General features: G+C 53.6%; 1 non-coding gene and 3 pseudogenes across 1 annotated transcript; 2 read left to right on the top strand and 2 right to left on the bottom strand.

The window, feature by feature from the left end:
* Positions 1-12,842: 12,842 nt before the first annotated feature.
* LOC105708067 (NUT family member 2G-like) lies at positions 12,843-20,825 on the bottom strand (annotated as a pseudogene).
* A 68-nt stretch (positions 20,826-20,893) lies between these two features.
* LOC135271606 (PI-PLC X domain-containing protein 1-like) lies at positions 20,894-37,872 on the top strand (annotated as a pseudogene).
* On the bottom strand, positions 22,596-22,658 carry LOC135271610 (U7 small nuclear RNA). Its single transcript, XR_010339728.1, has one exon. It is a non-coding gene; the product is annotated as a U7 small nuclear RNA (small nuclear RNA).
* Positions 37,873-46,705: 8,833 nt separating the features above from the next.
* LOC135271605 (putative GTP-binding protein 6) lies at positions 46,706-65,473 on the top strand (annotated as a pseudogene).
* Positions 65,474-70,425: the final 4,952 nt, after the last annotated feature.

Raw genomic sequence — 70,425 nt, 5'->3', positions numbered from 1 at the left:
ACACGTCACACCAGGAGATAGAGGGAGAACAGGCCCCGTGTCCAGGGGTCCACATCACAGCAGGACACAGAGGGAGGATAAGCCCCATGTCCAGTGGTCCCTGTCACACCATGACATAGAGGGAGGAAGGCTGGGCCCTGTGTCCACACGTCCACATCACACCAGGACACAGAGGGAGGACAGGCCCCATGTCCAGGGTTTCATGACACACCAGGACATAGAGGGAGGAAGGCTGGGCCCTGTGTCCACACGTCCACATCACACGAGGACACAGAGCGAGGACAGGCCCTGTGTCCAGGCGTGATTGTTACACCAGGAGACAGAGGAAGGACAGGCCCCTTGTCCAGGGGTCCATATCACACCAGGACACAGAGGAGTGACAGGTCCCATGTCCAGGGGTCCACATCACACGAGGACACTGAGGGAGGACTGGCCCCATGTCCAGGGGTCTACATCACAACAAGACACAGACGGAGGACAGGCCAGGTGTCCAGGAGTCCACGTCACACCAGTCCATAGAGGGAGGAAGGCTGGGCCCTGTGTCCACACGTCCACATCACACCAGGACACAGAGGGAGGAGAGGCCCCATGTCCAGGGGATCACGTCACACCAGGACAGAGATGGATGAAGGCTGCGCCCTGTGTCCACACGTCCACATCAGACCAGGACACAGAGAGAGGAAAGGCCCCATGTCCACGGGTCCACATCACACCAGGACACAGAGGGAGGACAGGCCCCATGTCCAGGTGTCAACGTCACACCAGGACATAGAGGGAAGAAGGCTGGGCTCTTTGTCCACACGTCCGCATGACACCAGGACACAGAGGGAAGACAGGCCCCATGTCCACGGGTTCATGCCACACCAAGACATGGTGGGAGGAAGGCTGGGCCCTGTCTCCACACGTCCACATCACACCAGGACACGGAGGGATGACAGGCCCCATGTCCAGGGGTCCGCGTCACACCAGGACATAGAGGGAGGAAGGCTGGGCTCTTTGTCCACACTTCCATATCACACCAGGACATAGAGGGAGGACTCTTTGTCCACACTTCCATATCACACCAGGACACAGAGGGAGGACACACCCCATGTCCATGGATTCACGCCACACCAGGACATAGAGGGAGAAAAGGCCCCGTGTCCATTGTGGAAGACCGTGTGGCGCTTTCTCAAGGATCTAGAAATAGAAATTCCATCTGACCCAACAATCCCACTCTTGGGAATATACCCTAAAAAACTACAAATCCTTCGACTCTAAAGACACATGCACACGTATGTTCATTGCAGCCCTGTGTACCATAGCAAAGACCTGGAACCAACCCAAATGCCCACCAATGATAGACTGGACAAAGAAACTGTGGTACATGTACACCATGGAATACTAAGCAGCTATAAAAAACGATGAGTTCGTGTCCTTTGTAAGGACTTGGAGGAATCTGGAAACCATCATTCTCAGCCAACTGACCCAAGAACAGAAAGCCAAGCACCGTATGTTCTCACTCATAGGTGGGTGTTGAACAACGAGAACACGTGGACTCAGGGAGAGGAGCATCACACACAGGGGACAGTTGGGGGGGGTAGGGGAGAGACAATGGTGGGTGGGGAGGGAGCCAGCCAGTGTGCCACATTCCTCTAAACAAGGTGTGAGGTGACACCCACTGAAAACCCCAAACCCCTCCCGAGGAAAGGCCTGCAGCCCACAGCTGGAACAGAGAAGGGGAGGCCTACCTGGTCCAGGCCGGTGTCCTCGTCAGCCTTCTGGGGTGTGGTCTCAGGCTCAGGGTCCTCACCCACATCGCTATCGGCCTCGTCCTGGGGGGTGACCTTCGGGACCTGGCTGTGCAGGGCCGTCTCTGGGTGCGCCCCCCGCAAAGTGGGGCTTGGGCCAGCCTCTGAGCCCTCCTCACAGTGGAAGGCTCGCAGCCCAGCCCCGTGATCCAGCTTCCTCAGTATTCGCGCTGTGCACCACTGAGGACGACTTGCGGCTTACGTCCCAGGACAAAGGGGGCATGTCCTTTCTTGACAGTCTTGGCCGGGCACGGTGGCTCACGCCTGTAATCCAAGCACTTTGGAGGCCAAGGCGGGCGGATCACCTGAGGTCGAGAGTTCAAGACCAGCTTGACCAACATGGTGAAACCACGTCTTAACACCAAAAAAAAAAAAAAAAAAAAAAAAAAAAGAAAGCCCTACTGTTTGAAAACGAAAACGAAGCCGTTCTCCGGCTGCCTGCCCTCCAGGAGAAGCTGCGCCCCCTCAGGCTCCAGGGCTCCGGCCGCTTGCCGCCGCGCATTGCCGGCGCGCACCTGGAAGTCTGGAGTTCGGGCCCCGCCTTAGCCGCCCCCTCCATCGCCCCGCCCCACCGCCCCGCCCCGCCCCGCCCCACCGCGCCTGCGCCCCGCTCCACCGCCCCGCCCCGCTTCACCGCGCCTGCGCCCCGCTCCACCGCCCCGCCCCGCTCCAGCGCGCCTGCGCCTCGCTCCACCGCCCCGCCCCGCTCCACTGCGCCGGCGTAGCGGGCGCCGGGGCTGCAGTTGCAGTCGGTCGGGCGCAGTGCGCGGTTTCGCTGCCGGCTAAGGAGCCGGCGGCGTCCGCGGCGACGGAGCGGGATCCAGCAGGCGCCTTTTGGCTCGGGCTGGGGCCGGCGGAAACGCGAACGTGCGACGGCGGCAACCGCGGGCCTGTGGACGGCGGCCTCAGCGGCCAGCAGGTAAGGTCCGCGCGGGGCGAGCGTGGGTCGTGCAGGCCCGTGAGGGGGTGCGGGTTGCGAGCGGGCCAGGGGTGCGGCGGCCTGGCCGGGGGCGCAGGTGAGTGCGGCTTGCGCGGCGCCCGGCGGAGCATTGTTTTTCCAGCGGCGCCCGCACCGCGCCCACTGCCGGCCGGGCCGCGGCGGGGACCCGGGCGGGGCGGGCCTGGGTCTCGGGGCGGGCGCGCGCTCCTTTTTCGCCGGCCCATACTCCTCCATCCCCCCATCTCCGCCGCCCCCCGCCAACGTAGCCGCCACCCTCCTGTCCCCACTTTCCTGGCCGCTTTCGGCCCGTTAGCTCGCGCTTTGTTTGAAGCAGAGCTGGGAGGCCCGCGGGCTGGGGGCGGCGGCGCTGTGCAGTCGGGCGCGGGGACGGGGAGCGTTGCAGAATCCCGGGGCGGGGGGAGGGGCGGGTAGGGTCACCCTGGGGACTCGGGCCTGCCCTCGGACCACCCTTCCTAGGCCCGGGGGATGGCCGTGGTCCTTGCAAGCTGTAGGTTGCCGGAACGCCCACCGGCCAGTCCTCGCGCCGGCGCAGCCCCCTTCCTGATGCGCGGGGCGAAACTTGCATGCTCTAGAGAGCCAGGCACTTTTCTTCTTCTTAGTGAGTGACCTTGGATGTATTCGTCTAGGAATGAATGTGTTGACATTTGCAATGCGGGACTGCGCGGCCCCTCTGGTTTGGCTTTCTCCAGCATCTTATTGCTTTGATTGTGCGTTCTCGATTTTACAGAGGTTTCTTTTGAGTAATGGCTTCAGTAATGTCAACCCATAGGCATTTCCAAGTTTGTTTATGCAATTGTTTTTACATTTCTCTTTTTTTTTTTTTAAATTGCATTTTAGGTTTTGGGGTACATGTGAAAATCATGCAAGGCTGTTGCATAGGTGCATACGTGGCAGTGTGATTTGCTGCCTTCCTCCCCTTCACCTATATCTGGCATTTCTCCCCATGCTACCACTCCCCAACTCCCCACCCCTCCACTGTCCCCCCCCACTCCCCCGCAACAGACCCCAGTGTACAGTGCTCCCCTCCCTGTGTCCACGTGTTCCCTTTGTTCAACACCCGTCTATGAGTGAGAACATGCGATGTTTGATTTTGTGTTCTTGTGTCAGTTTGCTGAGAATGATGGTTTCCAGGTTCATCCATGTCCCTACAAAGGACGCGAACTCATCGTTTTTGATGGCTGCGTAATATTCCATGGTGCATATGTGCCACATTTTTCCTGTCCATTCTATCATCGATGGGCATTTGGGTTGGTTCCAGGTCTTTGCTATTGTAAACTGTGCTGCAGTGAACGTTCGTGTGCATGTGTCCTTATAGTAGAACGATTTATAATCCTTTGGATATATGCCCGGTAATGGGATTGCTGGGTCAAATGGAATTTCTATTTCTAGGTCCTTGAGGAATCGCCACACTGTCTTCCACAACGGTTGAACTAATTTACACTCCCACCAACGGTGTAAAAGTGTTCCTATTTCTCCACATCCTCTCCAGCATCTGTTTTCTCCAGATTTTTTAATGATCGCCATTCTAACTGGCGTGAGATGGTATCTCAATGTAGTTTTGATTTGCATTTCTCTAATGACCAGTGATGATGAGCATTTTTCATATGCTTGTTGGCCTCATGTATGTCTTCTTTTGTAAAGTATCTGTTCGTATCCTTCGCCCATTTTTGAATGGGCTTGTTTGTTTTTTTCTTGTAAATCTGTTTTAGCTCATTGTAAACTCTGAATATCAGCCCTTTGTCAGACGGGTAGGCTGCAAAAATTTTTTCCCATTCTGTTGGTTGCCGATTCACTCTATTGACTGTTTCTTTCGCCGTGCGGAAGCTGTGGAGTTTGATTAGGTCCCGTTTGTCTGTTTTGGCTTCTGTTGCCAATGCTTTTGGTGTTTTGGTCATAAAGTCCTTGCCTACGCCTATGTCCTGAATGGTTTTGCCTAGGTTTCCTTCTAGGGTTTCTATGGTGTTAGGTCTTATGCTTAAGTCTTTAATCCATCTGGAGTCAATTTTAGTGTAAGGTGTCAGGAAGGGGTCGAGTTTCTGCTTTCTGCATATGGCTAGCCAGTTTTCCCAACACCACTTCTTGAACAGGGAATCCTTTCCCCATTGCTTGTTTTTATCAGGTTTGTCAAAGATCAGATGGTTGTAGATATGTTGTGTTGCCTCTGACGCCTCTGTTCTGTTCCATTGGTCTATATCTCTGTTTCGGTACCAGTACCATGCTGTTTCGATTACTGTAGCCTTGTAGTAGAGTTTGATGTCCGGTAGTGTGATGCCTCCCGCTTTGTCCTTTTTGCTTAGAATTGACTTGGCTATGCGGGCTCTCTTTTGGTTCCATATGAAGTTTAAGGTGGTTTTTTCCAGTTCTGCGAAGAAGGTCATTGGTAGCTTGATGGGGATAGCGTTGAATCTGTAAATTACTTTGGGCAGTATGGCCATTTTCATGATAGTGATTCTTCCTAAGCATGAACATGGAATGTTTCTCCATCTGTTTGTGTCCTCTCTTATTTCGTTGAGCAGTGGTTTGTAGTTCTCCTTGAAGAGGTCCTTTACATTCCTTGTTAGTTGTATTCCTAGGTATTTTATTCTCTTTGTAGCAATTGTGAATGGCAGTTCGTTCTTGATTTGGCTCTCTTTAAGTCTGTTATTGGTGTATAGGAATGCCTGTGATTTTTGCACATTGATTTTGTATCCTGAGACTTTGCTGAAGTTGCTTATCAGTTTCAGGAGATTTTGGGCTGAGATGACGGGGTCTTCTAGGTATACAATCATGTCGTCTGCAAATAGAGACAATTTGACTTCCTCCTTTCCTAATTGAATACCCTTTATTTCTTTTTCTTGCCTGATTGCTCTGGCTAGAACTTCCTGTACTATATTGAATAGGAGTGGTGAGAGAGGGCATCCTTTTCCAGTGCCAGACTTCAAGGGGAATGCTTCCAGTTTTTGCCCATTCAGTATGATATTGGCTGTTGGTTTGTCGTAAATAGCTTTTATTATTTTGAGATACGTTCCGTCGATACCTAGTTAATTGAGAGTTTTTAGCATGAAGGGCTGTTGAATTTTGTCGAAGGCCTTCTCTGCATCAATTGAGATAATCATGTGGTTTTTGTCTTTGGTTCCGTTTATGTGGTGAATTACATTGATAGACTTGCGTATATTAAACCAGCCTTGCATCCCCGGGATGAAGCCTGCTTGATCATGGTGGATAAGCTTTTTGATGTGCTGTTGCAGTCGGCTTGCCAGTATTTTATTGAAGATTTTTGCATCTATGTTCATCATGGATATTGGCCTGTAGTTTCCTTTTCTTGTTGAGTCTCTGCCGGGTTTTGGTATCAGGATGATGTTGGTCTCATAAAATGATTTGGGAAGGATTCCCTCTTTTTGGATTATTTGGAATCGTTTCAGTAGGAATGGTACCAGTTCCTCTTTGTATGTCTGGTAGAATTCGGCTGTGAACCCATCTGGACCTGGGCGTTTTTTGGGTGGTAGGCTCTTAATTGCTGCCTCGACTTCAGATGACCTTGTTATTGGTCTATTCAGGGTTTCGACTTCTTCCTGGTTTAGGCTTGGGAGGAGGCAAGTGTCCAGGAATTTATCCATTTCTTCCAGGTTTTCTAGTTTATGTGCATAGAGTTGTTTGTGATAATCTCTGATGACGGTTTGAATTTCTGTGGCATCTGTGGTGATATCCCCTTTATCATTTTTTATTGCATCTATTTGGTTATTCTCTCTTTTCTTTTTTTTTTTTTATTAATCTGGTTACTGGTCTATTTTGTTGATCTTTTCAAAAAACCAGCTCCTGGATTTATTGATTTTTTTTTTGTAGGGTTTTTCGTGTCTCTATCTCCCATCAGTTCTGCTCTGATCTTATTTATTTCTTGTCTTCTGCTAGGTTTTGAGTTTTTTTGATCTTGCTCCTCTAGCTCTTTCAATTTTGACGATAGGGTGTCAATTTTAGATCTCTCCTTTCTTCTCATGTGGGCACTTATTGCTATATATTTTCCTCTAGAGACGGCTTTAAATGTGTCCCAGAGATTCTGGTATGTGGTGTCTTTGTTCTCGTTGGTTTCGAAGAGCATCTTTATTTCCGCCTTCATTTCGTTGTTTATCCAGTCAACATTCAGGAGAAAGTTGTTGATTTTCCATGAGGCTGTGTGGTTCTGGGTTGGTTTCTGAATTCTGAGTTCTAACTTGATTGCACTGTGGTCCGAGAGACTGTTTGTTATATGGTTTCCGTTCTTTTGTATTTGCTGAGGGGTGATTTACTTCCAATTATGTGGTCAGTTTTTGAGTAGGTGTGATGTGGTGCTGAGAAGAATGTATATTCTGTGGATCTGGGGTGGAGAGTTCTGTAAATGTCTATTAGGTTTGCTTGTTCCAGTCTGAGTTCAAGCCCTGGATGTCCTTGTTAATTTTCAGTCTCGTCGATCTGTCTAATATTGACAATGGTGTGTTGAAGTCTCCCACTATTATTGTGTGGGAGTCTAGATCTCTTTGTAAGTCTTTAAGAACTTGCCTTATGTATCTGGGTGCTCCTGTATTAGGTGCATATATATTTAGGATCGTTAGCTCTTCTTGTTGCATTGATCCTTTTACCATTATGTAATGTCCTTCTTTGTCTCTTTTGATCTTTGTTGCTTTCAAGTCTATTTTGTCAGAGGTGAGAATTGCAGCTCCGGCTTTTTTTTTGCTCTCCATTTGCTTGGTAAATCTTCCTCCATCCCTTTATTTTGAGCCTTTGTGTATCCTTGCATGTGAGGTGGGTTTCCTGGATACAGCACACTGATGGGTTTTGGCTTTTTATCCAATTTGCCAGTCTGTGTCTTTTGATTGGGGCATTTAGTCCGTTTACATTTAGGGTTAATATTGTTAGGTGTGAATTTGATCCTGTCATTTTGATGCTAGCTGGCTGTTTTGCCCACTGGTTGATGCTCTTTACCATTTCGTGTGTTTTTGGAGTGGCTGGTACTGGTTGTTCTTTTCTGTGTGTAGTGCCTCCTTGAGGAGCTCTTGTAAAGCTAGTGTGGTGGTGATGAAATCTCTGAGTACTTGCTTGTTCACAAAGGATTTTATTTTTCCTTCACTTAGGAAGCTTAGTTTGGCTGGATATGAAATTCTGGGTTGGAAGTTCTTTTCTTTAAGGATGTTGAATATCGGCCCCCACTCTCTTCTGGCCTGTAGGGTTTCTGCTGAGAGATGTGCTGTGAGTCTGATGGGCTTCCCTTTGTGGGTAACCCGACCTTTCTCTCTGGCTGCCCTTAGTATTGTCTCCTTCATTTCAACCCTGGTGAATCTGACGATTATGTGCCTTGGGGTTGCTCTTCTAGAAGAGTATGTATCTTTGTGGTGTTCTCTGTATTTCCTGGACTTGAATATTGGCCTGCCTTGCTAGGTTGGGGAAGTTTTCCTGGATAATATCCTGAAGAGCATTTTCCAGCTCGGATACATTCTCTTCATCACATTCAGGTACACCTATCAAACGTAGATTAGGTCTTTTCACATAGTCCCATATTTCTTGTTGACTTTGTTCATTCCTTTTTACGCTGTTTTCTCTAATCTTGCCTTCTTGTTTTATTTCATCGAGTTGATCTTCGACCTCTGATATCCTTTCTTCTGCTTGGTCAATTCGCCTGTTGAAACTTGTGCATGCTTCGCGAAGTTCTCGTGTTGTGTTTTTCGGCTCCCATCAGTTCACTCCTATTCCTCTCTAAGTTGTCCATTCTCGTTAGCATTTCGTCAAGTCTTTTTTCAAGGTTCTTAGTTTCTTTGCATTGGGTTCGAACATGTTCTTTTAGCTCGCGGAAGTTTCTTATTATCCACTTTCTGAAAGCTGATTCTGTCATTTCATCACACTCATTCTCCATCCAGTCTTGTTCCCTTGCTGGTGAGGAGTTGTGCTCCCTTGGAGGAGGAGAGGTGTTCTGGTTTCTGGTGTTTTCATCCTTTTTGCACTGGTTTCTTCCCATCTTTGTGGATTTATCCACCTATCGACTTTGTAGTTGCTGTCTTTCTGATTTTGGTAATTTTAAGTCTGCGGCAGCAGAACTCATAAACCCCTTTTTTCTTTCCCCAGGTGTTCTGTCCCGGGGAGTTAGGGCTGTATGATTTTCCGCTGTCTTGCTGCCGTTTTTCCTGCCCACAAGGTGGCAGCCTAGTCACACTCAGCCTGCAGAGGCTTCGCTGAGCTGCTGTGGGCTCCGCCCAGCTTCCGTGTGAACTTCCCTGCAGTCCTGTTTATATGGGTGTAGTTAGAACTGCTTCCGCTATGTTGGCCCGCCCCTGTAGTGACGGAGTCTCTGTAGTGGCGGGTTGCCTTGGTTGCTGCAAATTGCCCTGGGAACTGCAGGGTGTTTCCGTAATGGAGGACGCCCCTCCTCCACAGAGCTGGACCATCCCGGGTTCAGTTGTGTTTCCCGTGGCGCGTTTTTGCCCGGGAATCTCCTGGCTTGACTCCCCGTTTCAGCTCCCCTTGCTGGCTTAGAGGGGACTCAGTCTCACTCACTCTGCACATGGAGCCGCTGCCCCGGGGAGCAGGTCGAGCGGCCGCGCCGGTCAAACCAGCGGCGCTGGCGACCCGTGGGGCTCCTCCGCCTGTGAATCCCCTGGTCTGTGGGCAGTAAAAATCCATCTGGAAATGCGGCGTCCACTCACCCTCTGCACTTTCTCTTGGAGCTGCAATCCCGAGTTCCTCCTAACCGGCCATCTTGGATCGATCCCTCTCTTTTTAGTTATAAATTTTGAATTAGATTCTGTGTTTTTGGAGAGATTTTCCATACGTGGTGGAAGTGTTTTTAATCTTGGTAAATATGGATTATTTGTCTATTTTATCACGTTCGTCGGAAAGCTATACCGAGAACATTTTGATGTTTTAAAGGCTTTCACTCTCCGATGACTTGTGTGAAAGACGACGTACATACTAAAACGGGAATGCCTGTCTTTTTTTCTATTGGAATTTTCAGGAGGGAATTCTGTGCAATCTGAAAAGATTGATGGAGGTTACAGTAATTGCTTTCTACATCGCTTTTGTTAAGCAGTGAAAATTAGACCCACTTGGAGATTTAGACCTGGACACACTGAGTTTTTGAACACTCTCGAAGTGCAATTTGGGAAAGGGCAGGTGAAATGAGGCTTCTTCCAACCTCCCCCTTCCCTCCTCAGCTTGGTTAACAGGCAAACACCAAAATTTGGTAATAGCTGGTAATTTACAGAACGTTGGTTATCACATTTGATAATTATATGTTAAGGTTGTACAATATGTGTATGTCAGAGTTAGGGGTAGTAGGTCATAGAGTCTCATGAAAAATACAACTTCTATATAATCTTCTGAGTAGCGAGATGGTAAGTGTTACGACGGTTATGAATTGTCCAGGCAGTAGGGCCGGTATATGTCTTCAGTCATGTTTTTACGCCTGCAATCCAGGAAACAGTGTAAATGGATGTTTCCTGAAACAGCCATAGTCGCCTGCCAACATGCCCAGCTAATTTTTGTATTTTTAGTGGAGACAGTGTTTCACCCAACTTGGCCAGGCTGATCTTGAACTCCTGACCTCGTGATCCACCTGCCTCAGTTTCCCAAAGTGCTGGGATTACAGGCGTGAGCTACCGTGCCTGGCCGAGATTTATCATCTCTGTGTGCTGGTAACAATTCTAGCCTTCTCTTTTAGCTACTTTGAAATATACAATACGTATTTGCTAACATATTGCAAATACGTCGCACCATTGCACTCCAAGCCTGAGCTAACTATGGTGACCGTACTCTGCTATAGAACGTTAGAACTTACTGTTTCTAACTGTATGTTTGTACCCGTTAACCAACCTCTCTTCCTCACCCCCATCCCTTCCCAGCCTCTGATACCTGTCATTGTATTCTTTGTTTCCATGAGGTCAACTTTTTTTTTGTTGTCGTTGTTGTTTTTAGCTCCCACATGTTTGTGAGAATGTGTGATGTTTTTCTTCCTATGGCTGGCCTGGCTTATTTCACTTAACATAATGACCTGCAGCTTCATCCATGTTGCTGCAAACAAGGTGATTTCATGGTTTTTTCTGGCTGAATAGCGTTCCATCGTGTATATATGCCACGCTTTCCTTGTCTGCTCATTGTTGGATACTTGGGTCGATTCCATATCTTTGCTGTTGTCAATAGCGCTGTGATAAACATGTGAGTGTATACTGATTTGATATACCGATTTCTTTTATGTTGGTTAAATAGCCAGTAGTGGGATGGCTGGATCAAGTAGTGGTTTTGTTTTTAGTATTTTGAGAAATCTCCATACTGGTTTTCATAACGACGTTACTAATTTCCAGTCCCGCCTCAGTGTGTAAGAGTTCCCTTTCCTCCGCATCATGTCAGCATCCGCTGTTTGTATTTTTAAGAATAGTTATCCTAGCTGTGGTGAGGTGGTAGGTATCTCGTTGTAGTTTTGATTGGCACTTACCTGGTGATTACTGATGTGATCATTTTTTCATATATCAGTTGGCCATTTGTATGTTTTTTGATGTCCTTTGCCCGTTTTTTAGTGGGATTATTTGTTGTTTTTCATCGTTGGTTATTTGAGCTCGTTACGTATTCTGGATTTTAGTCCTTTGTCGTGAACAGTTTGCACACGTCGTTTCCCATTCAGCAGGTTGTCTCTTTGCTCTGTCGTTTGTTTCCTTTGCTGTGCAGAAGCTTATTGAAAGAGATGGATGGAGCATGGTGGCTCACGCCTGTAATCCCAGCACTTTGGGAGGCTGAAGCGGGTGGATTACCCGAGATCGGGAGTTTGAGACCAGCCCGGCCAACGTAGTGAAACCCCATGTTTACAAATAATGGCGAAAAATTAGCTGGGTGAGATGGTGGGCGTCTCCTGGTTTCAAGCAATTCTCCTGCCTCAGCCTCCCAAGTAGCTGGGACTACAGGAGCATGCCACTATGCCTGGATCATTATTTTTTTCTTTTTTTTTTTTTTTTTGGTAGGAGTTTTGCTCTTGCCGCCCAGGCTGGAGTGCAATGGCGCCATCTGGGCTCACTGCAACCTCTGCCTCCCAGGTTCAAGTGATTATCCTGCCTCAGCAGCTGGGATTAGCCCAGCTAATTTATTTTTATTTTTATTTTTGAGGTGGAGTTTTGCCGTTGTTGCCCAGGCTTGAGTACAATGGTGCTATCCCGGCTCACTGCAACATCCACCTCTTGGGTTCAAATCTGTGTCTGCATCAGTTCCACACAAGAGTTCCGTCATCATATGGGAAGGGAATCATAGGTGTGGGGGCCTCCATGCAGGACCCCGTGTGCCCCGAGGCCAGTCCCTGTGACAGCCGCAGCAAGGAGCATCTGCTTCCGCCAGTTGGACAAGATTCTTTCCTGACCAGAAACCAGCAGAAGGACTTCCCCTGCTCCCCACACACCGTCGTATCCCAAACACACCTGTGTGGACGGATGCCTCGACATCTCCCCTCGGCCCAGGGCCTGAGCTCTTCCTGATGAGGGTTAAGCAAGAGTGACCGCCTCTCCCCGTGTCCATGTTGCGGGCAGCTGCCTTCTCCTCAGCTCCCACGGGGCAGAACAAGAGCCAGCCAGCTCTCAACATCCCAGGATTTTCCAGGGATGCTGATAACTAAAGCAGTCAGGGCCTTGTGAGTGGTTGGTGGGAGGGATCAGGGTCTCCTCAGCATCCGTCAGTTCCTGGAGCATCTGAAGGGGCAGCCTACACCTGGAGGAAGGCGTGGGGCTGGCCCCCGTGGGTACCCAGTGCCTGGCATCTCCCAGGCCCTCTGTACTCCCTCACAGACCCCCTCCACTGAGCAGCACAGCCCTGAGGACAGAGGCAGCAGCCCGGAGAGCATTTCCAACACAACTGTGTTTATTCAGATTTACACATGAGCCCTCCAAGGTTTTGCTCCCCGCCCCCTACCCCTAGGCCCTCCCTTCCGGTTGAGCCACCCTCTCCCTCCCCTCCCTCCTGCCCCTTCCTTCCCCCACCCTCCCCCATCAAGCTAAGGCCCAGCAAGATCAGCACTGGGGGAGAAGTCTTTGCTTTGAGGCACCTGATGGCCTGAGGGTCCGAGAGTTGAGAGCCCCACCCTTGGGGATTGGCACCAGAGAGCCTGCCCTGTCCCTCTACTGACTACAATGCTGCATTTTCTTCCTCTTAGAGAAGAAGGGGTCACCCTTTCTCTTTTTAGACTGCGAGGGGCCACCCAGCCCCCAAGCCAGGGACTGCGCCCCAGAGACTCTGAGCCCAGGCCTTAGGTGGGGCATCTGAACAGGGGATGGGCCTCTGAAGAGAGCTCGCTTCTTGGACTTGGTGGCAGGAGCGGGTGCTGGGCTGAGGTCTCTTCTCTTTACAGATTGGGACTGAAGAGCTCCCTGGGGTTCCCGCCCTTCTAGGCTGAGAAGGCCCGAGGCAGGGACAGGGCTCTGGGACAGCTTCCAGGGCCACAGCCTGTAGTTGGTACCCACGGCAGAAACTATGCCAGGGATTTCCCTCTCCTCCTCACTTGACCCCTTAGACAGCCTGCGTGACTCCTGACAGCAGAGGCTCCAGGGAGACCCCAGGTGTCCTTGGTCCCCACACCTGGGCAGGTGGGTCTATGGTCCTGGGGAGGAGAGTCTGGCCGGGCAGCCCTCAGCCAGCGGGAATCCAGTCTCTCCAAAACCACAACAGGGTTTATGGACCTGACCATCCCAGTGCGCACCCTGCCTCGTCCCTGAGGGTCCCGGGAAGCCCTCTGGGGGGTGGGTCTGTGATCCTGGGAAGGAGAGTTTGGCAGGGCAGCCCTCGGCCTGTGAGAATCCAGCCTCTCCAAAAGCACAACAGGGTTTTTGGACCTGGCCATCCCAGTGCACACACTGCCTTGTCTCTGAGCGTCCCGGGCAGCCGTCTGGGGTGGGCAGGCCAGGCACATCTCTCTCTGCTCCTTGGCCCGCTGCAGACTTAGAAGAGATTGAGTCCAGCTGGGTGGTGCCATGACTAGGGACTGCCCTCTCACACCGTTCCTCCTTCAAGGATAGGAGGTGCTTCTCTGCTACCTGCGGGAGTAAAGGGGGCACTTACTGGCTCTGCCTCAAGTGTGAACAGGGCCCAGGGTGGTGAAGACCAAGGCGCTTGGGTGGCAGGCAGGGAAGCCTGAGGCAGCTGGGCTTCCTGTCAAAGACAGAGGGTGTGGCTCCGCTGGGCATCCCGCTGGGCCTCACTGCAGTTTGCATCCTGACTCCCCTCCCTGGCTCCTCTCCATCCTACTCCATCTGAACCCGCACCTCCCCGCCTCGGAGTGGCTCCCCAAGAAGCCGAGCATCCCCCGCAGGGTGGGGTGGACAATCAGGTGGGGCTTATGTGCCGGGTCCCTCCTGCCCCCAGGGTACCTGGGTTCCCCTCCCTCCCTGCTCTACCTGGGCAAGGGTGAGTCCTTCCTCCTGCTCCAGCTCCTGGCTTAGGGCCAAGAAATCCATGTGTGGATCTGGGGAAAGCAATTCTTCCAGGAATCGGGGGTGAATGACGGCCTCCACCTGGAAACAGAAGGGAGACGGTGTGAGCTTCCCGGGCAGGGAGTAACCTGGAGCCAAGGACACCTGGAGGAGATGCAGAAAGCAGTGAGCGCCCCGTCCCCACCCTTCTGGAGCTGTCTCATATCATGGCGACCACAGCTACACACACAGACCATAGACCTGGTAGCGTACACACATGCAGACAGAGACACACAAACCACACACAGACACACAAAGAGACCCACATATGGCACAGGAAAATGGACACAAGTAATTTCCACACTCCACACTCACGCCCACACAGACACAGAGTAACCGATCACAGACACAAAGACACAGACACAATCACATACGCAGACAGTCAAATCGATGGCAACACACACAGCCATCTACTGCGGAGGAGCTAAGGAACAGAGCTTAATTCCAAGGACCTGTGAGTGCCACCCCCTCGAATTCTGCAGACTCCAGCACTTGAGGCTAGCCCACCTTGGTGATGAAGTCTTTCTGGGAACACAGATTGTCAGCGTAGCTCAGGACACCTGGGTCTAGAAGCATCCCGTCCCCTTCCTGCTCCACTTCGCCCTCTTCCCATTCTCCGTTGAGCTCCCCCATGGCCCCAACGGGAGGCCCCAGCAGCTCCTGTACGATGTCCACATACTCCTGCACCACTTCAGGGGGGATCTCCTCGGGGGCCTTGGTCTCCGCTGGCTGCTGCGGCCTGGGTGATGTCAGGTGGGCCTTGGTCTCCGCTGGCCGCTGGGGCCTGGGTGGTGGCAGGCAGGCAGGTGGGGCCTTGGGGCCGGCCTTGCTGGGAAGGTACACTGAGGCAGGGAGGGAGGAGGATGGGCGTGGTGAGGGCTGCTCCTCCTGCCTGCATCACACAGGGGAGGGCAGGGCTCAGGGAGCTGAAGTGGGTCCCAGCTGGGTCAGGACCACCTAAACCACAGCGCCCCTGGAAGAGACGCCACAGGAGGGGCACATGTGAGACAGCATCCTTTTGGAGGAAGCTTGGAGTCACTGATATATGCTGAGTACTCCACCCGCTCATCCCTGCTTCCTGGGCAGATTGTTGAGTTTTGGAATGGCGAGGGGAGAGAGTAGCTAGGAAACCTGACCAGGTGAATACCCACTTGATGAGCACGGGCCGCCCAGCCCCCCAGCTCCCCTGAGCTGTCTTGTTGGAAGGAACAAATCCCTCTCTTGAAGGGAGGCATGGGGTGTGGGGACAGTGGCCTCCCTCGGCCCCTCTGGACTTTGCCGTGGCTCCTGTGGGAATGTGGGAAGCCATACCTGGCTGCTTGACCACCTCAGGGGCCGACGGTCCCTGAGGTTCAAGCCTCGGCAGGGCTGGAGGAGGCAGGCACTGGGGCCCCTTCATCCACTGCGACTTCTGAATCTGCATCTCCTCCTCAGCCTCAAACTCCAGGAACCTGGGGTGAAGAAGGTGTAGGCCATCCTGAGAGGGTCCAGGCCCTCTGCCCCCAGGACCAGGCAGCAGCCGATGGCAGGGATGGGAAGGCATGCCTCAGGCAGGCTGTCCAGGCCCTCCTTGGGGCCCATCCCCCAGTCCCAGAGGGAACTACTCCCAGAGTTCTGGGCTCTCCCTCCCTCACCCGGCCCCTGCAGAGCCCATGGCATCAACAGGGCTTTCTGACTTAAGTCAGGGCCACGAGGCCCAGGAGGGCACCAGGGGTGGGGTTTATGGCAGAAGGCGTCCATGATGTTGCCCAGTTGCATGAGTCCTGAGGTTGGGACTGTGGGTCCCTGAAGGATAACCCAGGAAGATGAAGCGTGGGAGACCCCGGTCGGGAGGAAGCAAAAGCTGGGTGCAAAAGACAGGGCCCCTTTCCCCTGAGGCTGCCATCTTTCTGTCTTAAGGGAAGGGACTACGAGGAGCAAAGGCGGGCAGGCCAGAGATGGGTCTCATGGTGTCCTGGACGCAGGTCTCCCCTGACCCAGCGCAGGTTTCTCCAATCCTGGCCAGGCTGGGATGGGCGAAAACCGACTTCTGGCCACTGCTGTGAAGAGAGTGCACCCCGCTCTGTCTATAGTCCCCAGCGCCCCTTCTCCCCATCCTCACAGCTGGCAGTGATCTCCTTTGGGCTGTGATGCTGGCTCCTCCGTCCCTGACCCTTAGTGTCTGGCAGGGGTTGGCCCGAGGCCAAGCAGGGCGTGGCTTCCCACCAGGGCCGGATAGAGACCCCAGAGCACTCCAGGAGGGAGGAGCAGCTTCCTGAGGGAGTCAGGGGCCCAGGAGGGCCTTCGTTTGTCCTCACCCTCCTCATGCTCCACACTGAGAAGCCACCATGGCCATCCGGCTTCTGTCACCCTCTGTCACCCTGCCATGTGGGCTCTGCCCCTGCACCCCAGACTCACTTTCCCGCCATCTAGTAGAAGATCATCCGGTCAGACGTGCTCGTGTGCTGCCATTCCTGCACGGCTCGCCACAGTCCCTCCTCCAGGATCATGGTGGGCTTCCGCCGGGCCAGGGATCTGAGAACTGGGCTGTAAGGCAGTGCAGTCAGTCCCAGTCCATAAGCCCACCCTCCGTCCCAAGCCCACTGGTCCCAACACCCGGCCCCTGTCCCCCCCACACATGTCCTGCCATCTGTCCCTGTCCTGTTCTCCCCCACGTGGGCAGGATATGCCCCCAAGATCAGTCATCAACACAAGCCACCGGCTGGTCTCTCCAACTGCCCCTCGAGTCCTCAGTGTTACAGTGTTGACAAATGAACTCAGTACTATGTGTGGAACTTGAGTGTCCCCGGCATTCCTGTGCTGAAGCCCTAATCCGTCCGTGGTGTGTCAGTTCTTGGAGTTAATCAGGGTTAGAGCAGGTCATGAGGGTGAGTTCCCATCATGGCATCCGAGCCCCGATAAGGGCAGTAGGAGACACCAGGGCTCTCCCTCTCACCCGCAAGAGGACACAGCCAGAGGCAGCCCTCTCCACCCAGGACACCAATATGCTGTTGCTTTGATCTGGTACTTCCGATCTCTGGAACTGGGAGACGTGAGTGTGTCCTGATAAAGCACCCAGTCTATAGGATTAGTAATGGCGGAGCCCGAGCTGACTGAGACAGCGCACACACAGAATGACCGGGGAGCGAGGGTTAACATGCAGGTTCCAAGGCCCCAGGACTGAGCATTTAACCAGCTTTCTGGAGACTCTGGAGCAAGGCAGCCCCTGGGGATGCAGCCTCAGAGTCCTGGAGACGAGTAGAAAGCAGAACTAAAGCAGAACGGCATTGAAGCCCACTCCACGCCAAGCCTGTGAGCCTGGGGCAACTCTACTCCACGAATCAGGGTCCCCAGTGCACTGGGACTCAGCTCCAAGGGAGAATGCAACCAGTTCCAGGATGCAGGGGCAGCAAGATTTTTTGGGACAAAGATGGGGCCTCCTTACACCTACACCCTGGGCAGGGGACTTGCCTAGGGGAGTGGCTAGTGTGTTGCCTGGTGGATGTGCTCAAGCTCCCGTGGAGTACGGGTTTGCTCATCAGCGGGGGACACAGGATCACGGAGGCACCGCAGGATGGAGAGAGGCAGAACTGGGACTGAATCGACAAACTCTGATGCTGGCATTGCTGCCTCAGTCACCACAGTCCGTGGCCCTGGGCTGCTGGGCTCGTGGTGCCCTCAGAGCCATCACTGGAGCCCGTGGCTTTGGGGAACACTGTCCTAGATAGCCTAGTTCTGATAATGATAGCAGTAGGGACAGTAATCATAACAGTTATCATGTAATGTGTCCCAGCATGTGCCGGGCACTGTGCCGTGTGCCTCATGTGTGAGCTCAAGGCACCTCTTCACCATCCTCTGAATGAAGGAACGTCGTCCCTTTTTCTAGAAGGGATCGAGGGCAAAGCTGCAAATACCTGCCCAGTAAGGATTGGCTGGACTCACGGGACAGTGAGGGGCAGGTGAGATGAGGCCCCTGAGAGTCTGTCCTGAGTGGCAGCCAGATGAATGTTGCCGAAAATGTGCCCTTCCATAGCTCAACCTGTCGCCTTCAAGACTACCCTGCAAGCTCCCCTGAACAGCGTGACCTTCCGTCCATCCAGCAGCCTCTTTATGGGTGAGCTTCAGGGTGAGCTCCGGTGCCCCGAGGACACTCACATGAAGAAACAGGAAAGCGCTTCCGTGTTCGGACTCTGGGGAAGGTGCCTCCGGGCCAGGGGCTTGTAGTGCTGCCAGAGTCGGAAGTTCTCATACACGCTCTGGGGGTTGCAGGAGTTGTCCGGCGGGGCCTTCACCTGGGAGGGAGCCAGGCTGCCCTCTCCATGAACCCCTTGTGACCATGGACGAGCATTCCCTGGAGCCATGATGGGGCCCAGCTGGGGAGCAGGTGGTGGTGCTGGAGGAGGAAGGCCCTGGGACCAGCCTCCGTCACAGGCCTGGGTGCCCCCAATGATGTGGACAGCCATAGCGGGCACCACAGGGACAGCTGCCAGGGGTGAGGGAAGTGGACATGCCACTCCCTCACAGATGGCACCTGGAGCCTGCCAGACGAGGGGAGCCTGAGGTAGGACCAAGGTCTGTGCCTGAGGGGCCTTCACAGGCCCCACTTCTGTCTTCATCTGGACAAGGACGTTGGAAGCCCGGGCCCAATTGAGGCCTTGGCCATCCTGTCCTGCCACCAGAGGGGTCCTGGGGAAGGCAGACAGCACCGGAGGGCCGCCTGGAGGAACCACTGCCGTCACGAGTTGCGGCCCATCTGCTGGGCCAGGAGCAGGTGTGGCAAAGGACAGAGCCGTGAACACTGGCATGGAGGCGCCAGGGTTCTTGGTGACACCCGGTTCCAGCTCTGGGCATGCTGTGGAGATGAAGGAAAGAGGTGAATGAGCTGGGGTCTCCAGGTCTGCCCTAGTCACTGGGGAATCAGAGGGGTGTCGTACAACTGAGGGCATGTGACAGGGAAACTGCAGCTTGCAAGTGTCCCTGATTGTGCATCGCATGCTCTGTTCCTCCGTAGGAGGGTCCCTTCACTAGAGAGCCTGGCAGTTAACCCAGATTGCACCACTGCATTCTAGCCTGTGTGACAGAGCAAGACTCCGTCTTGAAAAAGAAACAATGAAAGAAAACCACTGGATGGAAATCTCTCCCAAGCCAGCACCCTGTGAGCCCTGAAGAGAACCCATACGCATCACACCCAGTGTGCAAGTGATTGTTCTGGCACCATGCCCAGCAAGTGCTAAACATGGGTCAGAGTCAGGCGACACTTTCCTCAGTGCTCGGTGGTCCTGGCTGCCACTCAGGAAGCTCCGTTGCCAGGGAGCAGGTCTGAGAAGCAGTGGTGGAGTTCCCTGAGATACTGTCATTGCACAGCCAGCAAGAGCGGCACACGATTAGAGCACAGCCAGCAAGCGGTGAGCAGTGGGGCTGTCGGGGGGGAGGGGGGGTGTCTGGAGATTTTCACAGCTGCTGGTCATGTTACGGTAGGTCGTGGGACAACGAGCCCATCTCTGGTCCTTTTCCTTTGAGCTCCCAATAACTGAATAGGGTGACCAACCAAGAACCAGAGGTTCTTGGGCCACAGGCCAGGTGTGGCAAAGTTGTCTGGAGCTCATCCCTGTTCGCTAGGACTTCATGCAGTCTCCAGTCAAGGGGAACAGGGATACAGCACATGCACCTCATCAGTCAGGACACACATCCTAACTTGAATAATAATAATAAGAGGACCATCTTCCTCTTTGTGTGCTACTCTCCTTTCTCTACTGAAAAGGAAAGCAGTCTTTCCAGACCTTTCCACTGAGAACCAGCAAGAGTCCACACCTGTCCCCTGTTCATGAGGTAGTAGACATGGAATAGAGGCAAATTGTTGATCTCCACAGAAACACAAAGTGCAGAGGACAGGCCGTGAGCTAGCAGACAAGAGGAAGTGGGTCTGAAGACCTGCGCTTCCACAAAAGGACGAACAATTCAGAACAACCTGGGAAGCCCAGGCCGTGTTGCCTGAACTTCCCCACTGCCCCCACCCCTGTTAAAGCCAACAGGTACCTGAACTGACTGAGAAGCCACCTCTGGGGAGCAAGCTGAGAGGCTGCGGCAGTTACAGTAGCCCCAGGCTCGCCCACCCAGAGGCTGTCACTGCATGCTCTGTCCCAGCCATCACACCCAACAGTCGTCTCTGGCTGAGACGACTTCTCCTCACTCCTCCCTAAGATCTAGAAAAGTCCAGTCCAAATCCCTCTGAACACTATGGAAGGGCACCGTCCAGCTGCCCGAAGACATAACACAGGGCTCAGGCTTGCCCGCCATCTTCACTGGGCCACCGGCACAACACGATCCCACCACTCCCTACAAACACACGGTGACGTGACCTGTCCCCCTCTAGAAAGAATCAGTACATCCACTCCATCCTTTCCCCTACACGGTGTATTCCCCCAGGCATCTTGGTCCACCTCCAAGGAGCCGTCCTCCCTAACCACAGACTCAGGGTGCCATGGCCCTCTCCAGGTGTGATGTCTTTGGGGACATCCAGTGCTCCCTCCGTCCTCGACACTAGCCCTATCAGCTGTCCCTGGGGCAGTGTCAAATTTGAATTCCCAAGGATTTGAAACGTGACAGAGACTTGGATAATGCCCCTGTCCCTACAGACTCACCTCCATTTGAAGCCATCCCCTCAGGCTGGGTGCTGATCACCGCTGTCTGACAGTTTCCACGATGAGAAAAGTCAAGAGCAGGACCCAGAGAGTGACCTGCCTCAACAGATTCTCCTGAGTTCAGGTAGGTCCGGTAAAATTTGAAAGTAAAGCAGTTTAGAACTTAGGACCCCAGGGGGAGGGGCAGTGCAGCAGGTACTGGAAGGGGTGGGGGACATTCTGTGAAGGGCTCCAGCCAATAGGAAAGAACTGAGAATCCCTTCCAGCTGGAGGGCAGCAGCGCAGACTGTGTGCACCTCTTCAGGCAACTTTTTTTTTTTTTTTTCCTTGGGACGGAGTTTCGCTCTTGTTACCCAGGCTGAAGTGCAATGGCACGATCTCGGCTCACTGCAACCTCTGCCTCCTGGGTTCAGGCAATTCTCCTGCCTCAGCCTCCTGAGTAGCTGGGATTACAGGCACGCGCCACCATGTCCAGCTAATTTTCTTTTTGTATTTTTAGTAGAGACAGGGTTTCACCATGTTGACCGGGACGGTCTCCATATCTTGACCTCGTGATCCACCCGCCTCGACCTCCCAAAGTGCTGGCATTACAGGCGTGAGCACCTGCACCCAGCTAAGAGCACTAATTCCTAACTCCCCTGTGTTTGGGGCCCAAGGTGGGTTTGCAGTTTGAAGTCTGCTGAGGTGAGCCTCTTCTCTAGGAGATGGGGGCTGCTTCCCTTCCTCCACATCCCATTTCGTTTTTTTTTTTTTTTTTTTTTTTTTTTTGGAGACAGGGTCTCCCTCTGTCAGCCAGGCTGGAATGCAGTGACGTGATCTCAGCTCACTGCAACCTCCGCCTTCCGGCTTCAAATGATTCTCCTCCCTCAGCCTCCCAAGAACCTGGGATCACAGGCATGTGCCACGATGCCCGGCTACATTTTGTAGTTTTAGTAGAGATGAAGTTTCACCATGTTGGCCAGGCTGGTCTTGAACTCCTAACCTCAGGCCTTGGCCTCTGAAAGTGCTGGGATTACAGGCGTGAGCCACTATGCCCTGCCCCTCTGGGTCCCATTTCTGAGAGGAGACCCCAGGTCCATCTGGAACATTCCTCAGATCTGAAACTGTCAACAGGCTAATTTAGTCCTTAAAAATCTTACATAATACCAAGCACAGTGGCTCACGCCTGTAATCCCAACACAATGGGAGGCCAAGATGGGTGGATCACCTGATGTCGGAAGTTGAAGACCAGCCTGGCCAACATGGTGAAAGCTCTTTCTACCAAACATACAAAAATTAGCTGGGCGTGGTTGCGTGTGCCTGTAATCCTAGCTACTTGGGAAGCTGAGGCAGGAGAATCGCCTGAACCTGAAGGCAGAGGTTGCAGTGAGCTGAGATTGCACCACTGCACTCCAGCCTGGGCAACAGAGCAAGACTGCATCTCTAAAAGAAAGAAAGAAAGAAAGAAAAAAAAAAGTAGGAACAGAATGGCAATTTTCCTGCTGATGGGACAATATCCAGACTCAAATGTGGCTACAGAAGCCATCTTCCTCCTAACTGTTGAAAGCAGAGCTCTCCCATCAGAGAAGTAGCTTAGAGCCTGATTTATTTTAATTTAATTTTATTTTATTTTATTTTATAGGGACGGGTTTCTCCATGTTGGTTAGGTCGGTCTTGAACTCCCGACCTCAGGTGATCTGCCTACCTCGGCATCACAAAATGCTGGGTTTACAGGTGTGCGCTACCATGCCTGGCCTTATTTAATTTTATTTTTTTATTTTATTATTTTTTTTTAAATAAATTTTTTAGGGGCTTTCCGGCAAAAAAACGGAAAGGCTGCTAGACAAATTCTAAAAGAGCTGTAACACTTTTTATTTTATTTTGAGACAGAATCTCACTCTGTCCCCCAGGCTGGAGTGCAGTGGTGCAATCTCGGCTCACTGCAACCTCCATCTCCCTGGTTCAAGGCATTCTCCTGCCTCAGCCTCCCGAGTAGCAGGGTCTACAGGTGCCCGCCACCACGCCTGGCTAATTTTCCTACTTTTAGTAGAGACGGGGTTTCACCATGTTGGCCAGGCTGGTGTCAAACTGTTGACCTCGTGATCCGCCCACCACGGCCTCCCAAGGTGCTGGGATGACAGGCATGAGCCACGGCGTGGCCAGACCCTCCCGTTTAACGGTATGAGATGGGAATGAAGGGGATGGCAGAGGACTGGCGATGTGTGTTATGAAGAGGATTTCTGTTTCCACTAGGTGGTGCTGTTGGCTTAGGAATACCACGCGCTGGTCAGAGCATGAGCAAGTTTAGGTGAAATGACCGGGACGCAGGTGGAGTGGTTTTAAGGAGCAGAGTTGATTAGGCCAGAAAGGAGGAGGGGAGAAGAAAAGAGCTCCTGGCTACAGAGACATAGGGGGATTCTGATAACGAGAAACCCTGTCCAGGTGCGCTGCCTCACGCCTGTCATCCCAGCACTTTGGGATGCTGAGGTGGGTAGATCACCTGAGGTCACGAGTTCAAGACCAGCCTGGCCAACATGGTGCAAAACCTCGTTTCTACTAAAAATACAAAAAAAAAATACAGCCTGGTGTGGTGGTGTGCACCTGTAATCCCAGCTACTTGGGAGGCTGAGGCAGGAGGATCGCTGGAACCCAAGATCGTGCCACTGCACTCCAGCCTGGGCAACACAGCGAGACGTCATCTCAAACCAGAACAAAACACAAAAACGTGTTTTCCATGTTTTTTTTTTTTTTTTTTTTGAGACAGAGTCTCACTCCATCACCAGGCGCCAGGCTGGAGTACAGTGGTGTGACCTTGGCTCACTGAAACTTCCGCCTCCCGGGTTCAAGCAATTCTGCCTCAGCCTCCTGAGTAGCTGGGAAAACAGGTGCTCACCACCAGGCCCAGCTAAGTTTTTTGTATTTTCACTAGAGACGGGGTTTCACCATGTTGGCCAGGCTGGTCTCGATCTCTTGACCTCGTGATCCGCCCGCCTCGGCCTTGCAGAGTGCTGGGATTACAGGTGTGAGGCACCGTGCCTGGCCTTGTTTCCTTGTTTTATAAGCCTGGGAACCTTCATCAGAGAGATTTCCCACACCAGGGCTCGATACCCCAACAGATGGAGGCGGAGCCCCTGTGGGGGCCAGGCTGGGAGGTGCAGGACCTGGGCCCCCCCAGGCAGTGCGTTACGTGGCTCTGACACACCCAGAATTTAGGCCCCCGTGCCTGGTAGACCCCACAGCTGGGAGACCCCACGGAATCACCTGTGGGGACCTTTTCACTGTCCTAGGCTGGAGGGTTTAATGTATGATCTCAGGGTGGGGGCTCCCCAGAAGGCAAGAGACATGCTGCAGTCACCCCAGGAAAGAGGCTTTGTGAACTCCTTGTTGGGGTGGGGGTTGCCCTGGGTGGCTCTGGACCTCCTGTTTCTCTCTCTCTCTCTCTCTCTCTCTGTCTGTCTGTCTCTCTCTCTCTCTCTTTCTCTCTCCCCTCTCTCCCTCTCTCTCCTCTCTCTCTCTTTCAGTTCCATATGCATGGAAGGAAAGAGAACTCTTCTGCTACACTGTTGGGTTCTGCAACCGGGGCCCTGCAAATTAAACTGTGGGAAGGAAAAAAGAATTCCTCCTCAAAGTTTTGTTTCTTGTTTAGGAAAGATCCATAAATGTTAGGAATAATCATTTTAAACACTTCCTTCAAAAGCCTTCTTGCCTTTTTGCTAGAAGCCCTATCCTAAGTAGCTGTTAGACATGCCGTGCTCACAGGCACGTAGTACATTCTATGTCCTTGTATTTTAACGGAGATAGCTGTGCTGGACGTGCTCACAGGCATGTCCCTGCTCTGCATGGCTTTCACCTGTTTAGAAAAGTCTTAAGTTATCAGCCAGTCGGGTTTTAGTTTAGATGGTGAGGTCTGGCTCCAGCCAACGGAGATGAGACACAGCAGTAAGGACGACCCCAAATGTGTCAGGGAGAAATGTGTATGTTTTCCTTTGTTCATTGTACTCTTCGTGCCACGACGGCTAGTGGGAGTACCCTTTCTGCAGGAACTTAGCTAATTTTTGCATTTTTTAGTAGAGATGGGGTTTCAACATGTTGGCCAGGCTGGTCTTGAACTCCTAGCTTCGTGATCCGCCCGCCTCGGCCTCCCAAAGTGCTAGGATGACAGACAGGAGCCACTGTGCCTGCCAACAGCACAAATTTCACCACGGAAAACCTCTTTTCCTCTTCTTCTTCCTCAGGTTGCTTCCCAGGGTTCACCTCTGATGGTCGGTCAGGCGAGTGCTTCCAGCAGCTTCTCAGGCCTGCGCTGCAGAAATGCGAATGAGGACTGGATGTCGGCGCTGTGTCCCCAGCGCTGGGATGTGCCCCTCCACCACCTCTCCATCCCAGGTGAGGGTGGGAGGGGCAGGGGCTATTGCCCCTGTGTTCCCCAGTGGAGGTGCCAGCTGTAGGAGCAATCCTGGGTGTAGGGAAATCCCACAAAGCCCGCTGATGCGGACACACATATATGCACAGTGCACACGTGCGCATATACATACACACATAGGCATGGGTGTGCACACACATACACACGTGCACACAGGTACTCACATGTATACACGCACACACGCAGGTATGCACACACATGCACATGTGCACATATGTACCTGCACACGTATACACACACACAGACACAGGCTCATGTGCATAGAAGAATGCACACATGAGCACACATGTATACACATGTATATACACACAGATAGGTGTGCTCATATGCACACATATATATACACATACACATATGCACATAGGCATGAGTATCCGAACACATGCATGCAAGTACACGCACATATGCATGCCTGTGCTCATGTACATATGCACACACACAAGTATGCACACATGCTCATAAGTACACAAGCACACACATGTACATGTGCATCGAATGAGCACATATGTATACACATGTATGTACTCACATGTATATCCACACAGGTACACATGCACACATGTATACACACAGGCACACATAAACAGGTACACATGCACACATGCACACATTTAATACATAGCATGCACAGGCACACATAGGTATGCACAAACATGCACATGTGCACATAGGCACACGCCCACACATGCATATACACACATGCCCACGCATATACACACATACACGTGTGTACTGTGTGGGTCTGTTCTCACGCTGCTAATAAAGGCATACCTGCAGCCAGGCATGGTGGATCCCAGCCTGTCATCCCAGCACTTTGGGAGGCTGAGGCGGGTGGGTCACCTGAGGTCAGGAGTTCGAGACCAGCCTGATCAACGTGGAGAAACCCCGTCTCTACTAAAAACACAAAATTAACTAGGCGTGGTGGCCCATGCCTGTAATCCCAGCTACTCGGGAGACTGAAGCAGGAGAATCACTTCAACCCGGGAGGCGGAGGTTGTGATGAGCCAAGATTGCCCCATTGCACTCCAGCCTGGTCAACAAGAGCAAAACTCCATCTCAAACTAATAATTCCTTATTCTCGCATTGCCACCCCAGTCTCAGTCAACCACAAATCCACATTGTGTCACTGTGGATTTCTCTGTTCTCCACATTTTATGTTAATGTAATCTTAGGATATGTGGTCTTTCATATCTGGCTTCTTAACATCCTCAAGGTTCATCCACGTTGCAGCCTATGTCAGAGCCTCGTTCCTTTTTCATGGCTGAGTAATGTTCCACAGCACGAGGGGACAACACTGTTTATCTACTCATCCGTCAACAGACACCTGGACTGTTTCCACGTTTTCCCTACAGCTGAAGGTGTGGTCCATCTGTGCAATGTTTACGCTGGGGGCTTTAACCATAGGCATTGAGGGTCAGAAATTAAAAATACATTCAGGCCCGGCGCGGTGGCTCACACCTCTAATCCCCGCACTTTGGGAGGCTGAGGCGGGAGGATCACTTGAGCCCAGGAGTTTGAGACCAGCCTGGGCAACATAGTGAGACTCTATCTCTGCGAATATACTTGTATATATTTATATGTATATATTTATAGGTGTGTTTATGTATATATATTTACATGTTATTTACATATAATTATATATATCTTATATGTTTATATGTATATTTGCATGTTATATGCCGATAGCATGCATATTTATATACACGTTTACATATTATATGTATATATGTTCCCACATTCACGTACATATATTTGTATGTTATATGTACATGTATTCATATATATTTATGTTACGTATACATATATTCAAATATATTTATATACATATATTTAACATACGTTTATATGTATTTAAATGTGTATATATATTTAAGAAATAACACCTATGTTTCACAGGCAGGAAATGGAGGTGCCCAGCCCTTGGTCAGACTGCACAAAGGTCCCCCTAAAGGTCTGTGTTTCCTGCGGCCACCGTAACCAGTGACCACACATTATGAGGCCACAAACGACCGAAATTTACTCTCTCCCACCTCTGGATACAGGAGTCTGACATCAAGTTGTGGGCAGGACCACACCCCCTCCTGAGGCTCTGGTGGGAGGCTGCTCCCCTCCTCTCACAGCTCCTGGGGGCTCCAGGTGTCCTGGGCTCGTGGCCCCATCACTCCAGCTCTGCGTCCATCTTCATGAGATCTTCTCTGTGTCTCTGTTTCCTCCTGTTTTTTTTTTTTTTTTGAGACAGAGTTTTGCTCTGTCACCCAGGTTGCAGTGCAATGGTGCGATCTCAGCTCCCCGCGACCACCCCGTCCTGGGTTCAAGTGATTCTCCTGCCTCAGCCCCCTGAGTAGCTGGGACTGCAGGCACCCGCCACCACGTCCAGCGAATTTTTGTACTTTTAATAGAGACGGGGTTTCACCATGTTGGTCAGGATGGTCTCAATCTCTCGACCTTGTGATCCACCTGCCTCGGTCTCCCAGAGTGCTGGGATTACAGGTGTGAGCCACCGCGCCCAGGCTGTCTGTCTCTGGATTTGTGACGTGCCCTACTCAAGCATGACCTCACTTGAACTTAATGACATCCCAGGAGACCCTGTTTCCATACAGGTCTTGTCCTGAGGTTCCAGTGGACGTGAGTTTCTGGGGACAGCATCCACCCAGCCCCGCCATGCCTGTGCCTGAGCTGTAAACGTGATGCTGAGGGATGCACAGCGGGTGGCGGGGATGGGGCCGATGGGTGACGTGCCTGCGTGTGCTCTGCCCGCAGGGAGCTACGACACCATGACGTACTGACTCAACAAGAAGTCACCCATTTCCCAGGAGGAGTCCCGGCTGCTGCAGCTGCTCAACAAGGCGTTCCCCTGCATCACGTGCACCGTGGTGCTGAAATGGTCCGTCACCCAGGTAGGCTCTGCACCCCATGATGCTGATGTACTCCCTTTCCCAGGTAGGGACTGAGTGATGCTGACATGGCCCCTCTCCCAGATAGGGTATGAGTGATGCTGACACAGTCCCTCTCCCAGGTAGGATGTGAGTGATGCTGAGTTGCTCCCTCTCCCAGGTAGGGTGTAAGTGATGCTGATATGATCCCTGCCCCACGTAGAGTGTCAGTGATGCTTAGATGCTCCCTGTCACAGGTAGGGTGTCAGTGATGCTGAGATGCTCCCTGACCCAGGTAGGATGTCAGTGATGCTGAGATGCTCCCTGATCCAGGTAGGGACTGAGTGATGCTGACACAGTCCCTGTCCCAGGTAGGGTGTGAGTGATGCTGAGATGCTCCCTCTCCCAGGTAGGGTGTCAGTGATGCTGATATGATCCATGTCCCAGGTAGGGTGTCAGTGATGCTGAGATGCTCCCTGTCCCACGTAGGGTGTCAGTGATGCTGAGATGCTCCCTGTCCCAGGTAGGATGTCAGTGATGCTGAGATGCTCCCTGAGCCAGGTAGGGAGTGAGTGATGCTGACATAGTGCCTCTCCCAGGTAGGGTGTGAGTGATATTGAGATACTCCCTGTCCCAGGAAAGGACTGAGTGATGCTGCCACAGTCCCTCTCCCAGGTAGGGTGTGAGTAATGCTGAGATGGTCCCTGTCCCAGGTAGGGTGTGAGTGATATTGAGATGCTCCTTGTCCCAGGTAGGGTGTCCTTGATGCTGAGATTCTCCCTGTCCCAGGTAGTGTGTCAGCGATGCTGAGATTCTCCCTGTCCCAGGTAGTGTGTCAGTGATGCTGAGATGCTCCCTGTCCCAGGTAGGGTGTCAGTGATGCTGAGATGCTCCCTGACCCAGGTCGGGACTCTGTGATGCTGACATAGTCCGTCTCCCAGGTAGGGTGTGAGTGATATTGAGATACTCCCTGTCCCAAGAAGGGACTGAGTGATGCTGCCACAGTCCCTCTCCCAGGTAGGGTGTGAGTAATGCTGAGATGGTCCCTGTCCCAGGTAGGGTGTGAGTGATATTGAGATGCTCCTTGTCCCAGGTAGGGTGTCAGTGATGCTGAGATGCTCCCTGTCCCACGTAGGGTGTCAGTGATGCTAAGATTCTCCCTGTCCCAGGTAGTGTGTCAGTGATTCTTAGATGCTCCCTGTCCCACATAGGGTGTCAGTGATGCTGACATGGTCCCTCTCCCAGGTAGGGTGTCAGTGATGCTGACATGGTCCCTCTCCCATGTAGGGTGTCACTGATACTGAGGTGTTCCCTGTCCCAGGTAGGGACTGAGTGATGCTGACATGGTTCCTCTCCCAGGTAGGGTGCCAGTAATACTGAGATGCTCCCTCTCACAGGTAGGGTGTGAGTGATGCTGAGATGCTCCCTGCCCCAGGTAGGGTGTCAGTGGTGCTGAGATGCTCCCTGTCCCAGGTAGGGTGTCAGTGATACTGACATGGTCCTTCTCCCAGGTAGGGTGTGAGTGACGCTGACATGGTTTCTGTCCCAAGTGTGGACTGAGTGATGCTGAGATGCTCACTCTCCCACGAAGGGTGTTAGTGACGCTGATATGCGTAGGATGTGAGTGATGCTGACGTGGTCCCTCTTCCAGGTAGGGTGTGAGTCGTGCTGACATGGTCCCACTCCCAGGTAGGGTGTTAGGGATGCTGTGATGCTCCCTGTCCCAGGTCGGGACTGAGTGATGCTGACATGGTCCATCTCCCAGGTCGGGTGTGAGTCATGCTGACATGGTCCCTGTCCCAGGTAGGGTGTTAGTGATGCTGTGATGCTCCCTGTCCCAGGTCGGGACTGAGTGATGCTGACATGGTCCCTCTCCCAGGTAGGGTGTGAGTCATGCTGTCATGGTCTCTCTTCCAGGTAGGGTGTCAGTGATGCTGACATGGTCCCTCTCCCAGGTAGGGTGTGAGTGTTGCTGATATTGTCATTACCCAGGTAGGGTCTGCAGCCCGTGATGCCGAAATGCTCCGTCACTCAGGTAAGGTCTCAGTGAGTCCCCAGGAGCTCCGGAGGCAGAGTGTGGCTGCACATTTGCAGGGAGACAGGATTAAACACAGAACCTCTGCCCACCCAGAGCCCCCTCCCCAAAGGAAGAAGAGTGGGTCATCATGTTGCTACGTTGTATTATGTTAAGTTGTTTTCGAGATGGAATTTCGCTCTGTGGCCCAGGCTGGAGTGTAGTGGCTCGATCTCAGCTCAGTGCAACCTCCGCCTCCTGGGTTCAAGCAGTTATGTGCCTCAGCCTCCCAAGTAGCCTGGATTGCAGGCGTGCACCACCACACCCGGCTGATTTTTGTATTTTTTAGTAGAGACAGAGTTTCACCATCTTGCCCAGGCTGGTCTCGAAATCCTGACCTCATGATCCACCAACCTCAGCCTCCCAAAGGTCCTGGGATTACAGACATGAGCCACAGCACCTGGCCTCTTTTCTTTCTTGCATTTTTATTTGTTTATTTATTTTTCTTCTGAGATGGAATATTGCTCCGTTCCCCAGGCGGGAGTGCAATGGCACGATCTCAGCTCACTGTAACCTCCGCCTCCCAGGTTCAAGTGGTTCTCTCCTATGTCAGCCTCCTGAGTAGCTGGGACTACAGGTGCCCACCACCATGCCCACCTAGCATTCTTTTGGTATTTTTAGTATAGATTGGGTTTTAGCATGTTGACAAGGCTGATTTTGAACTCCTGACCTCATGTGATCCACCCGCCTCGTCCTCCCAAAGTGCCAGGATTACAGATGTGAGCCACTGCACCCAGCCTGCATTTATTTTCTTGGGAATATGACCTTGTTCTGTCATCCAGGCTGGAGTGCATGGTGCGATCAGAGCTCACTGCAGCCTCCACCTTCCCAGTTGACACGATCCTCCTGCCTCAGCCTCCTGAGTAGCTGGGATTATGGGCATGTGCCATCATGCCTGGCTACCTTTCTTTAATTTAAAATTTTTTTTTTTTTATACAGACGGAGTTTTGCTATGTTGCCCAGGCTGGTCTCGAACTCCTGACCTCAGGTGATCCTCCAACCTCGGCCTCCCAAAGTGCTGGGATTACAGGCGTGAGTCATGGTACCCGGCCTGTTTTGGCTTTTTAAATTAATATTTTGTGTAGAGGATATAGCACGACACTTTTTCAACTTTTTTGTTTCTTTTGGAGACGGAGTCTCTCTCTGTCTGTAGGCTGGAGTGCCATTGCTCGCTACAACCTCCGCCTCCTGGGTTCAAGTGATTCTCCTGCCTCAGCCTCCCGAGTATCTGGAATTACAGGCATCCACCACCACACGTGGTTGTTTTTTGTATTTTTGTAGAGACGGGGTTTCTTCATGTTGGCCAGGCTGGTCTTGAACTTCTGACCTCGTGATCCACCCACCTCGGCCTCCCAAAGTGCTGGGATTACAGGCCTGAGCCGTCGCACCCAGCCCCTCTTTCACCTTTTTATGTTAATAATTTTGCCACTCCTAGCCACACATGGAGGTTCATGTCTGTAATCCCAGTACTTTGGGAGGCCGAGGCAGGTGGATCACTTGAGGTCAGAAGTTCGAGACCAGCCTGACCAACACGGCGAAACCCCGTCTCTATTAAAAATAGAAAAATTAGCCAGGCGTGGTGGCAGGTGCCTGTAATCCCAGCTACTCGGGAGGGTGAGGCAGGAGAATCGCTTGAACCTGGAGGGTGGAGGTTGCATGGAGCCGAGATCATGCCACTGCAATCCAGCCTGGATGAGAGAGCCAGACTCCATCTGAAGAAAATAAAAGAAACCAGCCTGTGCAACATGTGACAGCCCCTCTGCCCACAGGTGCTGGACATCACGAAGCAGCTGGATGCTGGCGTGCGATACTTAGACTTGCAGATTGCCCTCATGCTGGACGGCTCTGAGAAGAACCTGCAGTTTGTTCACATGGTATACACCATGGCACTGGTGGAGGTACGACCAGGCTGGGGGGATGCCCGGGGAGCGCTCAGGAGGTGACCGGCCTCCCATGGGGAACCAGACTGCCATGGGGACAGGAGGTTCCTGACCTTTAGTGGGATGACGATGTCAGCTTCAGGGCCAGACAAGAGACCAGGAGTTGCTGACGTCTGCTGATCTGTTAGGAGCACTTACATTTTTTTCTTTTGGGGATGGAGTGTCGCTCTGTCACCCAGGCTGGAGTGCAGTGGCTCAATCTCGGCTCACTACATCCTCCGCCCACCAGGTTCAAACGATTCTCCTGCTTCACCCTCCCAAGTACCCGGGATTACAGGCACCCACCACCACACCTGGCTAATTTTCATATTTTTAGTAGAGATGGGGTTTCACCAGGTTGGCCAGGCTGGTCTCGAACTCTTGACCTCAGGTGATCCGCCTGCCTCAGCCTCTCAAAATGCTGGGATTACAGGCGTGAGCCACCACACCTGGCATTCGGGGGGTTCTTGACCGATGTGAATTTCTTCATTTCTTTTTGTTTTCCTTCTACTTTTTTGAGACAGAGTCTTGCTCTGTCGCCCAGGCTGCAGTACAGTGGCGCAATCTCAGCTCACTGCAACGTCTTCCTTCCTCTTCAAGCAATTCTCCTGCCTCAGCCTCTGGAGTAGCTGGGATTATAAGCATGCACCACCACGCCGGGCTAATTTTTTGTATTTTTAGTAGAGATGGGTTTTTACGGTATTAGCCAGGATGGTCTTGATCTCCTGACCTCGTGATCCATCCACCTTGGCCTCCCAAAGTCCTAGGATTATAGGCGTGAGCCACTGTACCTGGCTTACGGGGACTTCTGCACCAGTGTGCGTTTCTGAGCTTGCTTGGGTTTCTCCTGCATTTTTCACCAGTTACTTTGGCTACCTCTCGTCCCCCGGGCTTTGTCAGGCTGTCTGCACTTTTTTTTTTGAGACGGAGTCTTGCTCTGTTGCCCAGGCTGGAAAGCAGTTGCACCATCTCGGCTCACTGCAACCTCCGCCTCCCGGGTTCAAGCGATTCTTCCGCCTCAGCCTCCCGAGTAGCTGGGATTACAGGTGCCCGCCATCATGCCCAGCTAACTTTTGTATTTTTAATAGAGATGGGGTTTCTCCAGCTTGACCCAGCTGGTCTCAAACTGCTAAGCTCAGGGGATCTGCCCGCCTCGGCCTCCCAAAGTGCCAGGATGACAGGCGTGAGCGTCCGTGTCCAGCCCTCTTGGTCTTTTGCACAACGGAGTCAGTTATCTCCCTGACCCCAGTCCAGGCTTTTTTCAATGTGTTCTGTTCCTGGATGCCAGAGGGGCTTCTAAAATCTGAACGTGAGAAGTCACTGTCCTAAGGCCTGCCTGTGGCTCCCTGTGACACCATGGCAGGCACCCAGAGGCCTCGGTGCAAAGGCATTGTCCCACACCATCCCCCTCACTTACTCTGCACCTGCTGTATCTGACTCATTCCCTGGAGTTTCCAGACATCACAAGTCTGCCTGTGAAGTGGCTTCCGGTCGAGGTGTGCACAGACAAGTGGACATTTGTGCAGAAACACAGACATGCCTGCACACACACACACGTGCATATAGACAGGTGTGTGTGCAGAGACACACGCATGAAGACAGACACACATGTGCACACAGAATCGGGCAGAGAGACCAGGAGCTGAGGCTCACACCTGTGATCCCAGCACTGTGGGAGGCTGAGGCAGGTGGATCACCCCAGGGTGGGAGTTGAAGACCAGCCTGGCCAACATGGCGAAACCCCGTCTCTACTGAAAATACAAAAATTAGCCGGGTGGTGTGGCGCGCACCTGTAGTCCCAGCTACTTGGGAGGCTGAGGCAGGAGAATAGTTTGAACCTGGCGGGGGGAGGTTGCAGTGAGTGGAGATGGCGCCATTGCACTCGAGCCTTGGCGACAGAGCGGGACTCCATCTCAAAAAAAAAATGTGCAAAGACACCCACACAGACACACACATATTCATGCACACACACGTACATGCACACATGTGCACACATCCACATGCTTGCTTTTTTTGAGACAGGGTCTTGCTCTGTCACCCAGGCTGGCATAGGGTGGTGTAATGGTAGCTCACTGCAGCCTCAGCCTCCTGGGCTGAAGCAACCTGCCTGCCTCAGCCTCCTGAGTAGCTGGGACTGCAGGCACACACCACCACACTGGGCTCGTTTTCCAGGTTTTTGTAGAGATGGGCTCTTCTCATGTTGCCCAGGTGGGTCTTGAGCTCCTGGGCTCATGCAGTCCTCCCACCTCTGGCCTCCCACAGTCCTCCCGCCTTGGCCTCCCACAGTGCTGGGATTGTAGGTGTGACCACTAGCACCCAGACCAGCTCCCCCTTTCTCCACTTGCTCTGCCCCCTACGCTGGCCCCTTCCTGCCCTGCCCACCTCCTCCTTCCCCCGCAGAGCTTGGTAGGGTTCCTGGACTTTTTGTTTTTTTGAGACAGTCTTTCTCTTTTGCCAGGCTGGGGTGCAATGGCGCCATCTCGGCTCACTGCAGCCTCCGCCTCCCACTTCAAGAGATTCTCCTGCGTCAGCCTCCCAAGTAGCTGGGATTACAGGCACCAGCCACCACGCCCGGCTAATTTTTGTATTTTCAGTAGAGACGGGGTTTCACCATGTTGGCCAGGCTGGTCTCGAACTCCTGACCTCAAGCGATTCGCCTGCCTGGGCCTCCCAAAGTGCTGGGATGACAGGCATGAGCCACTGAGCCGGGCTGAGTTGGCTCACTGCAGCCTCCTGTCTGCAGGAGGATCCACCTGTCTAAGCTTACCAACTACCTCTAGCTTGGACTAGAGGTGTGAACCACCACACCTAATTCTTTAATTCTTCTTTTTTGTAGCCATGTTGCCCAGGCTCTTTTCAAACTCTTGGACTGAAGCCAATTCTCTGGGATCGGCCTCAGCCTCCTCGCAAAGCACTGGGACTGCCACTGTTCTGGCCTCATCTTTTCTCCTTTTTTGAGACAGAGTTTTGCTCTTTTGCCCAAGCTGGAGTGCAGTGGCTTGATCTCGGCTCACTGCAACCTCCGCCTCGTGGGTTCAAGCAATTCTCCTGCCTCGGCCTGCTGAGTAGCTGGGATTACAGGTGCATACCACCATGCCCGGCTAATTTTTGTATTTTTAGTAGAGACAGAGGTTTTGCCGTGTTGGCCAGGATGGTCTTGAACTCCTGACCTTAGGTGATCTGTCCCCCCTCGGCCTCCTGAAGTGCCGGGATTACAGCTATGCTATGAGCCAACGTGCCTGGCCGACATGGCTGGCTGCAGCCTCCACCTCCCAGGTTCAAGCAATTCTCTTGACTCAGCCTCCCAAGTAGCTGGGATTACAGGCGCCCACCACCACACCCAGCTAATTTTTTTTGTATGTTTTTAGCATAGACGGGGTTTCGCCATGTTGGCCAGGCTGGTCTTGAACTCCTGACCTCAGGTGATCCGCCCGCCTTGGCCTCCCAAAGCGCTGGAATGACAGGTGTGACCCACGGAGCCCAGCCTTCCCCGAGCTGTGGGACTCATGAAGGACTGTGCCTCGGCCCCTCCCTCCCCGCAGGACACGCTCCCGGAGATCTCAGAGTGGCTGGAGCGGCACCCTTGTGAGGTGGTCATCCTGGCCTGCAGGAACTTCGAGGGGCTGAGTGAGGACCTGCACGACTACCTGATCTCCTGCATCAAGACCATCTTTGGGGAGATGCTGTGTCCCCGCGGGGTGAGTGACGAGGGAGAAGGATGGCCACAGGTCTCTCCCAGGGCTGGGGGATCCTCACCCTCACCCTGAATTTGCTTACCTGGTACCCCCGGGTGTGGCTGCTGCCGTGATCCCTGCAGCAGGTGGAGTTTGGAACAACAGCAGCTCCCGGCTCTCCTGCAGGCCGAGGTGGAGGTGGGGGTGGCTCCTAGTGAGAACTGCTTCCTGTGATGGGTTTAGAAATCTGCATAGCAGAGCCGGACGTGGGGGCTCACACCTGTAATCCCAGCACTTTGGGAGGCCGAGGCCGGCAGATCACAAGGTCAGGAGTTCGAGACCAGCCTGGTCAATACGGTGAAACCCTGTCTCTAAAAATACAAAAATTAGCCGGGCTTGGTGGCGGGCGCCTGTAATCCCAGCTACTTGGGAGGCTGAGGCAGGAGAATTGCTTGAACCTGGGAGGCAGAGGTTGCAGTGAGCTGAGATTGTGCCGCTGCACTCCAGCCTGGGCGACAGAGTGAGACTCCGTCTCAAGAAAAATCAACAAAAAATTAGGCTGGGCGCAGTGGGTCACGCCTGTCATCCCAGCACTTTGGGAGGCTGAGGCAGGTGGATCACCTGAAGTCAGGAGTTCGAGACCAGCCTGGCCAACGTGGTGAAACTCTGCCTCTACTAAAAATACAACAATTGGTCTGGCGTGGTGGCGAGTGCCTGTAGTCCTAGCTACTTGGGAGGCTGAGGCAGGAGAATGGCTTGAACCCGGGAGGCAGAGGTTGCAGTGAGCTGAGATTGTGCCACTGCACTCCAGCTTGGGTGACAGAGCGAGACTCCATCTCAAAATACAACAAAACAGGGGGTTAGTGGAGGGATAACAGGGAGTGGGGGGATTGGGGAGGGATAGCATTAGGAGGTACCACGCCATGTGTATACCTCTGTAACAATCCTGCAAGATGTGCACATGTATCCCAGAACTTAAAATAAAATTAAAAACAAAAAGGAAAAATGGCCCGGCGTGGCCAAAAGGGATATGTGAGCAGCATCTTCCTGGCTCCATGAGCACCCCCGTCAGGGTCTGTGTTATTTTACCGGGGTTGCAGGCACCCGGGAGCCCAGACAGCAGCCTCAGAAGGGCTGAGATGTGAGCTGACCAGCTCCCGCTCTGCAGGCTGCAGGCCACGGTCACCGCGTCCTGAAGGCACCCAGAGAGGGTGCCCCGGCTTCCCCACAGGTCTGTTCCTGGCTACATGTGTTCCCCCAACCCCCTTGTAAAAAGGTTTAAAATTTTTAAATTTTTTATTTATTTATTTAATTATATATATATATTTTTGAGATGGTGTTTCCCTCTGTCACCCAGGCTGGAGTGCAGTGGCGCAATCTCGGCTCACCGCAACCTCTGCCTCCCAGATTCAAGCGATTCTCCTGCCTCAGCCTCCACAGTAACTGGGATTACGGGCACCTGCCACTGGGCCTGACTAGTTTTTTGTATTTTTAGTAGAGACGAGCTTTCATCATTTTGGCCACGCTGGTCTTGACCTCCTGACCTTGTGACCCACCTGCCTCAGCCTCCTAAAGTGCTGGGATTACAGGTGTGAGCCACTGCACCCGGCCACAAATTGACTTTTTGAGACCGAGTCTTCCTCTGTCACCCAGGCTGGAGTGCAGTGGTGTGATCTGGGCTCACTGCACCCTCCGCCTCCCAGGTGCAAACGACTCTCCTTCCTCAGCCTCCTGAGTAGCTGGGACCACAGGCACCAAATACCATGCCGGGCCAGTTTTTTTGTTTTGTTTTGTTTTGTTTTGTTTTTTTCATTTTTAGTAGAGACGAGGTTTCATCGCGTTCGTCAGGTGGGTGTGGAACTCTTGAAGTGGGGCCTGTCCTCCCACTGTGTCATGCTGTGAGATTCACACCTGGACCCAGGGCCTGTCCTCCCACTGTGTCCTGGTGTGATGTGGGACCCTGGACACAGGTCCTGTCCTTCCTCTGTGTCCTAGTGTGAGATTCACACCAGGACCCAGGGCCTGTCCTCCCTCTGTGTCCCGGTGTGGTGTGGACGTGTGGAAACAGGGGCCAGACTTCCTCCCTCTATATCCTGGTGTGACGTGAACCTGTGGACATAGGGCCTGCCCTCCCTCTGTGTCTTGGTGTGATGTGGATCCCTGGACATGGGGCCTGTCCTCCCTCCGTGTCCTGCTGTGACGTGGACCCCAGGACATGGGGCCTCTCATCCCTCTGTGTCCTGGTGTGATGTGGACATGTGGACAGAGGGCCCACCCTTCCTCCCTCTATGCCCTGGTGTGATGTGGACCCGTGAACACCTGGTCTGTCTTCCCTCTGTGTCCTGGTGTGATGTGGACCCCTGGACATGGGGCCTGTCCTCCCTCTGTGTCCTGGTGTGAGGTGGATCCTTGGACACGGGGCCTGTACTGCCTCTGTGTACTAGTGTGATGTGTACCCCTGTACACGAGGCCTCTCCTTCCTCTGTCTCCTGGTTTAACAATCACCCCTGGACACAGGGCCTGTCCTCCCTCTGTGTCCTGGTGTGATGTGAACCCCTGGACACAGGGCCTGTCCTCCTCGTATGTCCCGGTGTGACATGGACCCCTGGATATGGGTCCTGTCCTCACTGTGTCTTGCTGTGATGTGGATGTGTGGACACAGGGCGCTGCCTTCCTCCATCTATTTCCTCGTGTGACGTGGACCCCTGGACATGGGTCCTGTCCTCCCACTGTGTCCTGGTGTGATGTGGAACCCTGGACACAGTTCCTGTCCTTCCTCTGAGTCCTGGTGTGACATTCGCCCCTGGACACAGGGACCAAAGTTCCTCCCTCTATATCCTGGTGTGTCATGAAACCCTGGACATGGGGCCTGCCCTCCCTCTGTGTCTTGGTGTGATGTGGACCCCTGGATATGGGGCCTGTCCTGCCTCGGTGTCCTGGTGTGATGTGGACCCCTGGACACGGGGCCTGTTCTCCCTCTGTGTCCTGGTGTGATGTAGACCCCTGGACACCTGGTCTGTCCTCCTTCTATGTCCTGGTTTGACGTGCACGCCTGGACACGGGGCCTGTCCTCCCTCTGTGTCCTGGTGTGATGTGGACGTGTGGACACAGGGCCCAGCTTTCCTCCCTCTATGTCCTGGTGTGACGTGAACCCGTGGACATGGGTCGTGTCCTCCCACTGTGTCCTCGTGTGACGTGGATCCCTGGACATGGGGCCTGTCTTCCCTGTGTGTCCTGGTATGATGTGGACATGTGGAAACAGGGCCCAGCCTTCCCTTTCTATATCCTGATGTGAGGTGGACCTCTTGACATGGGGCTTGTCCTCCCTCCGTGTCCTGGTATGACGTGGATGCCTGGATACAAGGCCTGTCCTCCCTCTATATCCTGGTGAGAGGTAGACCCCTGGACATGGGGTCTCTCCTCCCTCTGTGTCCTGGTGTCATGTGGACATGTGGACATAGGGACCACCCTTTCTCCCTCTATGTCCTGCTGTGATGTGGACTCCTGAACACCTGGCCTGTCCTCCGTCTGTGTCCTGGTGTGATGTGGACCCCTGAACACGGGACCTGTTCTCCCTCTGTGTCCTGGTGTGACGTGAACCCATGGACATGGCGCCTGTCCTCCCTCTGTGTCCTGGTGTGATGTGGACCCCTCGACACGGGGCCTGTCTTCCCTCTATGTCCTGGTGTGACGTGGACCCCTGGACATTGGGCCTGTCCTCACTGTTTGTGTTCCTGTGATGTGGACGTCTGGACACGGCGCAGCCGTCCTCCCACTATTTGCTGGTGTGACGTGGACCCCTCAACATGGGGCTTGTCCTCCCTCTGTGTGCTGATGTGACGTGGACTCCTGGATACAGGGCCAGTCCTCCCTCTATATCCTGGTGTGGCGTGGACCCCTTCACATGGGGCCTCTCCTCTGTGTCCTGGTGTGATGTGGACATGTGTACAGAGGGCCCACCCTTCTTCCCTCTATGTCCTGGTGTGATGTGGACCTCTGAAAACCTGGCCTGTCCCCTGTCTATGTCCTGGTGTGATGTGGACCCCTGGACATGGGGCCTGTCCTCCCTCTGTGTCCTGGTGTGAGGTGGACCCCTGGACACGGGTCCTGTACTTCCTCTGTGTACTGGTTTGACGTGTACCCCTGGACACAGGGCCTGTCCTTCTTCTGCGTCCTGGTGTGACATTCACACCTGGACACAGGGCCTGTCCTCCCTCTGTGTCCCCGTGTGATGTGGATGTGTGGACACAGGACCCAGCCTTCCTCCCTCTATGTCCTGGTGTGACATGAACCCGTGGACATGGGGCCTGTGCTCCCTCTATGTCCTTTTGTGATGTGGACGTGTGGACACAGGGCCCAGCCTTCCTCCCTCTATGTCCTGGTGTGACGTGGACCCCTAGACATGGGGCCTGTCCTCCCACTGTGTCCTGGTGTGATCTGGGACCCTGGACACAGGTCCTGTCCTTCCTCTGTGTCCTGGTGTGATGTGGACATGTGGACACAGGGCCCTGCCTTCCTCCTTCTATATCCTGCTGTGACGTGCACCCGTCGACATGGGGCCTGTCCTCCCTCTATGTCCTGGTGTGATTTGGACCCCTGGACATGGGGTCTATCCTCCCTCTGTGTCCTGATGTCATGTGGACCCCTGTACATGGGGACTGTCGTCCTTCTGTGTCCTGGTGTTATGTGGACTTGTGGACACAGGGCCGAGCCTTCCTCCCTCTGTGTCCCAGTGTGACGCGGACCCCTGGACATGGGGCAAGTCCTATCTCTGTGTCCTGGTGTGATGTGGACCCCTGAACACGGTGCCTGTCCTCCCTCTATGTCATGGTGTGACATGGATCACTGGACATGGGACATGTCCTTCCTCTGTGTCCTGGTGTGATGTGGACCCCTGAACACGGGGCCTGTACTCCCTCTATGTCCTGGTGTGACTTGGACTCCTGGACTTGGAGCCTGTCCTGCCTCTGTGTCCTGATGTGATGTGGACGTGTGGACACAGGGCCCAGCCTTCTTCCCTGTATGTCTTGGTTTGACGTGGACCCCTGGACATGGGGCCTGTCCTCCCTCTGTGTCCTGGTGTCATATGGCCCCTGGACACAGGGCCTGTCCTCCCTATAAGTTCTGGTGTGATGTGGACTCCTGGACATGGGGCCTGTCCTCCCTCTGTGTCCTGGTGTGATATGGACCCCTGGACACGGGGCCTGTCCTCCCTCTATGTCCTGGTGTGACATGGACCCGTGGACATGGGGCCTGTCCTCCCTCTGTGTCCTGGTCTGATGTGGACGTGTGGACACAGGGCCCAGCCTTCCTTCCTCTCTGTCCTGGTGTGACGTGGACCACTGGACATGGGGCCTGTCCTCCCTCTATGTCCTGGTCTGATGTTGACGTGTGGACACAGGACCTGGTCTTCCTCCCTCTCTGTCCTGGTATGACATGGACCCCTGGAAACACGGCCTGTCCTTCCTCTGTGTCTTGGTGTGATGGGGCAGTGTGCACACACGGCCCAGCCGTCCTCTCACTGTGTCCTGATGTGATGTGGACTCCTGGACATGGGGCTTGTCCTCCCTCTGTGTCCTGGTATGATGTGGAACCCTGGACATGGGGCCTGTCGTCCCTCTGTGTCCTGATGTGATGTGGACGTGTGGACACAGGGCCCACCCTTTCTCCCTCTATGTCCTCTTGTGACGTGGACTCCTGAACACCTGGGCTGTCCTCCGTCAGTATCCTGGTGTGATGTGGAATCCTGGAGAAGGGGCCTGTCCTCCCTCTAAGTCCTGGTGTCCCGTGGATCCTTGGTCATGGGGCCTGTCCTCCCTCTGTGCCCTGGTGTGATGTGGACATGTGGACACAGGGCCCTGCCTTCCTCCTTCTATATCCTGCTGTGACGTGCACCCGTCGACATGGGGCCTGTGCTCCCTCTATGTCCTGGTGTGATTTGGACCCCTGGACATGGGGCGTGTCCTACCTCTGTGTCCTAGTGTGATGTGGACGTGTGGACACAGGCCACAGCCTTCCTCCCTCCATGTCCTGGTGTGACCTGGACCACCCCGGGACATGGGGCCTTTATTTCCTCTGTGTCCTGGTGTGAAAAGGACCCCTGGATACATGGCCTGTCCTCCCTCTCTGTCCTTTTGTGATATCGACGTGTGGGTACATGGCCCAGCCTTCCTCCCTCTGTGTCCTGGGGTTATGTGCACCCTTGGACACAGGGCTTGTCATCCCTCTGTGTCCTAGTGTGACGTGCACCCCTGGACGTGGGGCCTCTCCTTCTCTCTGTGTCCTGGTGTGATGTGGACATGTGAACACAGGGCCCACCCTTCCTCCGTCTATGTCCTGGTGTGATGTGGATGGAGGCCCGTCCTCCGTCTGTTTCCTGGTGTGATGTGGACCCCTGGACATGGGGCCTGTCCTTCCTCTGTCTCCTGGTGTGACATTCACACCTGGACACAGGGCCTGTCCTACCTCTGTCTTCCGACGTGAGGTGGACATGTGGACACAGGGCCCAGCCTTCCTCCCTCTATGTCCTGGTGTGGCGTGGACCCCTGGACATGGGGCCTGTCCTCCCTCTGTGTCCTGGTATGATGTGGACACCTGGACACGGGGCGTGTCCTACCTCTGTGTCCTGGCGTGATGTGGACCCCTGGAAACGTGGCCTTTTCTCCCTCTGTGTCCTGGTGTGATGTGGACCCCTAGACACGGTGCCTGTCCTCCCTCTGTGTCCTGGTGTGATATAGACGTGTGGACACAGGGCGCAGCCTTCCTCCCTCTATGTCATGGTGTGACGAGGACCCCTGGACTTGGGGCCTGCCCTCCCTCTGTGTCCTGGTGTGATGAGGACCCCTAGACACGGGGCCTGTCCTCCCTCTGAGTCCTGATGTGACGTGGAACCCTGGACATGGGACCTCTCCTCTCTGTTTGTCCTGGTCTGATGTGGACGTGTGGACACAGGGCCGTGCCTTCCTCCCTCTTATTTCCTGGTGTGACGTGGACCCCCAGATATGGGGCCTGTCCTCTGTCTGTGTCCTGGTGTGATGTGGACCCCTGGTTCCTGTGGAACCAGTGTCCTGGTGTGACATGGACAGGGTTCCTGTCCTCCCTCTGTGTCCTTGTGTCACGTCGACCCCTGTACATGGGGCCTGTCATCCCTCTGTGTCATGGTGTGATGTGGACCCCTGGACACGGGGTGTGTCATACTTCTGTGTGCTGCTGTGACGTGGACCCCTGGACAGGGGGTCTGTCCTCCCTCTGTGTCATGGGGTGATGTGGACCTCTTGACATGGGGCCAGTCCACCCTCTATGTCCTGGTGTGACATGGACAACTGGACATGGGGCCTGTCTGGTCTCTGTGTCTTGGTGTGATGTGGACGTATGGACAAGGGGCCCAGCCTTCCTCCCTCTATGTCCTGGTGTGACGTGGATGCCTGGACATGGGTCCTATCCTCCATCTGTGTCCTGGTGTGACGTGAACCCCTGGACACGGGGCCTGTCCTCCCTCTGTGTCCTGGTGTGATGTGGAGCACTGGACACGGGGCCTGTTCTCCCTCTGTGTCCTGGTGTGATGGGAAACCCTGGACACGGGACCTGTCTTCTGACTGTGTCCTGGTGTGATGTGAACCCCTGGACACAGGACCTGTCTTCTGACTGTGTCCTGGTGTGATTTGGACGAGTCACACAGGGCCCAGCCTTCCTGCCTCTATATCCCGGTGTCACGTGCACCCCTGGACATGGGGCCTGTCCTCCCTCTGTGTCCTGGTGTGATGTGGATGTGTGGAAACAGGCCCCAGCCTTCCTCTCTCTATGTCCCAGTGTGACGTGGACCCCTGGACATCAGGCACATCCTCTCTCTGTGTCCTCGTGTGATGTGGATATGTGGACACAGGGCCCTGCCTTCCTCCTTCTATATCCTGGTGTGACGTCGACCCGTTGACATGGGGCCTGTCCTCCCTCCATGTCCTGGTGTGATGTGGACCCCTGGAATTTGCGCGTGTCCTCCCTGTATGTCCTGGTGTGACGTGGACACCTGGACATGAAGCCTGGCCTTCCTCTGTGTCCTGGTGTGATGTGGACCCCTGGACACGGCGCTTTTCCTCCCTCTATGTCCTGTTGTGATGTGGAGCCCTGGACTTGGGACTTGTCCTGCCCCTGTGTCCTGGTGTGATGTGGACCTATGGACATGCGGCCTGTCCTCCCTCTCTGTCCTGGTGTCACATGGACCCCTGAACACGGGGGCCTGTCCTCCCTCTAAGTTCTGGTGTGACGTTAACCCCTCGACATGGAGTCTGTCCTCCCCTCTGTGTCCTGGTGTGATGTGGAAGTGTTGACCTAGGACCCAGCCTTCCTCCGTCTATGTCATGGTGTGACATGGACTCTTAGACACGGGGCCTGTCGTTCCTCTGTGTCCTGGTGTGACATGGACCCCTGGGCACATGGCCTGTCCTCACTCTGTGTCCTGTTGTGATATGGCAGTGTTTACACGCGGCCCAGCCATCCTCCCACTGTGTCCTGGTGTGATGTGGACCCCTGAACATGGAGTCTCTCCTCCCTCTGTGTCCTGTTGTGATGTGGACCATGGACATGGGGCCTATACTCCCTCTGTATCCTCGTGTGATGTGGACGTGTGGACACAGGGCCCAGCCTTCCTTCGTCTATGTCCTGGTATGACGTGGCATCCTGGACACCTGGCCTGTCCTCCGTCTGTGTCCTGGTGTGATGTGGAACCCTGGACAGGGGTCCAGTCCTCCCTCTGTGTCCTCGTGTGATGTTGACCTTTGGACATGGGCATGTCCTTCCTCTGTGTCCTGGTGCGATGTGGACCCCTGGACATGGGGAGTGTCATTCCTCTGTCTCCTGATGGAACAATCACCCCTGGACACAGGGCCTGTCCTTGCTCTATATCCTGGTGTGACTTGGATGCCTGCACATGGTTCCTGTCCTCCTCCTGTGTCCTGGTGTGATGTGAACATGTAGACACAGGGCCCAGCCTTCCTCCCTCTATGTCATGGTATGAGAAGGACCTCTGAACATGGGGCCTGTCCTTTCTCTGTGTCCTGATGTGATGTGGACCCCTGAACACGGTGCGTGTTCTCCCTCTGTCTTCTGATGTCACGTGGACACCTTTACAAGGGGCCTTTCGTCTATCTGTGTCCTGGTGTGGTGTGTAACCCTGGACACGGGGCCTGTCCTCCCTCTGTCTCCTGCTGTGATATGGAACCCTGGACACGGGGCCTGTCCTCCCTCTAAGTCCTGATGTGACGTGGACCCCTGGACATGGGGCCTGTCCTCCCTCTGTGTCCTGGTGTGATGTGGACATATGGACACAGTGACCACCCTTCCTCCCTCTCTGTCCTGGTGTGACGTTGACCCCTGGACATGGGGCCTGTACTCTCTCTGTGTCCTATTGTGACGTGAACCCCTAGACACGGGGCCTGTCCTCCCTCTGTGTCCTGGTGTGATGTGGACCCCTGGACACAGGGCGTTTTCTCCCTCTGTATCCTGGTATAATGGGAACCCCTGGACACGGGGCCTGTCTTCTGACTGTGTCCTGGTATGATGTGGACGAATGGACACAGGACCCAGCTTTCCTCCCTCTATGTCCTGGTGTGATGAGGACACCTGGACATGGGTCCTATCCTCCCTATTTGTCCTGGTGTGATGTGGACCCCTGGACACGCAGCCTGTACTCCCTCTATGTCCTGGTGTCATGTGGACTCCTGGACACGGGGCCTGTCCTCCCTCTGTGTCCTGGTGTGATGTGGACCCCTGGACACGGTGCCTGTCCTTCCTCCGTGTCTTCGTGTGACATGGACACCTGGAACCAGGGCCTGTCTTCTCGCTGTGTCCTGGTGTGATGTGGACGTGTGGACACAATGCCCAGCCTTCGTCGCTGTATGTCCTCTTGTGATGTGGACCGTTGGACACGGGGCCTGTCCTCCCTCTGTGTCCTGGTGTGATGTGGACATATGGACACAGTGCCCAGCTTTCTTCCCTCTATGTCCTGGTTTGACTTGGAACCCTGGACACGGGGCCTGTCCTCCGTCTTTGTCCTCATGTGCTGTGAACCTGTGATCATGGCACCCAGCCCCTCCTCCTCCTCTGTGTCCTGTGCTGCCGCGTGTGGGCCGGACATTGGGTGGGGACCTCCAGCCGGCTGAGGGATGTCTCGTCCATGCCTTGGAGCTGCCTCTCTTGTGTGAGCCGAGGGTTTTGAAAGGTGCTTGAGTTAAGTGGGCTGGGTGTGGGGCCCTGGAAATGCTCGGACTTCCCTGTTGACAGTGCCCTTGTGTGCTGCAAGGTGCGTTTGCCAACCCCTCCCGATGCCCGGTACGGAAGCTCTTGGTCGGAGCGCTACCTGTGATGCAAAGACCTCTTCTCCACTGGAACATTCCATCACCCCGTGATTGGGTTTCAAATACTGAGGATGGGGAGCACCCCCTCCAATGGCAAGGAGGGACACCAGGTGGAGATAAATGTTTATTTTATTTATTTATTTATTTATTTTGATATGGAGTCTTGCTCTGTCACCCAGGCTGGAGGGCAGTGGTGTGATCTCGGCTCACTGCAAACTTTGCCTCCCAAGCTCACGAGATTCTCCTGCCTCAGGTTCCCAAGTATCTGGGATCACAACACCCGCCACCACTCCTAAGTTTTTGTATTTTTAGTAGAGATGGGGTTTCACTATGTTGGCCAGGCTGGTCTCAAACTCCTGACCTCATGTGACCTGCCTGCCTCAACCTCCCAAAGTGCTGGGATTACAGGTGTCAGCTACTGTGCCCGGCCTGAGCTGGCTTCTTTTAAACCATCACCAATTCCATTCCCCCTCTCCTTCCTTAGAAGCAAAAGGGATACGGACTGGTGTCTCCGAAGGTGGGTCTTACCCCTTTACTAGAGAAAAGAGACAACTTTGAGAGGCCGAGGCAGGCGGATTCCTTGAAATCAGGAGTTCAAGAGCAGTATGGCGAACAAGGTAAAACCTTGTCTCTACTAAAAATGTACAAAATGTAGGCCAGGGTTGGTGACTGGTGCCTGTAATCCCAGCTACTCAGGAGGCTGAGGCAGGAGAATTGCTTCAACTCAGGAGGCAGAGGCTGCAGTGAGGTGAGATCGTGCCACTGCACTCCAGCATGGGTGACAGAGAGACTCCGTCTCAAAAATAAATAAATGAAGCTGGGCATGGTGCCTCACGCCTGTAATGCCAGCACTTTGGGATCACAAGGTCAGGGGTTCAAGACCAGCCTGACCAACATGGTGAAACCACGTCCCTACTAAAAACATAAAAAATCAGCTGAGTGTGTTGGCGGGTGCCTGTAATCCCAGCTACTCGGGAGGCTGTGGCAGGAGAATCGCTTGAGCCCAGGAGGCGGAGGTTGCAGTGAGCCGAGGTGATGGCACTGCACTCCAGCCTGGGTGACAGAGTGAGACTCTGTCTCAACATAAATAACTAAATAGGACAGGCACAGTGGCTCAGTCCTGTAATCCCAGCACTTTGGGAGGGCAAAGTAGGCAAATCACTTTAGATCACGGGTTCAAGACCAGCCTAGCCAACAGGGTGAAACTCCATCTGTACCAGATACATAAAAAATTAGCCAGGCATGGTGGCAGGTGCCTGTAATCTCAGCTGCTGGGGAGGCTGAGGCAGGACGATCACTTGAACCGAGGAGGCAGAGGTTGCACTGAGCCGAGATGGTGCCACTGCACTCCAGCCTGGGAGACACAGCAAAACTCCATCTCAAAAACTAACTAACTAAAATAAAATAAAGCACTGAGCTGGAGTTAGGAAGTCAGGGATGACGGGCAGAGTCAGGGATGAGGGCTCCTCACCGAGGTCCCAGCTGCACTTGTCCACCTGCTAGTCATTTATGCTCCAAATCCCCATGCTCAAAATCGTAACACAGGCCTTCTAATACCAAAATCACCTCTGATCAGACACACAGCAGGAAACTCACTTGGCTTTGTATGGCATTCTCAAAACGCATGTGAGGAGACACCACTATTCAGCATTAAAATAGATGACCATTTTCCACCGATCAAGTAAGCAGAGATTGAAATACTAGCACTGTGGGAGGCTTAGGCAGGCAGATCGCTTCAGCCCTGGAGTTCCAGACCAGCCTGGGCAGTGTACCCAGCCCCTGTCTCTACACAAAAGATAGAAATTAGCTGGGCATAATGGCGTGCACTTGTAGTACCAGCTACAGCGATGTCACACCTCCTCCTGTACTCCCAGCTACTTGGGAGGCTGAGCGGGGAGGATCACTTGAGCCTGGGAGGTCAAGGCTACGTTGAGTTATGATCACACAACTGCACTCCAGCCTGGGTGACACAGTGACATCTTGTCTGTAAAAAAAAAAAAAAAAAAACGAAAATCAAAACTACATTGAGATACCATCTCACGCCAGTTAGAATGGTGATCATTAAAAAATCTGGAGACAACAGATGCTGGAGAGGATGTGGAGAAATAGGAACACTTTTACACCATTGGTGGGAGTGTAAATTAGTTCAACCATTGTGGAAGACAGTGTGGCGATACCTCAAGGATCTAGAAATAGAAATTCCATTTGACCCAGCAATCCCATTACTGGGTATATATCCGAAGGATTATAAATCGTTCTACTATAAGGACACATGCAAACGAATGTTCATTGCAGCACAGTTTACAATAGCAAAGACCTGGAACCAACCCAAATGCCCATCGATGATAGAATGGATAGGAAAAACGTGGCACATATGCACCATGGAATATTATGCAGCCATCAAAAACGGTGAGTTCGCGTCCTTTGTAGGGACATGGATGAACCTGGAAACCATCATTCTCAGCAAACTGACACAAGAACACGAAATCAAACATCACATGTTCTCACTCATAGATGGGTGTTGAACAAAGGGAACACGTGGACACAGAGAGGGGAGCACTATACACTGGGGTCTGTTGGAGGGGATTGGGGGGACAGCGGGGGGTGGGGAGTTGGAGAGAGAGAGGATGGGGATAAGTGCCACATATAGGTGAAGGGGAGGAAGGCAGCAAATCACACTGCCACGTATGCACCTATGCAACAATTTTGCATGTTTTTCACATGTACCCGAAAACCTAAAATGCAATTAAAAAAAAGAAAAGAAAAAAGGCCAGGCATGGTGGCTCACACCTGTAATTCCAGCACTTTGGGAGGCCGAGGTAAGCAGATGACATGAGGTCAGGAGTTCGAAACCAGCCTGACCAACATGGTGAACCCCCATCTCTACTGAAAACACAAAAATTATCTGGGTGTGGTGGCGGGCGCCTGTAATCCCTGCTTCTCGGGAGCCTGAGGCAGGAGAGTCGCTTGAACCCGGGAGGCCGAGGCTGCAGTGAGTTGAGATCGCACCACTGCACTCCAGCCTGGGCGACGGAGCAAGATCACATCTCAAAAAGAAAAAACCAAGAAACATTTACGGTTCTTGAAATTGCCTCCTGACATATTTTCAGTTCGGCCTAAAGGTTTCTCTGTACACAGTGAACTGTGAGGTAACAGAAAGTGTAAACAGACCAGAACCTACTCTTCTGCCGACCGCTGAGTTTCAGCCAAAGGCAGCCAAATGTTGAAACCAGGTTCAAATAAGGTAAACGCCAAGCTGCCACCAATGCCGCTGCTTCTGTGCCTGGCTTCTGCGTCCCTTCCCTCCCTCCCTTTTTTCCTTTCTCCCTTCTTCCTTCTTCTTTTTTCCTTTCACTTCCCTTCCCCTCTTCCCTTCCCTCCCCTCCCATCCCCTCCCTTTCCCTCTCCTCTGTCCCTTCCCGGCTTCTCTTCCCTCCCATCCCCTCCCATTCCCCCTTCCCTTCCCCCTTCCCTCCCCTCCCCTTTCTTCCCCTTCCCCTTTCCCTCCCCTTCTCCTTCCCTTCCCTCCTCTTCTCCCCTTCCCTCCTCTCCCCTTCCCTCCTCTTCCCCCGTTCCCTCCTGTCCTCTTTCCTCCCCTTCCCTCACCTCCCCTCCCTTCCCTCCTTCCCCCTTCCCCTCCCATTCCCTTCCCCCTCCCTTCCATCCCCTCCCCCCTTCCCTTCCCTCCCCTCTACTCACCTTTCCTTCCACCCTTCCTTCCCTGTTCTCTTTTTTCCTTCCCTGCTTCCCTCCGCTCCCCTCCCCCTTCCCTCCCCTCCCCTCTGCTCCCCTTTCTTTCCCCCTTCCCCATTCCCTTCTTTCCTTTGCTTTTTCTTCGCTTCTTCCCCTCCCTTCCCTTCCCCCTTCCATTTCTCCCTTCCCCCCTTCCCTCCCCCCTTACCTTCCCTTCTCCCCCCAACTTGCTTTGCTTTCCTGAGATGGAGATTCTCTCTTGTCACCCAGGCTGGAGTGCAGTGGCATAATGTCAGCTCACGGCAGCCTCCACCTCCCAGGTTCAAGGAATTCTCCTGCCTCAGCCTACCGAGTAGCTGGAATCACAGGCACGTGCCACCGCACCCAGCTAATTTTTGTGTTTTTAGTAGAGACAGGGTTTCATGATATTGGTCAGTCTGGTCTCGCAGTCCTGACCTCAGGTGATCCGCCTACCGTGGCCTCCCAAAGTGCTGGGTTGACAGGCATGGGCCACCATGCCTGGCCAAGAACAGATTTTAATCAGCAAGAGGGATGAGGATCTAGTGTGCCCTGACCTCACCCTGGATTCTTGCATGGCTGAGTGGGAATTTCGAAGAAGGACGCTTGGCACACTTGGCAAAGAAGGAGTTAAGAGGCAGGCATCTGGGAGACCAAGCCATCAAAGCATGCTGTGCTCCCAGGAGGCCCATCTCAGAGGAGAGGCTTTCAGACATGCCTCAGCTGAAAAACATCTCAAAGGGTTGGAGGGAGAACTCGACTTTAGCACCTTTCTGTAAACGTTCTGGGAGAGGGTGGTGGGGTTGGTGGTGTCTTGGCCTTGGCTGGCACAAACAGTAAATTATTTTGGAATCTCTCTGTCAAGAACTTCCACGGGGCCTGGGGCCACCCCAGCAGTAAGGCCTGACCTGAAGCTGTTCATGTTGCTTCACGTCCTTTTTTGTTTTTGAGATGGAGTCTCTCTTGTTGCCCAGGCGGGAGTGCAGTGATGTGATCTCGGCTCACTGTCACCTCCACTTCCCAGGTTCAAGCGATTCCCCTGCCTCAGCTGGGATGACAGGCACCTGACACCACGCACGGGTAATGTCTGTATTTTTATTCGAGATGGGGTTTCACCATGCTGGCCAGGCTGGTCTGGAACTCCTGACCTCATGATCTGCCTGCTTCAGCCTCCCAAACTGCTGGGATGACAGGTGTGAGCCACTGCACCTGGTGGTTTACGTCTTTTACTGGGGCGCAGGGAGGTGGAGATGAAATGTTCTGTGCTGGTGGAGGCTGAGGTCTGCTCTCAAAGGGACTCGAGGGCACCTGGTGGACATTTAGAGGAGGGCAGAGTGTCACAGGGATAGCAGAGGGCTCACCACGGATTCCATGAATTCAAGTCTGCCGAGACCAGTAGTGCATGCAGTGGCTTCTGGGTGTGTTTGAAGAATCCACCCAGCCGGGCACGGTGGCCCGCACCTGTAATCCCAGCACCTTGGGAGGCCGAGAAGGCCGGATCACCTGAGGTCAGGAGTTCGAGACCAGCCTGGCCAACATAGTGAAACCCCGTCTCTACTAAAAATACCAAAATTAGCCAAGAGGTTGCAGTGAGCCGAGATCTTGTCACTGCACTCCAGCCTGGTCAACAGCACAAGACTCTCTCTGAAAAAAAAAAAAATTAAGAATTCACCCTATGGACATCGTCCTCAGACCCAGCAACCCCCGCCGTGACCCCTGTGAGCCCCGAGAATATGAGACAGGTCTCAGTTAATCTAGAAAGTTTTATTTCACCGAGTCATGACACACACCCGTGACCCAGCCTCAGAAGGTCCTGACCACAGGTGCCCAGGGTGGTCGTGGCCCATCTCAGTTTTATATGTTCTAGGGAGACAGGAGACATGAATATGCAAGGTGAACATGATTCGGTCAGGAAAAGCGGGACAACTGGAACAACAGAAGGAAGACTGGAAGCCGGAGGGAGAAACTTTTGAGTTTCTGATGAGCCTTTCCAAAGGAGGCAATCAAATATGCATCTATCTCAGTGAGCAGAGGGTGACTGTGAACAGAACAAGAGGCAGGTTGGCCCTAATCAATTGCCAGCTTGAATTTTATTTCTAGCTTCATGATTTGGGGGTTTGGAAACTTCTTTTTCTTTCATGCTTCCAAAATCTACAGAGCCAGACTTGGTCTCAAAAAATAAAAAACTATCTTCCCAACCTGTGACTGCCGTAAATACCACTGCAGTGCACACTTTGAAAAGGCAAGCTGACGTTATATAATTTCACGTTTAATGATTAAAAACAAAAACGCTGCTGGGCGCGGTGGCTCACGCCTGTAATCCCAGAACTTTGAGTGGCTGAGGTGGGTGGATCACCTGAAGTCAGGAGTTCAAGACCAGCCTGGCCATCATGGTGAAACCCCATCTTTAAAAAAATAAATGCAAGTTGAATGCAAAATTCAGTAATTAAATTGCAAATGAATGCTTAGAAATAAGTATTGAGTATGAACACGTTACCTTTTCTGGAGAATAGGTGAGGTAACAAAATAATTATTTTTCCTTTTTTACTTTAGCAATCACCATTGTTTTAAAATCTTTTTTAAAGTGAAACATTTTCAACATGCAGAAAGTACAAAATATAAATAGGCACATAGAAAAACACTATCCCAACACACAGGTGTTAGCAGTTAGCCATATTCCTTTGATTTTTTCTTAAAGTGACAAAAGAAAGACTGCCTTACTGATACAGGTGGGGCCTCCTTCCTACCTCTGCCCCCGTCTGTCCTCACAGGCCACGGCTGCCTTGGAGTCAGCGTTTCTCATGAGAAAGGGACATGCAGGGATTGGTGGCAGTGCCCTGGCCAGTGAGGTGCTGTGGCCAGATGCTCTGTGCCTGCTTCCCTGGGGAGCTAGGCCAAGCAGGGGCAGGCCGAAGGTTCCTGTGCACTGCCCCTCTCATACAGCTAACACCGAGCTGCCTGGCAGACCATGGCTGGCGCATGCAGGGCCTGCTCTTTAGGGGGTGGGCTCATCTCTGGGCCTGCCTTACACGAGCAAGTAGACATCTTGTGGTGCAATACTCCTGGACCCAAGGGTGCTGGTGGGGAGTGAGGGAGGGAGGCAGAATAAAGCTCCTCGGATCGTCCCTGCCTGTGTGTTTTTTGTGGACCTGCATTAAACTGCATTAAACTGGACATGAGTTCATACTGCGGTCTCCTCCAGGCCTCTCGTCTCTCAGGTGTGACCTGTGGGTGAGATTGCTGGGCCATGGGAAGGTGTGTGAGTCACTTTAGTCCTACCTGCTTGCTGCTCCTGGAATTTCCCCGGGGGTGGTGGGGAGCTGGGTCATTACCAACTGAGGGAAATGCCAGCCTGGTACAGAGCGCAACTCTATCTATGTCTTGGGGTGGTATGTATACACGTGTGTGTGTGCGCACACTCGCACTAAACCTTCATGCTTAGAATACCATCAGACACGCAGAGAAGCTGGGAGAAGGTTGCTGAGTTCCCACACACCCTACACTAGGCTATCCTATTACCTACATCTGCCATTAGCATTGAGTATCTGTCGCAGGTAGTGGACTGATACGGATACCCTCGTATGAACTGAAGTCTCTGCTTTATTAACATTTCCCTTGTTTTTGCCCTAATGTCCTTTTGTGTTCCAGAATCCCACCTGGATGCCACATCACATTCAGCTGCCATGTGTTTCCAGGCCCCCATGGCTCTGGCAGTTTCTCAGACTTTCCTCGGGTTTGAGAACCTTGACAGTTTGAGGGGTACTGATCGGGTATTTTGTAGAGTCTCCCCGGATTGGAACGTGTTTGGGGTTGTGGGTTTGGGGAGGAGATCACAGAGGCAAATGCCCTCCGCTCACATCATACCACGGGCAAGCAAGTCTTACCTCGGACTGCTGGGACAAAATACCACAGACTGGGAGGCTCATAAACCAGTTATTCCTCAGAGTTTTGGAGGCTGGAAGGTCAAGACCGAGGACACGCTGTCTCAGCTGGTGCCGTCCAGCTGTGTCCTCACAGGGTGGAGGGGTGAGGGGCCTGCTGGGGTCTCCTTTACAAGGCCACTCATCCTCATACCACTAAGAAGAGCTACACCCTCATGACTGAATCACCTTCCAGCCTTCCAAAGTCCTCACCTCCTAAATCAGCACCATGGGGGTTAGGGCTGCATATGTGAATTGGGGGGGCCATGAACACTGGGACAGTGGCAGGGGCGAGCTATCCACATGATTGATGGCTGACGTTGGATTTGGTCCTCAGGATGAGGTTGCGTTTGCGTCTTGTTTCTGCCTTTAAGCTGCCCCACCCCGTTCCCATGTTATATTCCTTGGAAGGAAATCACATGTGCAGCCAGCACTTGAGGGGTGGGGGGTTATGCTCCATTTCCTTGAGGTAGCATATCTATGTAAATTATTTAGAATTTAGGGACATGGGAGCCTTGCCTATTGTTCTTCATTTATTCAACAGTTTATTTACATCGGTGTGGACTCATGCATATTTATTTTGTACTTTGGGTTATAATCCACTACTACATTGTTTATTACAGTTTGCTGAAATGGTTCCACTCTGGCCACAGGGAGCTTTCAGTTGGCTTCTGTGCCCCTGGGACACAGCCTGTCATCGGGATTTGTGGGGCACGTCCTTACTTTCCAGCACAAGGAGATGCTCCAGCCTCATCTAGCCTATTTCCTGCCACAGCCCAAGACGCAGCCATTTCTCCCAGGAGCTCTGGCTCCTTTAGAGTTGAAGAATGGCAGAAACCAAGATCAGGGTGCTAGGTGTGCTCACGGCTACTGGGGTGTCATTGCTTCTAGGCCCTCTCAGCCGACAGAGCAAGGAAATGGCTGTGCATCAAAGAAGTCGCGTATGGATACATGTAAACATCTCTATGTGTATCCATCTACGTTTGCATTAAACTAGACCTGAGTTCCTACCAACGTCTCCTCCACTAACCCATGCCCACATGGATCCTTCCAGCCTCCTCCTCTTGCTTATCTGTGAACTTCCTCTCTAGCACTGAGAAAAAGGCTCCCACCATCAGCGTCCACTCACTTAACTGTGCGATTCCAGAATATACAAATAGGGGCTTCCTATTTGTTAAGCCACACTCCTGCCGGAAGCAACTCTTCTCCAGTTTCTTTTGAGGGACTTCTTTCACTTAGTGCTATGCATGTAGGATGTATCCATGTCTTTGTGCAGCTTGATAACTATTCTGTTTATTGCTGAATCATATTCCATCACATGAAGTGTTCGTTTCTTTAGCCACTCACCTACTAAAGGGCATCTTCGTCGCTTCCAGTTTTGGGTGAGTGTAAATAAAGCTGCTCACAACATCTGGATGCAGTTTTTTTGTATGGACATACATTTTCACATCAGTTGGGTAAATAGCCATGGCATGATTGCTGGATACTAGGTGAGACCGTGCCTAGCTTTGTAAGAAGTCTCTACACTGTTCACTGTGGCTGCAGGAACAACCTCCTCTTCCCTCACTTGGTCACATGCACGAACAGGAGAAAGGGTTGTTCTGTGCAGTCACGACAAATTGTGTCTCCGAAGGGGAGGGAATCAGGTCTCAGGCCCTTGTCAGAGAAGTTTATGGCCACAGCACTAATGCTGCTGGTGGGGATTTGGTTGTAGAAGATGGTTGGAGCGATTGCATGACCTTTGGTTGAGATCTTCATTTACAATTACGGAAACCACCCCTACCTCCCGCGTTTAAAGGATGCTAGCCAATGGCTGTCACATGATCCAGGGCTGGCCATGTGTAGCGTGTGTCCTAGGGGAAGGAGGGCGACTTGGGTCCCTCACCCTCTGCAGGAAGGAGGGTGGCCTGGGTCCTTTACCTTCTGTGGGAAGGAGGGCAGCCTGGTTCCTTACCCTCTGTGGGAAGGAGGGCAGCCTGGGTCCCTCACCCTCTGTGGGAAGGAGGGTGGCCTGGGTCCCTCACACTCTGTGGGAAGGAGTGCGGCCTGGGTCTACCCTCTGTAGGCCAGCTGTACCTGGCCCTCCATGGTGAGGATTCTCAGGGTGCAAACAGCAGAGCAAACAGTGCAAGATCAGCCTCCAAGCCAGGTCACTCTGGAGGTCCTGGTAGTGCAGAAGAGAAGTGTGTTTGGCAGAGTTTCAGGGTGGCCTCCAAGTTCCCCTCCTCACTCTGCGGTATAATCCTTTCCCTCGAGTGTGGATGATGGATAGGTTCTGTTCTGTGGCAAATGGTGTGGGAGTCACTCCCATGACTATAAAATGTTACTTAAGATTCCTCCGTGGTGCAAAGAGGGAGCCTTCCCAGCCGGCATGGAGGGAAGGAGGGACCCTGGTTGCTAATTGTCTTTGGAGGTGTCCTGGGGGACCTCAGTCCTACAAACCCAGTAACTGACTTCCACAAACACTCTCGAGTGAGCCTGAAAGCAGACCTGGAGTACAGATGAGAGGACAGCCTGACAGCAGGATGCAGCCTGTGAGACCCGGGCAGGGCACCCACCTCCCCTCTGCATAGAGCTCTGATCCATGGTCTCACTGCTTTCGGCCGTGGGGTCCCCGGGAATCTGGAGAGGCCATGGGGCCGAGGGTGCGGCCCGTGGGCGGACGGAGGCCGAAGCTGCCCGGGAGAGGACGAGGAGGAGCCGGAAGATGCGGATGAGGACGCAGAGGAGGATCTGCTGCAGAGGGAGCCTCTGCTGCCGGCGGGGACCCAGCACTTGTGTCTGGTCCACCCCGATGTCAAGTGGGGCCCTGGGAAGCTGCACATGAAGTGAGGTGAACACAGCGGGGGTTGCAGGGGAGAAACAGGAGCTGGCACTCTGCGGGAGGGCCCCTGCAGGGAGGGTCTCATTGGTGGAGACTCGGGGGCTGGGCGCTGAGGGGACAATCTCATAGGTGGAGATTCAGGGGCGGGGCTCTGATGGAAGACACTCAGGTGGAGACGCAGGGGCGGGGGCTCTGAGGGGAAGATCACAAGTGGTGTAGTGGGCGAGGCTTCAAGGGGCGATGCTCTGAGGAGAGGATCTGATGGGTGGAGATGCAAGAGCATGGCTCTGAAGGGGCGGGGCTCTGAGGGGAGGATTTCGTAGGTGGAGGTGCATGGGCGGGGCTTTGGGGAGAGGAGCCTATGGGGTGAAAAGGGCTGGGGCGGAGCTTATGGGGAGAAGCCCCTGGGGTGAGGTGGGGTGGGGTGGGGTGGGCCGGGCCAGGCCGGGCCGTGTCTTGGTGATGAGACCCCGTTTTTCTTGCCCTGGGTTCAAGGTAGGCACAGTGTTTTTGGGGTCAGGGAAGGGAGGGTGTCTAGCAGACCATCTGTGTCCAGTCCCCTGCCCCACTCCCCAGGAGGAAATCCAAATCCCTAAGTCACTGCAGGTGCCAGAGTCTCAAGACTGTTGACATCTCCCTTGGAAGCCCCTGTAGCCGAAGAGCGGTTCTCCTTCAAGGGTGTTTTCCAAAATGGGCAACTCTTGGGACAGTGGAAGCCCCAAACTGCTCAGAACGGCACCCAGACCTCCTGCATTTCCTCCTCCTAACCCTGCCTGTGGTTCCTGAGTTATCCCTGAGCACCCCTAGCTCCCTAGTTCCCTGCTGTGTCCACCTGGACCCCAAATCCTATATAAGGCAGGTTGGGGAGTCCTCATGTCCCATGGTGGCTCCAGTATCCTTCCCTGGCCAGATTCCTACTTAGAGGCCCTACGGTCAAGGCCAGGAGAAGGACACGCCGGGCAGGTGTGGTTGGGGCCCTGGATCTACCCCAAAAGGAAGTGTCCCTCAAGGTGGCCCTTGTGTCCCCAGAGCTGAGTGACAGGTAGCAAAGGCCACAGTACTGGTGCACATTCTGGACGGCTGGTCCATGGTGCAGACGATGGTCGTGTCCACCAGAACGCCAGAGAAGAAGCTTGTCTTTGGCAGAGGGAACTTTGAGCACCTGACAGGTGAGTCCGTCCACACCTGCTCCCTCCCCAAACCTCCTTTCCCATCTGTTGCTCCCGAGAACATTCAACCCAGACGTGTGGAAGGACAGGGGTCTCGCTGGGCCAGAGGGGAAGCGGGCCCATGAGTGGGTGGTCCAGGTGAGCTGGGAGCCCACATAAATAGGAGCTGGAGGGGTGGGAGCCTGGACCTGTGTCCCTCCTCCATGCACTCTCTTAGCGTGGGGTCCTGTGTGGGGGCCCTTGTGCTTCCAAGTTTTTGACCATCCGGCTTACAGTGCAGAGTGGGTAAGACCCTACTAACTGCTACTACTACTGCTAACTAACTTACTAACTAGCCGAGGTGGGAGTCTGCTTCCGTGCCTGACTCAGAGGCATCTCATCGGGGCTGGGATGTGTTCACCATGTTTCTGTGTGTGTCTGGCCCACCATGTGTTCACCGTGTATGTGTGTCCCCACTGGGATGTGTCCACCGGGACTCTGTGTCTGTCCCTGTCACGATGTTTTCACTCTGTTTGTGTGTGTGTGTGTGTGTGCGTGCGTGTGTATACATGTGTCTGTCCCTGTCGGGATGTGTTCACCGTGTGTGTGTGTGTGTGTCCCCACAGGGAGGTGTTCACCATGTGTGTGTGTCCTCACTGCAATGTGTCCTCCGTGTGTGTGTGTCTCCCCACAGGGATGTGTTCACCGTGTGTGTGTGTCTGTCTCCCCATAGGGAGGTGTTCACCATGTGTGTGTGCCCCCACTGCAATGTGTCCTCCGTGTGTGTGTCTCCCCACAGGGATGTGTTCACCCTGTGTGTGTGTGCGCGTCCCCACTGCAATGTGTCCACAGTGTGTGTGTGGGGGGTGTCTCCCCCACGGGGATGTGTTCACTGTGTGAGTGTGTGTGTCCCAACTGGGATGTGTTCACCTTGTGTGTGTGTCCCCACTGGGATGTGTTCACCATGTGTCTCTGTTCATGTCACAATGTGTTCACTGTGTGAGGGGTGTGTGGGTGTCCCCACTGGGATATGTTCCCCATGTATGTGTGTGTGTCCCAACTGGAATGTGTTCCCCGTGTGTGTGTGTGTCTCCACACTGGGATGTGTTCATCATGTGTTTGTGTCTGTCCATGTCACGATGTGTTCACTGTGTGTGTGTGTCCCAACTGCGATGTGTTCCCCGTGTGTGTGTATGTGTGTGTCTCCACTGGGATGCATTTACCATGCATGCGTGTGTGTGAGATGTGTGTGTCCCTGTTGGGATGTGTTTACCTTGTGTGTGTGTCTCCGCCAGGATGTCTTCACCGTGTACACGTCTGTGTACATGAAACACACACCCCTAGAGACATCCCTCCAATGCTGATTTCCTGGATCCTGGGCCTGGTGCTCAGGTCAGGGATGCCTGTGAACTGTGCCCTCCACGGTGCACCCCACAAAGGGCCTCATGGCTCATCCCGCAGTCCACAGGTCTGGACGGATGGCCACTGACGAGACCCCCTTTCCTTTAGAGAGGATCTGACAATCTCCGGACATCACACGCGTCTTCCTGAATGTGGAGAGGATGGCTGCCCCAACCAAGGTATCCCAGAATGTGGCTTTGCTTTGTTTGCTCCCACGCTCCACGCGGTGAACGAGTGGATGCTAGAGCGTCCCGCCAGGCAGGGGCCAGATGGGGTGATAGTGGCTTTAAGGCGTGATGGAATGTCCTCCTCCCTGTGAGGCTGGCCACTAGGGCCTGGCCTTCCCCTCTGGCTTCTCATTTGCTCTCTCCTTTTCTTTTCTTTTCTTTTTTTTTTGACAGAATCTGACTCTGTCACTCAAGCTGGAGGGCAGTGTCACCATGATCTCGGCCCACTGCAACCTCTACCTCCCAGGTTCAAGCAATTCAGCTGCCTCAGCCTCCTGAGTAGTTGGGATGACAGGTGCCCACCAACACACCCAGCTAATTTTTGTATTTTTAGTAGAGACAGGTTTTCAGTATTTTGGCCAGGCTGGTCTCGAAGTCCTGACCTCAGGTGATCCACCTGCCTTGGCCTCCCAAAGTGCTGGGGTTGCAGGTGTGAGTCGCCAGGCCCAGCTCACTCTCTCCTTCTCTAGAAAGAACTGGAAGCCGCCTCGGGCGTGGAGGTGTTTGACTGCTTTACCATCATCCTGCACATTTTCCGCTGCAACGCCTGCATGAAGGAGGCCTGGCTGCAGATGGCCCTGGCAGAGATCCCGCTCCTCAGGTACCTCGGGACGCCCAGGCCAACCATCACGCCCACCCCGCAGCCCCTCCATTCTGTACTCACGTGTTTGGTGGTTCTGGGGGTATATGAGAGTAAGAAAAGCACTGTGGGAGCACTCTCTCCCCACCCCACCCCACTCCCCACTAGGTAGGTCCCCTCGGCCTGGGACACTCCTCACTCACAATGCATGAGCTACACACCCAGTGGGACCCCAACACCAGCTCCTCCCTTCTGCCCAGAGGCCCCACTAATTCACAGGTTCTGGGCTTTAGGATGTGGACCGATCTTTCTGGGGGCTACTGTTGACAATCCACTGCAGTTGTATCCACTTCTCTCTGGAGGCTCCTTCCTGCCTCTCCCAGCTCCTGGGGGCGCCAGGTGTCCCTGGCTTGCGGCCGCATCACTCCAGTGTCCGCCTCCAAATCCACGTAGGCTCCTCCTCTTTGTCTGAGTCTCCCCTTCTGTCTCCTAGAAGGACATTTGTCATTGGATTTAAGACTTTCCCTAATCCAGCGTGACCTCATCTCAAGATCCTTAACTAATTTCATTTGCAGAGACCTTATTTCTAAATAACGTCCCATTCACAGGTCCTGGGGAACAAGACATAAACATCTATTTGGGGCGTCACTATTTAACCCAGTAAAATGGAATCATCCAGTTACCTCCAGAAGCTCTCGGGGAGGATCCTTCCTGCCTCTCCCAGCTCCTGGGGGTGCCAGGTGTCCCTGGCTTGTGGCCACATCACGCCAGTCTCTGCCTCCATCTCCACGTGGACTTCTCCTCTGTGTCTGTCTACAATTTTTTTTTTTTTTTTGAGACAGAGTCTTGCCCAGTCACCCAGGCTGCAGTGCAGTGGCTGGATCTCAGCTCAGCACAACCTCCACCTCCCAGATTCAAGCGATTCTCCTGCCTCAGCCTCCCAGGTAGCTGGAACTACAGGTGCCCACAACCAAGCCCAGCTAGTTTTTTTATATTTTAGTAGAGACGAGGTTTCACCATGTTGGCCAGGATATTTTGATCTCCTTGGCCAGGATGGTTTGATCTCCTGACCTCATGATCCACCTGCCTTGGCCTCCCAAGGTGCTGGGATTACAGGTGCGTGCCACTGCGCCCGGCCCTCCCCTTCTGTCTCCTAGAAGGACACCTGTCATTGGATTTAAGACTTATCCTAATCCAGGGTGACCTCATCTCAAGATCCTTAACTAATTACATTTGCAGACACCTTATTTCTAAATAACGTCCCATTCACAGGTCGTGCGAAACAAGACATAAACCTCTATTTTGGGCATCACTATTTAACCCAATAAAATGGAATCATCCAGTTCCCTCCAGAAGCTCTCGGGGAGGACCCTTCCTGCTTCTCCCAGCTTCTGGGGTCTCCAGGTGTCCTGGGCTTGCGGCCTCCTTCACCTTCACCTCGACCTCTGCTGGGAGGGAGAGAGCTTCCCTGCAGAGTGAACCCCTCCTGTTCCCATGCCAGGTCGAACCTGAAAAGGAACATTGACCCCCTTCACTGAGGAGGATCCAGCTCCCGCTACATCATGGGGTCAGGTCACTCTGGCTGGGTGCAGCACCCCAGGACATCCTGAGAACGTGGTTGTCAGCAGCTGCCCTGAAGGATTCCGACAGGGTGGGGGCCGGCTGGGGGCTCCGTCTCCTTGTTACGTCTGTGGAGACAGGAGATGGTGGTGGTTCTGTGAGGTATTGCTGACATAAGTAGCCACAAAGTGTGGATTGAAACAGCAGGAATCTGTGCACACCCATCCTGGAGACCAAAAGCCTCCAGAGGCTCCTTCTGCCTCTCCCAGCTCCTGGGGGCGCCAGGTATCCCTGGCTTGTGGCCACATCACTCCAGCCTCTACCTTTTAAGAAGGACATGGATCTTTGCATTCAGGCCCAACCCTAACCTAGGATGATGTCTTGATTTCGTACAAAGAGGGTATTTACAAATCAGGTCCCATTCCCAGGTTCTGGGACTTAGGATGCCAAAGGAGCCCCATTGAGCCCCTCACGATGACATCCCGGCTGTGCCCCACTTAGAAGCCTCCGTAGTGCTCAAGACTTTTTCTTTTTGAGATGCAGTCTGGCTCTGGCCCAGGCTGGAGTGCAGTGGCACGATCTCAGCTCACTGAAAGCTCCACCTCTTGGGTTCAAGCGATTCTCCCGCCTCAGCCTCCCGCGTAGCGGGGATTACAGGCGCCCACCACCACACCTGGCTAATTTTTGTATTTTTAGTAAAGATGGGGTTTCACCATATTGGCCAGGCTGCTCTCGAACTCCTGTCCTCATGATCCGCCCACCTCGGCCTCCCAAAGTGCCAGATGACAGGTGTGAGCCACCGCGCCCGGCTGAGCGCAGCCCTTTCTCAGGGAAAGGGAGTGTTGGGGCCACTGCCGGGAACGCGGCAGGGCCCCTAAATGCTGCAGCAGGAGGAGCAGGCCCTGTAGACCCTCAGTGGCACCTCCCGCTCCCACGCCTTTCCCGGCCTGGCTCACCGCCCTGTCTTGTGTGTTTTTAGGAGAATCGTTCATGCAGGTGCAGCAGCGTCTCCTCAAAGACAAGGAGGCCAAGATGAGGAAGGCCCTGGACGGGCTTCAGAAGAAGAGGCACCTGCTGTGGCGGCAGCGTGCAAGACGTGAGTTCCCCATGGTCTCCAAGGTGGGGTACACCAACTGCAGTGAGCATGCACCCAGGGGAGGGGGTCCCATGGTCTCTTGGTGGGGTACACCAGCTGAAGTGACCATGTGCCCAGGGAAGGGGTTCCATGGTCTCTGTGTGTGGTACACCAGCTGTGGTGAGGACTTGCACGGGGAGGGGGCTCCCCGTGGTGCATACACCAGCTGTGGTGAGGACTCACCCAGGGAAAGGGGATCCCGTGGTCTGCATGGTGGGTACAGCAGCTGTGGTGACAATGCCATGTACCCCATCCTCCCATCCACAGCACCACCACCCCATCCACACACCCACGCTTCTACACCACCACCTCCCTCCATCTACACCATCTTCCCATCCACACCATCTCATGTTCACCTGTCTACACCACCAGCTCCCCTGTGTCTACACAGTGGCCCTGCTGCATCCGGCCTGAGAGCAGCCACAGTGGCTTAGTCCTGCATGTCGTGTGTGGCCCAGGGGTGCCTGGGGAGCTCAGGGACCTGGCACCCGGGGTGCCGCTGCCCAAGAGGGTGCTGTGGTCTCCACTCTGAGGACCCAGGTGTGGCTCCGCCTGAGCCCCTGATCTCCATGCCCTCCGAAGGAAGACCATGCTGATGAAGGCACTGACGGGAGACACTGACTTGCAGCCGCGGGACCAGCTGTTTGCCACGCTAGACGTTACAGCCCACGTGGGGGCGCTGCCCTCACGCCTGACCGTCCTATACATGGATGCCGTCGGGTTCTTGTCCCAGCTGCCACATGGCCTCATCGAGTCCTTCTCTGCCACCCTGGAAGATGTGGCCCACTCGGTGAGTCAGGGCTGCGGGTGGCTGTGGACACCCACTGAGACAGAGGCTGAGGTCTCAGACACCCACTCGGACCACGGGCCGGGGTCTTGGACACCCATTGAGACGGGCTGGGGTCTCAGACACCCACTCAGACCAGGGGCCGGGGTCTCAGACAGCCAATGAGAGAGGCCGGGGTCTCAGACCCCACTTGGACCAAGGACCAGCCCTCGGACGCCCACTCAGCCCACTGGCCAGGTTCTCAGACACCCACTGAGACCAGGGACCATCTCTGAGACACCCCATCAGCCAAGGGGCCAAGCCCTCGGACGCCCACTCAGACCAGGGGCCAGGCTCTGGGACACCCGCACCACTCGGGGCAGAATAACAACTGTCTCCTCGGCCTCAGACTTAGTGTCCCACAAGCATCCCTTGACCCTGGGGCCGAGGCTGAGCAGTGGCCCCAGTGTCACCCACACTCAGCCACCGTGATGAGCCCATATACACAGGGCCGGGAGCAGCAGCTCACGCCTGTCATCCCAGCACTTTGGGAGGCCGAGGCGGGTGGATCATTTGAGGTCAGGGGTTTGAGACCAGCCTGGCCAACATGGTGAAACCTTGTCTCTGCTAAAAATACAAAAATTGGCCGGGCATGGTGGCAGGCGCCTGTAATACCACCTACTGGGGAGGCTGAGGCAGGAGAATCACTTGAACCCAGGAAGCGGAGGTTGCAGTGAGCTGAGATCGTGCCGTCACACTCCAGCCTGGGGGACAAGAGCGAAACTCTGTCTCAAGAAAAAAGTAAAACGATTTCACAGTGGGATGAAGCCACCCAAAGCACTGAATGAGGAAGCAGTGGCTGGCATGTGGCGGCTGAGTGGTCATTTGTGACACCACCTTGTTTGTGGGTCTGGGGGTGCAGACTTGTCACCTGTGCTGCGGGAGGTGAGGTATGTGGAGTTGGGTGGGGCTCCGTCCAGTGTAAACCCAGCACCCCCATCCTGGGGTGTCCGAGGGCCTGTACATGGGGGTAGCTCCCACCCCCACGCTGGCCTTGGGAACTCGTGGGAACCCCTCTCCCGGGCCTGCCTGCAAGCTTGGTGGGGTTAGGGCTCTGACTGCATGCCCGGCACTTGTAGGATCTGATCCTGCACATGAGGGACGTCAGCCACCCCAAGGCGGAGCTCCAGAAAGCCAGCGTCGTGTCCATGCTGCACAGGCTGCGGCTGCCCACCCCGCTCCTGGACTCCATGCTGCAGGTTCACAACAAGGTGGACCCGGTGCCCGGGTGAGTCCGGCCCTGGCACCCACACTCGTCTCACGCCTTCCCCTGCAGGCGCTGGAGACCCTGCCCTCGTGTGAACTGCTGACCGCTGGCACACAGGCTGACGCAGGGAGAATGGTTGAACCCAGGAGGCAGAGGTTGCTGCCCGAGCCCGTGTCTCGTGGGCAGCTCACTCCTGGTGACCCTGCTTTTCACAAACATCTCCTTTCCCTGCATGTGCTCAAGCCACATGGGGAGATGCCCCCTCTCCTCATCTGAACCTCAGCAGTGACACTCAGGACACCAGGAGCTTCCCCAGGCTGTGCCCCACGGGTGGCTGACTCTGGGACCCCTGCTTTCTGCCGGCCTGTGGCCCTGAGGCTGAGCGGACTCTGTGGCCTCCCCACCCTTGCAGCTACCACCCCACGGAACCGAACGTCGTGCCCATGTCTGCCCTGCTGGGGCACGGACTCCAGGAGCTGAAGGCTGAGCTCGATGCAGCGGTGTTGAAGGCCACGGGGAGACAGGTCCTCCCCCTCCGTGTCCGGCTGGCCGGGGGCCCAGCTCAGGTGAGCGGCAGCCTCCTGGCGTGGGAGAGGGGATGGTGTTCTGGTGGCCTGTCTCTGGCTCAGAAAGGGCTCCTTTAGGGTGCAGAAGGACCTGTGGAGTCCCCAAAAGCTTTACGATGCAGAGACAAGGTGAGAAATTTCTGAATGAGTTCGCAGCAAATGTGTACTGTGGAGTCAGTGTGCATACAACAGGCGCCTAATCTGTACTCACCGACGCTCAAACGCTATAGGACTCCCTACCAATAAGAAAGCAGGCTCCAGCTGGATACGGTGGCTTACGCCTGTCATCCAAAGACTTTGGAACCCCGACGTGGGCAGAAAACCTGAGGTTAGGAGTTCGAGACCAGCCTGGCCAACACAGTGAAACCCCATCTCTACTAACAATATAAAAATTTGCCAGGCGTGGTGGTGCATGCCTGTAATCCCAGCTACTCTGGAGGCTGAGGCACGAGAGTCACTTGAACCTGGGAGGCAGAGGTTGTAATGAGCTGAGGTCACAGAACTGCACTCCAGCCTGAACGACAGAAAGCTCTGATCAATGAATGCTTTGGGGTAAGCTTTTTTTTTTTTTTTTTTTTTTTTGAGGTGGAGTCTCACTTTGTTGTCCAGGCTGGAGTGCAGTGACCAATCTCAGCTCACTGCAACCTCCACCTCCGGGGTTCAAGTGATTCTCCAGCTGGACACAGAAGCTGACACCTGTAACCCCGAGAATTAGGGAGGCCGAGGCAGAGGGATCACCTGAGCTCAGGACTTTGAAGCCAGCCTGGGCAATAGAGTGGGATCCTCATCTCTACAAAAAATAAAAAATTACATCACACACAATGGCTGACGCCTGTAATCCAACATTTTGAGAGGCCGAGGCAGGTGGATCGCTTGAGGTCAGGTGTTCGAGACCAGCCCGGCCAACATGGTGAAACTCCATCTCCATGACAAATACAAAAATCAGCCAGGCCTGGTGGTGGGCGTCTTTAATCCCAGCTACTCAGGAGGCTGACCCAGGAGAATGGCTGGAACCTGGGAGGTGGAGGTAACAGTGAGCTGAGATTGAGTCATTGCATTCCAGCCTGGGCAACAGAGCAAGACCCTATGTACAAAAAAAAAAAAAAAACCAGGAGGAAAGATAGAAAGCTGGCCAGGGGCTGTGGCTCACGGGCACAGTGGCTCACACATATAATCCCAACATTTTGAGAGGCTGAGGCAGGTGGATCGATTGAGCTCAAGAGTTTGAGACCAGCCTGGGCAATATCGTGAAACCTCTTTACTAAAATACAAAAAATTAGCCACCTGTGGTGGTTCGTGCCTGTAGTCCCAGCTACTCAGAAGGCTGAGGCGGGAGAATCGCTTGAGTCCTGGAGGTGGAGGTTGCAGTGAGCCGAGATCGCGCCACTGCGCTCCAGCCTGGGGCAAGACTGTCTCAAAAAACAAAAACAGCTCTGATCAATGAATGGTTTGTGCTAAGCTTTTCTTTTTTATTTTGTAATTTTATCATAGTGAGAAAATAAACTAGCATCCACATACACACACATTCATGATACACCTAACTTTTTCTTAATTTTTTTTTTAGACAGAGTCTTGCTCTGTCACCCAGGCTGCAGTGCAGTGGTGCAATCTCAGCTCACTGCAACCTCTGCCTCCCAAGTAGCTGAGATTACAGGTGCCTGCCACCATGCCTGGCTAATTTTTCTATTTTTAGTAGAGACGGTGTTTCACCATGTTGGCCAGGATGGTCTCGAACTCCCGACCTCATGATCCTACCACCTCGGCCTCCCAGAGTGCTGGGATTTTTTTTTTTTTTTCAAGACAGAGTCTTGCTCTGTCGCCCAGGCTGGCGTGCAGTGGCACAATCTCAGCTCACTGCAACCTCTGCCTCCTGGGTTCAAGTGATTCTTCTGCCTCAGCCTCCCGAGTAGCTGGGAATACAGGCATCCACCACCATGCACAGCTAATTTTTTTTGTATTTTTAGTACAGACGGGGTTTCACCATGTTGGCCAGGATGGTCTTGATCTCTTGACCTCTTGATCCACCTGCCTCAGCCTCCTAAAGTGCTGAGATTACAGGCGTGAGCCACCACACCCGGCTCAAGTGTTGGGATTATAGGGATGAGCCACCATGCTTGGCTCTCTTGTTTTTTTTTTTTTTTTTGGTGGGGAGGGCAGAGTCTGGCTCTGTCACCCAGGCTGGAGTGCAGTGGTGCGATCTCAGCTCACTGCAACCTCTGCCTCTGGGGTTTGAACAATTCAATTCTCCTGCCTCAGCCTCCCGAGTAGCTGGGATAACAGGTGCCCACCACCACCCCCATCTAATTTTTGTATTTATACTAAAGATGGGGTTTCACCATGTTGGCCAGGCTGGTCTTGAACTCCTGACCTCAGGTGATCCGCCTGCCTCGGCCTCCCAAAGTGCTGGGATTACAGGCATGAGCCACCATGCCCAGCCTCATACCTTAATTTTTTTAAAAAACTGTATGACCTGAAAAAGATGCCCAATGAATTAACTTTTTTTTTTTTTGACAGAGTCTCGCTCTGTCTCCCAGGCTGGAGTGTGGTGGTACGATCTCGGCTCACTGTAAGCTGCACCTACTGGGTTCAAGCAATTGTCTGCCTCAGCCTCCCCAGTAGCTGGGACTACAGGCACCCACCACCATGCCCAGCTAATTGTTGTTATTTTCAGTAGAGACGGGTTTCACCATGTTGGCCAGACTGGTCTTGAATTCTGGACCTGATGATCCACCCACCTCGGCCTCCCAAAGTGCTGGGATTACAAGCATGAGCCACAACGCCTAGATTTTTTTTTTTTTTTTTTTAAAGACAGAGTCTCATTCTGTCATCCAGGCTGGAGTGCAGTGGTGCAATCTCAGCTCACCGTAACCTCCGCCTCCCGGGTTCAAGTGATTCTCCTGCCTCTGCCTCCCAAGTAGCTGGGATTACAAGTGCCTGCCACCATGCCCAGCTCATTCTTTTGTATTTTTAGTAAAGATGGGGTTTCATCATGCTGGCCAGGCTGGCCTCGAACTCCTGACCTCATGATCCACCCGCCTCAGTCTCCCAAAGTGCTGTGATTACAAGGATGAGCCACTGCGACCGGCCTGAATGAACATTTTCTAAAGATGCCTCCCGTGTCCTGTCATGAAAACCAAATATTCCTTGGCTGCATATGTGGTAATAAAATTCATACACACATTGGACTTTAATCTCGTTCATTTATTTAAATGATCTGTATGAATTCCATGATTGTGTGGAAGAGCTGCTGAGACAGACCCCAGCGTTTTAGGATAGGGATTCGGAGCCGATGGAAGTCGGGGAAACTGCCTGTAACTTCATTCATCTCTGTGCAGCCTAGTCATGGGGTGAGGTAGCCGTGGGTACAGCTGATGAGTGCGTCTTTCTTTGTGTGTGTTTTTATTTTTTAAAAGGAGTTTTACTCTTGTTGCCCAGGCTGGAGTCCAGTAATGCAATCTCAGCTCACCACAACCTCCGCCTCCCGGGTTCAAGTCATTCTCCTGCCTCAGCCTCCCAAGTAGCTGGGATTACAGGCACCTGCCACCACACCCAACTAATTTTTTTGTATGTTTAGTAGAGATGGGGTTTCTCCACGTTGGTCAGGCTGATCTCAAACTCCCGATCTCAGGTGATCCACCCGCCTCGGCCTCCGAAAGTGCTGGGATGACAGGTATGAGCCACCACACCTGGCCACAAGTGCATCTTTCTAGATTTTGGACACCATTTCTCCATGGCGACCAGGTAGCAAAAACAGAAGCGAGATTTCTTTTGGAAAATGAATCATGAGGTCCCAAAGAGAACCTATTCCAACGTGGGCTAAATCACCATTATGAAGACCATCCTGAGAAGCTCTGATGTCTGTGGTTATACTGTGAAAAAATGCCACACTTCCGCGGGAAACGGGAATAAAAATGGCGGTGGGTACCCACTGACTGCCCGAGACCTTGAGCCACCAACTCTGACAGGCGACAGGTAGAAAATGAGGTCTAGGCAGGATGCAGAAGCTCACGCCCATCATCCCAGCACTTTGGGAGACTGAGGCGGGCAGATCACTTGAAGTCAGGAGTTCGAGACCAGCCCGGCCAACGTAGTGAAACCCCATCTCTATTAAAAATTTTAAAAATTAGCTGTGCAGCGGCAGATGCCTGCAATCCCAGCTACTCCAGAGGCCGAGGCAGGAGAATTGCTAGAACCTGGGAGGTGGACGTTGCAGTTAGCCGAGATCATGCCACGGCACTCCAGCCTGGGCAACAAGAGTGAAATTCCATCTCAAAACATAAATAAAAATACAAATAAAAAGTTAACCAGGCACGGTGACGTGTGACTGTAACCTCAGCTACTCGGGAGGCTGAGGTAGGAGAATCACTTGAACCCGGGAGGCGGAGGCTGCAGTGAGCTGAGATCGCGCCACTGTACTCCAGCCTGGGCAACAAAAGTGAAACTCCATCTCAAAAAACAGAAGAAAACAAAATGAGGTATTTCCAGGATCTGTGTGTGAAAGCGGGTATGCATAGGACTTTAATTCACAGAGGTGACTATGGCCAGCACAGAGGGGCCGTAAAAAGAACAAATTCTTCCGGACCATTCCCGAGAGAAGAGGCTGCCACCCACACAGGGCATGAGGGGAGCCTGGGTCTGGCCAGGGAGGCAGAAATCAGCACAGGAACAGCCTTCAAGGGATTTCCACATGATGCGGAAGCAAGGCTGGGTCACAGCTCGGGGTTCGTGCCTATGAACAGTTCTGTGCACTCTGCTCTACGGGGCAGGCTTCAGTAGCCTCATACCCAACAAGGAATGATTTCAGGCCAGGAAAATAATTGGGTTGAGGCCAGGTGTGGTGACTCATGACTGTGAACCCATCACTTTGGGAGGCTGACGCGGGTGGATCCCCTGAGGTCAGGAGTTCGAGACCAGCTGACGCAACATGGTGAAACTGCATTTCACCGGGTGCGGTGGCTCACACCTCTAATCCCAGCACTTTGGGAGGCCGAGGCGGGTGGATAACAAGGTCAGGAGTTAGAGACCAGCCTGGCCAATATAGTGAAATCTCATCTCTACTAAACAAAAAAATTAGCTGGGCATGGTGGTGCACACCTGTGATTACAGCTACTCTGGAGTAGCTGAGGCAGGAGAATTGCTTGAACCCGGAAGGCGGAGGTTGCTGAGTGGAGATCATGCCATTGCACTCCAGCCTGGGCGACAGAGCAAGACTCCGTCTGA

The sequence above is a fragment of the Aotus nancymaae genome, unplaced genomic scaffold (assembly GCF_030222135.1).
Source record: "Aotus nancymaae isolate 86718 unplaced genomic scaffold, 86718_ANA_hifiasm-v0.15.2.pri h1tg000087l, whole genome shotgun sequence".
In the NCBI taxonomy this organism is placed as follows: domain Eukaryota; kingdom Metazoa; phylum Chordata; class Mammalia; order Primates; family Aotidae; genus Aotus; species Aotus nancymaae.
The sequence above is the reverse complement of the archived record's forward strand: the minus strand, read 5'-3'. Positions and strand labels throughout refer to the sequence as shown.